General features: G+C 42.6%; 3 protein-coding genes across 3 annotated transcripts in view; all 3 read right to left on the reverse strand.

Moving 5' to 3' along the window:
- Window positions 1–272: 272 nt before the first annotated feature.
- Window positions 273–29475, reverse strand: ywhae2 (tyrosine 3-monooxygenase/tryptophan 5-monooxygenase activation protein, epsilon polypeptide 2). Its single transcript, XM_072659076.1, has 6 exons — window positions 29286–29475; window positions 11623–11822; window positions 10025–10131; window positions 8891–9097; window positions 6264–6400; window positions 273–1859 (listed from the first exon to the last, which is right to left on the reverse strand). Exons 1-6 carry the CDS (start codon window positions 29347–29349, stop codon window positions 1807–1809), a joined length of 768 nt encoding a protein of 255 aa, XP_072515177.1. The 5' UTR covers window positions 29350–29475; the 3' UTR covers window positions 273–1806.
- A 10907-nt stretch (window positions 29476–40382) lies between these two features.
- On the reverse strand, window positions 40383–54789 carry LOC140537014 (adapter molecule crk-like). Its single transcript, XM_072659192.1, has 3 exons — window positions 54173–54789; window positions 43399–43979; window positions 40383–40599 (listed from the first exon to the last, which is right to left on the reverse strand). The coding sequence occupies exons 1-3, from the start codon at window positions 54390–54392 to the stop codon at window positions 40465–40467; spliced, it is 936 nt and encodes a 311-aa protein (XP_072515293.1). The 5' UTR covers window positions 54393–54789; the 3' UTR covers window positions 40383–40464.
- A 13328-nt stretch (window positions 54790–68117) lies between these two features.
- Window positions 68118–72089, reverse strand: part of LOC140572487 (leucine-rich repeat-containing protein 75A-like) — a 34770-nt gene continuing 30798 nt past the window's right edge. Inside the window, exon 5 of the mRNA XM_072692759.1 lies at window positions 68118–70291. Coding sequence (XP_072548860.1) covers window positions 69730–70291 — 562 coding nt within the window. The 3' untranslated portion in view covers window positions 68118–69729. The remainder of the gene's footprint in view (window positions 70292–72089) is intronic.

Raw genomic sequence — 72089 nt, forward strand, 5'->3', positions numbered from 1 at the left:
GGCAAAGCAGCATGGTCTGGTAGCAGACTGCTGCGCCACACAGAGTTTCTCACTCTTACTGCTGAATGCAATCATATCCTCACAGCAATGCTCCATGATTGCCTCCAAAATCTAGTAGAAAACCTTCAACTGGACAGTAGAGACAGTTACTCCAGGATACGCTCTTTTTAATGGCCCTGATTTTGGATTCTCTCTACAGACACATCTACTCAGCAGTGTCGCAGCTGAAGGAACAAGCCCCTCTAAATGTCTGAAGAAACGAGGACTCCAGGTTTTTGTTTTTTTTAATTTAGGTTTGTTTTTATTTGAAGGTTAAAGTTAATCCCATGCTGTGTTTTCAGTAAGAATACAGACGGTGCTTGTTGGCTCCGGTCAGAATATCCAGTAGTACAAATCAGATTCAAGTTACACATACTGAACAAACGGATGAGAGAAAACAAAAGGACAGAGAGACCAAGAGAGAGAGAAGGAGCGAGGAAGATGCAAATCAGTGGGTAAAGAAGCCGAATGAATGAGATGACACTAAAAAAAATATATAATAATAAAATAAAAATAAAAAAAAGGGGGGGGGGGCGCGGCGGAGAGAGAGGGGTTCATTTTATTTCGCTCAAAAAAAAAAAAACAAACAAACAAAAAAAAAAGCCATTGTGTTCCTTCTTATGGTTTTCATCTGAACCAAGTGAGACGCTGAAGAGTTCCCCTGTTTGTGTTTCCTGTAATGAAGCTACGTACTACATGCCATTCAGGGAGAGGGAGAGGGAGGGAGGGAGAGAGAGAGAGAGAGAGAGAGAGAGAGAGAGAGAGAGAGAGAGAGAGAGAGAGAGAGAGAGAGGGGGAGAGGGAGAGAGAGAGAGATTGTTTGACAGTGTTGGAGCATTGTTCTGGTAAGGTTATGCATAGAGGGCTATGAGCACAAACCAACTGGAGGTTGGGGATGCGTTCAAGGCATTGAGACGTTTACGATGCATCTGAGAGCCTAGACCTGCTTTGAAAGCCACACAGGAGGCCAGTCAGAGATAGAGGGCACTTTTATTAAAAACAAAAAGAACTAACAAAAACAGCCATCCCTTTAAAAGCAAACAGATAAAGAAACGTTGTTTTATCTCCCAGAACAGACAGCTGAGATTCACCACTGACATGATGACCATCTCCGAACGGTCAGGAAACAGTAGGCAACCATGTAATTCCAGAAGAAACACGACGGCAACTTCAACATGGCCAACGATATACCGCACAGCCGAGCTGCAGACTGAATTAAAAGCAAAGCGAGACATAAAATAAAGCCCATACACACGGGGCGGGACACTCCAGGAAGCTTTGCGGCAGGTACGGAAACTAAACCGGCAAGGGGGGGGATGGGCAGACAACTCTGCAACGCCTATTCAACAATACCTGCAGATCTGACTGAGCCAAGCGAAAGGTGGAGAAAGAAAGGGAGAGAAAATAACATTTAAAAATGCCCAGGGCAGAACCCAAAAGAGCACACAGCTAGACAGAGACAAACCAGAGCGACAGAAACAGAGAGAGAGAGAGAGAGAGAGAGAGAGAGAGAGAGAGAGAGAGAGAGAGAGAGAAAATGTATGACGAAAAGAAAAGACTGAACGAGCGAGCGCCGGACGATAGGGTGGCTTCGGAGCTCTTTCTGTGACACCATGGACACCTGAGGGGGGCTGGAGGGGAGGGACTGGGATAAGAGACTTGGTATATATATATGAGATAGAGACAGAGAGAGACAGATAGATATAGAGATAGAGAGAGAGAGAGAGAGAGAGAGAGAGAGAGAGGATTCATATTGGCTGCGACGTCTCACTGGTTCTCATCTTCCACATCTTGCAGTGCTTCTTTATTCTGTTCTTCACCTATGATGGAGAGAGAGAGAGCGAGAGAGAGAGTGAGCAAGAGAGTGCACACTAGAACAGAAGTACTATACAACAGATTTGTCTATTTTGGGTTTAATCAGCACCCCTAGAGCATCAAGATCATAAAAAGGTTTAGACCAATTTAGCTGCGTTCACACAGCACAGTCCACAAAGTCCCCATCCAGTGTTTTTCAAATGCATCACAGTCCAACCAGGAAATTCACTCAAACTGAGCTTTTTAATTGGCCCACTTTTCTGATACGATTCCAATACACAGCAACACGACTACATACCTACCTTTCTACCCACATACTGACACACACACACACACACACACACACACACACACACACACACACACACACACACACACACCTACAGAACCCATCCACCTACCTCCCACCTTAGCCACATACACAACTACCAACACTGACACCTATCGAACCAGATAACTCCCCCCTCCCTACCTACCTGGATGCCTACCACCTAATCACACCTACCTATCTACCTCATCTACCTACACCGTTCCCTACCCACAAGGATACCCACGTACATTAGACACACACCTACCTATAGATACTCATCTACCTACACCGTTCCCTACCCACAAGGATACCCACGTACATTAGACACACACCTACCTATAGATACTCATCTACCTACACCGTTCCCTACCCACAAGGATACCCACGTACATTAGACACACACCTACCTATAGATACTCATCTACCCATCTAAGGTTGCAACTAACGATTATTTTTAATAATCTGACGATTATTTGTTTTCAATTAATCAATTTTTCGGATTAAAATACATTTCTATGTCTTTATTTAAAACCAGAATAGCAAATAAGTGCGTACAATAATTTAATAATAGATTAAACGATTTAATTGAATCAAATTTATTCATGAAAAATTATAATCAAGAAATATAAGTGCATTGCTGATGCAAACAGCACTTTATTGGAGTGAGGAGTGAGGCAGGATGAACCGCCTTTAGTTTGTATGTAGTCTCTTTACTCATACTTGAAGAGAAGCTTAATTACCACCATTGTGTACAAGGTACAGGTTTTTATAAAACACATTTAAACACTGCTTAAATAAATAAAACTGATAAAACACACACACCGTCGCGGTCACTGTCCAGTTAACAAGCAAAAAACAGCATGTGCTGTGCCGGTTCACATAGTGTTACTGCGCCGTTACGTTTCCTCACTTCCAGATAAAAAACTTGGGATATTGTTCGCTCACACACTTTTGAGGATTCAAACTGAATGTTTCATTTTTTGGAATGTATTTACTTCGTGATGTTAAACTTATTTTGAAGATTACGCCTCCGCTCTGGCTCCCTTCGTTCAACTCTCTCATTTATTTATTTCTTCCAGCATAGACGAAGCGCCGCAGGTGACATACGCAGATATGACAAGGCGAGTAACACATAAATCATCCAACACAACGAATCGATAATGAAATTCGTTGCCACCAGTTTTAATAATAGATTATTATCGATTTGTTGTTGCAGCCCTAAACCTACCTCATTCCCCACCCACGTACATACCTACATACATGCCTATAGATATCATCTACCTACCCCATTCCCTACCCACGTACATACCTACATAGATGCCTATAGATCCCATCTACCTACCTCTCACTATCCACAAACATACCTATAAGGATAACCACATAACATTAGATACATACACAGATACATTTCTACATATAGAGACATACCTACCTGCCAACCTACCCCATCCCCTACACACACATACCTACCCACACAGATACCTACATGCGCACACACACTGCAACTTTGGAGTGTGCATTTATCCACATAACCGAACAAGCAAGCAGTGCTGTGTTGCATGTGACACGTGAACGTGAAGCAGGGGCGTCAAACCCTTACTCAAGGTCAACCAGCTTCACTCCTATGTAGTTATACCAGCTGCAGAACGCTGGGGCCATCAGTCTCAGAGCAGTGAGCTGCGTAGCAGCGTAACCATGGAGACTGTGTGGCTGACTGCCACGCGGTAAAGTGTGTTAAGGGAATTAGCAAAGTGTGACAAAAGGCCCAGAAACAAGAGGGACAAGAATAGCAGCCGGTGACGTAGCGCTCGTTAGGCCAGCAGCTGAGCGCCGCTTGCACGCGGCCTCGTTCACCGTTAGCAAGAATGGCTATCGCAGAAACGGCGGTGAAACCTCAGGTGAGCGTGGAAGTGCGGCTCTGTGCTCTCCGTTTTGATAAAGCTACAGTGAGGCTGAATTGTGATTTACATCCACATCACGTGTAATAACACACACACACACACACACACACACACACACACACACACACACACACACACACACACACACACACACACACAGGCCCTCGCTGATCATTACGTCAACGCGAGGAACAGACAGCAGACGCAGTCTGAGTCCGGGCCATCATGAATGCCTTTGAGGGCAAATCGACAAATCTTCAGTTGGACACACACAGCAGGGTGCAGTGCAGTTAGTGAGGACCCAAAGAGGGTCAGCGGGTGAGTGAGCGAACAAGCAGCTGAGAGAGAAGGTGAGAAGAAGCACAGAAAAAGGGAGGAGACGACTTACAAAGAGGAGGTCTAGAGGGAATGAGAGGGGAGTGGGCTGTCCTTACGAATCTACACCAGCAGGATGGAGGAGAGAGTGAGACATTAGAGCTCTGGAGGAAAGAGTTTCAGATAAAAAGGAGGGGGTGGAGGAAGGCCGAGCAAGAAGAAAGGGAGGAGAGGGAGAGAGAGAGAGAGAGAAGGAGAGAGACAGAGAGGCTGAGAGAGAGACAGAGAGAGACACAGAGAGACACACAGACAGAGACAGACACAGAGAGAGACACACAGATAGAGACAGAGAGAGAGAGACACAGACAGAGGGAGAGACAGAGAGGCCAAGAGAGAGAGAGACAGACAGACAGAGAAAGAGGCTGAGAGACAGACACAGACAGAGAGAGCCTGAGAGAGACACAGAGAGACAGAGAGAGAGAGAGGCAGAAGAGAGAGAGAGAGGCAGAGAGAGACACACAGACAGAGAGAGACCAAGAGAGACACACAGAGAGACCGAGAGAGACACACACAGACAGAGACAGACACAGAGAGACAGAGAGAGACCGACACAGACAGAGAGAGACCGAGAGAGACACACACAGACAGAGAGAGACACAGAGAGACAGAGAGAGACAGACACAGACAGAGAGAGACCGAGAGAGACACACAGACAGAGAGAGCCCGAGAGAGACAGATAGAGACAGACAGAGACAGAGAGAGAGAGGCCGAGAGAGAGACACAGACAGACACACAGACAAAGACAGAGAGAGAGGCCGAGAGAGAGAGAGAGACCGAGAGAGACACACAGACAGAGAGAGACCGAGAGAGACACACAGATAGAGAGAGACAGACAGAGAGAGACCGACAGAGAGAGAGAGAGAGAGAGAGAGACACAGACAGACAGACAGAGAGAGACAGAGAGGCCAAGAGAGAGAGAGAGACAGACAGAGAGAGAGGCCGAGAGAGACAGACAGACAGAGAGAGAGACCGAGAGAGACACACAGACAGAGAGAGAGACCGAGAGAGAGACACAGACAGAGAGAGACCGAAAGAGACACAGATAGAGACAGAGACAGATAGAGACAGAGACAGAGAGACCGAGAGAGACAGAGAGGCAGAGAGAGATAGAGAATGAAAGAATTAAAAGGTAAGGCAAATTAGATAAGTCAGGGGGATTAAAAAATAAAATAATAATAAAAGAAAAAAAAACAAAAATAAAAACTAAGAAAAATAACAGAAAAAACACTGCTAGAATAAAATTAATACATAAATAAACAAAAGAAATTATGGAAGGAAAAAAAAAAATCATGAAAGAAATGAGGGATAAGGGATTGTTAGGAAACTTAAGGAAATAAGGAATTAGAAATGGGAGCTAAAACAGAGCCAGGACACTCAACAGCCCAACCAATCAGAACAGATTGGCTCCACAAAGAATCATCTGAAATGCTAAGGAATGTCATGACTGATGCTCCTCATCGACAGCTGGAAAGTCACACAAACTAATAATTCCAACATTGAGTCTTCCTCCACTGCAGTTTTTCCCAACCCGCTCCCCACAGCCCACCAAAGCAAGCTACGTTAGAGTAACCTGGCATGCTGGGAACTGAGATCACAACGAGAGCAAAAGTGTGGACTTATGTAAGTGGGCCCTAAGACGTGGGTGGAGAACAGTCAGCAACACTGAGGAGCATCTTTACACTATGGTGGTGTTGATGGTGATTGGACAAATTTCCTAATGCAAGTGGATTAGGAGCGTCCAAATGGACCTTACCAGACGTTTCCTCACTGATCTGGGGTCTGTATGCATGTACATATGTATGCATGAGTGTGTGTGCGCTTACCGTCTCCCTGCATGTCTGAAGTCCATAGTGTCAAGTTGTCACGTAGCAACTGCATGATGAGCGTAGAGTCCTTATAGCTCTCCTCACTGAGCGTGTCAAGCTCCGCTATCGCATCATCGAACGCTGCCTTCGCCAACCTGGTCAAGGAGAACAGAGGTCAAGCCTACAGGAGACTTCACGGGCTCTCAAGCATGAACACACAAACAGACCCCTACTGAAGATCATTGTCCACACAAAACTCAGATCACCACGAACATCCTCTTAACCCTTTTATGGGGTTTGCTTGCATTCAGCGACAAGAGCGTTAGTGAGGTCAGGATGTCGGGCGATCACCACCTCACTTCATCCTTAACTCTCCAACTCATCCCAAAAGTATTGAATAGCGAACCACCCGTAATTTTAGAGAACAACTTCATACCCCTCTAGCAGACACCTGGCATTAGGCTCAGGTTCATCCGTTACACAAGTCACGAGTCAAACAAGGAAACAGAACGAGCAGGCGTCCCAATACTTTTGTCCAAACTGGTAAGACTCCGGAATACAGAAGGCTTGTAAAAGCTGCAACTAAACATTTTTCACCCCCAACAAAAGACACTTACATACCATTTATACATAAAATAATTTAAAATACTCAATAAATTTATTATATAGTCTCTTTAATGAGCAGGCTCAAATACTTGGTTCCAATTTAGTTAAATTGTCTAGTTTTTTTACGTCTAGTTTGAAGGAATATTTTGGGGGGGATTTTCCCCCCATTTCACCCCCTAGTTTAGTTATTCGCAGGTCAAATCTTGGCTTTACTTCCTTAACTTAACTAAATACGCACACTGTTGGGCCAGTAAAGACTTAATGAAGCGATTAATGAAACTTAGCATGTACACACACACACCTTATTGTTTATAAAAAAACTTAATTCAGGTAATAAATGCAAAACGTACATATGCCCTGCAAACTAGAGCCAAAGAGAGGGGAGTGGCTATGAAGAGTTTTTCCAATTAGAGGCACAATCCGTTGCTCTGAAAGACATGAAGGGCTGGTTTTGATGTTGTAGGGGTGATCCATCACAATCGCCTCTATTCACAACATAATGAACTAGTGCTGCTCCAAACCTGCCATCAAACTGGCTACGATACCTCCAGCATGTTCAAAAAGAAAACATCAGAGTCTCGCTCTAAACAGAGCTGCTTTCATGTCTGGTCGCCATGGATACATGCATATGAGTACCCTTTAGAATCTGTAGGTCGATATGAACACCAGGCTGATTTCCATTCAAACTGGCGACTCTCATGCCAAACGCATGGGTGGGGTAACTGAGGCTGGCGTTCATCATTACCACCAAAAGCACCATCGGCCAGAATTATCTACAAGTCCAGCTGATTTGCACTAGTGAAACCAAACTCCTCAATATACACTACATGTCCAAATGTTTGTGGACACCCCTTCTAATGAATGCATTCAGCTACTTTAAGTTGCACCCGTGGCTGACACAGATACAGCTCGTCAAGTCCCTGTAGAGATGTACTGCCTCTATAGAATAGGAGGCTCTGGAGCACATAAACGTGAACCCACTGGCACCATGCCTAACGCCAGGCGTGGGCTAAAGGAGCAGCTCCCAGCATTGAGCTGTGGAGCAGTGGAACGGTGTCCTCTGGAGTGATGTGTGGTGCCCCATCCAGTACGGTTGGGATGTGCTAAGGAGCTGGTGATCATCCAACATCTGGACCTCATGAATGCTCTCAGCGATGCTTTGGTCTTTCATATCTGAACAGTAGAGACAGATGCTCTCGTTGTGGAAGACACAACAAGCATTGTAATGAGCAGGTGTCCCAATACTTTTGTCCACAAGTGTGTTTTAGGGGATTTATAACCTATACAAAGCATCAACTGGCTAGTTCGCCCGCTGAATGCCCTGCATCTACATGAAACTGGCCACCCAAATCATGGCAGGGACAAATGACATGCCCCACAGTTTGATAGGGTTGACCCACCTGTGTGACTCACACCTGTTTGACTTTGAATCATAAATAGGTTGCTGTTTTGCTGGATAGCCAATGGCTGCATGCACCTGTGGGTGTGGGGCACCTGTAAAATTTAGTATGAAGGGCTGCTTATCTGAGCAGTAAGTGTTTATTCCTTCAGTAAAACACTGATTTTAGAATAAACACTAATAACATTCCTACAAAAAAAATCGTGATTCTACATCACTGTGTTCATTAGAACATCTCCAAAGTTCTCCTCATGGAGTCTAGTATTATTTATAGTTCTCCTCCAACACCTGGTTTGGTAAATTAGGGCTTAATGATGGTAAATCAGGTGAGCTGCTGCTGCTGCTGGAGTTGAACGCATCCACGCTGTGCTGGCTGGACTGGGGGGCGTCCAGGAGAAATCTGGAGGAACTGAGCTCTGTTTTTCAGACTAGCTCACCGACAAGATCTCACTACTTTCTTCAACATGAGAAATTCTTGCTCCTTTTTACTGGATTTATGTTCACCTGCATCCGTTCTGATAGGATCTGGAATTTCTACCATATCAAATCATCAGACCTGTGATTGGCAGTCTGTGTCACAGAGCTCCAGACAGTTTCAGCAGTGTGCATGAGAGGGAGTGAGGCGGCTGCTGGAGCTGACCTGCAGGCGCGGTCTGGGGAGTTGAGGATTTCGTAGTAGAAGACGGAGAAGTTGAGGGCCAGGCCCAGGCGGATGGGGTGTGTGGGCGGCAGCTCGATCATGGCGATGTCGCTGGCTGCTTTGTACGCTACCAAACTGTTCTCGGCCGCTTCCTTCCTGTCGTTGCCCGTGGCGAACTCTGCCAGGTACCTGTGGTAGTCACCCTTCCTGCACACACACACAGACACAAACACAGACCGTAAACACTTCTGACAGCTGGGCTGAAGTTACTCAAAGCTTTGTTGGAGAGCCTGAGACAAATGTGCAGTTCTCCTGAAGGAATTCTCCACTGTTTCCAACCTCTATCTGCCACATGTGATCAGCTAGCAACACTTCATTCTGATGGTCTTCTGTAAATGCTTTGTGAGGGTTTAGCTTATTTGTTGTAAACTGACATTCAGCCATGCACAGCGATCAGCCGCAACAGTGGCATCTATCAAAGGGTGGGGTCGACATGTTAGGCAGCAAGTGAACAGTCAGTGCTTAAGTAAAAGTGGCCAAGCATAATGACATGGGTCACGTTTTGAAGGCTAGACGACTGGGTCAGAACATCTCCAAGTCCGGTCTTGTGGGGTGTTCCCAGTAAGTAGTGGTCAGTACCAAACAAAAGTGCTCCAAGAAAGGAGGAACAAGTGGGGAAGCCAAACCTCACATCTTACTGCTACTCACATCTCAGTTCCAGAAACCACAGGACAGCTTCAGAGGCCTTGTGGAGTCCATGCCGGGAATCTTTGGTGGTGTTCAGACAGGGTTTTTAACTGGTCATAATGCTGTTTTGCACGGACACTGGTGAACTCAGCTTAGAACTGGTACCAAAAAAATGTATAATCGGGGGGAGTGGGAGGGGTCTAACACATACAACTGAACTTAAGGTTGAAGGTTCTGCTAAATCAAACCCTAACCTTAAACCCTCTAAACTTCTTAAACTCTAAACTTCAATCCCAAACCAAACCTAACCGTATCCACTAAAGAGAACATCATCAACATTAAAGAGAACATCATCAACATTAATGACCACAACCCCAACTTGAGCTTAGGGCTCCATAAGAAGGAGAAACGGACTGTTACGTGGCTTTGCACTGAATGAAGACGTACATTTTGTAGTAGAAAACCTTCGACTCTCCCGTGTTGGCTGCAGGAATGAGGTGTTTGTCCAGTACATCCAGAATGTCGTTACAGATTGATTTCAGCTCCTTCTCAACCTACAGAGGAAAAAAAAAAAAAAAAAAAAAAAAAAAAAAAAAAAAAAGCAGAATTGCGTTTGTTATCCAGAGCTAATAAAAGCACCAACACAGACGGACAGAACTGACCCACTGTTCACTTCGAGATGGAGATGATGATGATGATGATAATAATGTGTTTAAGGGGTCACACACAAGCACAAAATGCATTCTCTGAAACTCAGAAACTAGTTCCTGCAGCAGGCTCCTGTGGCATCCTTCCCAGGATAAGACTGGCGTGAACTAACAGAGCTAACTGCTTTGGAATTATTAAGTTAATTTACTTTACAAATCTACGCAAATTCAAATGATATTTAATTCATATTTAATTTTTTAGATCTCACTTCATATAACAATGACCAGTCTAAAAACACTGCCCATGCATTGTGCTTGACTGCTTTCATAATGGTGCACAGTGCCTGGTCCCCCAGAATTGCCACCTGCTATGCAATTCATAGACTGAGCCCCAGCTCTCTGTGTTCCAACAGGTGAAAGCTAAATGTTAGATGGTTGTTTTCACTGCTGTTTGTCTACTGTCCTTGCACTAAAAATTGGACAAAAGTTTTGGGACACCTGTGCATTCATTCCTTTTTTGAAATCAAGTTATATCAGGTTTTAAAATATTTTTTTTATTATTAAACAATAATAAAAAAAAATACGTTTAAGAAAAAAAAAAAAGGTTTATTCTGCTTTATTTTGGAGTAACCGTCTCTACTGCCCAGGGACGGCTTTACAGCTACTAGTAAGACTACTAGATTTCTCATCCCAAAAGTATTAGAAGGAGCACCATCCATCATTCCAGAGAACACTGTACACTTAGAAAGTTAGACATTAATAAATCTGAATATCAGAAGGGAAAGAAAACCCTTTAAAAATGCACTGGTTGGATGAATTAAGTGTGTGAGCTGTGCTGTGTTTAGGGTAGAGGAGGAATCTGCTTCAGAAGTCTTTGCTGGTCATGTAGGGTGAATTAGCCTTATGTGAGGCACTGAGCTCCTCTAGCTCAGGGACTGTATGCACTTTGCACCTTAACTGGAACTCCCTCTCTGGACATAAGCTGTGTACTGTTCCCTCACCGACACACCAGCTGCTATACCCAGCACTGTACACCTTTTTTTTTCTATGTATGTGATGCGGTTTACAACACCAGATAGTATAATAACTTAGTTTGGACCTTAATTACACATTTGTGCAGGCATGTGTTTGTATGTATCTATTCAACCTGTCTCATATTCTGTCTATTGTCCTGCACTACTGCACTATCCCCTACCTATTCTGCACCGGAGACTGTAATATAAGACTGGACAGTTGAGAAGTTATGATCACAGTTTCAGTTGTTAACCCACAGCTTCACTGGATTCTTTATTCAAAGAAGACGTTCACTGTACAAAGCGTAGGTGTCCCACATCAGGGCAAGTCACCGAACACATACATAATGGCTGTTTTGAGATACACAAAACATCCTAAACCCACCGTTTGCCTGTATTCCCGGATCATTTTGAGTTTGTCTTCTCCTCCTTTGTTCTCCTCCTTCTGTTCAATGCTGCTGATTATCCTCCAGGAGGCTCTTCTTGCACCGATCACGTTCTTATAGGCCACAGAAAGCAGGTTCCTCTCCTCAACTGTCAGCTCCACGTCCTTCCCCGCTACGCTTTTCATGGACTCCACCATTTCTGTACCACACACAGAGAAACACAGACATGGGGTGTAAACCTCAACGTTTCCCAGATTACAACTGAGCTCAAATCTCATTAAAGGCAGATAAGTTGAAATTAGATTGGTGCAGCAGATACAGATAGCTGTAGGAGTGCCCATAAGGCCACAGTAGGAACAGCTGGAAAGTATGGACACCTTAATTTGGTTGATGTTGACATCATTAATGATATACTATACATACCTAATAGAATAATTATACTATGTGTGTATACTACTATATACACACACACACACACACACACACACACACACACACACACTATATATAACCCAAAACCTCTAAGAACAGACAGATATGGATGAAGATATACTCTAAGAAGATGGATATAGTTGTAAAAGGTCGTGACCAGATCAGATGTAAGTATTGTAAACCTCTTTGCCAAAACAGGCAAAGCAACAGACCCAAGGTGAACACAAGAAGTGTATGATTTTCTAGCACAACGTATAGAAATAAATAAATAACTTCCCGAGTACAAACAAAAACAAAGAAAATAGTCAACGGTCAACTTTCTTTTTTCTCAATTTTTTAGACATTGTTTGAATCAAAAACACTTTAAACATTGTCAAAAATTAATACACCAATACAAATGCTCTAAAATGACCTGACTTCCATTGATAGTTAAGGGCTGATTTTTTTTTCTTCCTGTAATGTCATTTTTGAAACAAGGTTTTTGCTTAACAGTAAGCTCAAGCATCACAATACATACACCAAACTAACCAGCAGGTGTCACCAGCGAGCAGGATTTCCAGTGCTGCATAAATTTGATAGAAACTATTACTTCGGTCGGTTCACAGCTTCAGAAAGCCTCGTTTTTACTTTATGCTTTGTCCAATTGTGTGTGTGTGTGTGTGTGTTTTGGTGGACATCTCCGGCTAAGCTTACGATTTGTGTCCTAAACTGTACATTACCATGGTAATAAGGCACAATTGTCACAGCATGCGGCTTTTGACCGCAGTCTATGGCTTCTCGGCACATAGCACGCTTAATTACGAAAGGGCTGCACGGGTTTACACGTATATTGTGGAAATGAAGCATTGAACAGGACAAGGTTTTGATCCCGGACAAACTGCAAGGATGGGTTGAAAGTGTGAATTTTGGCACAATTCCAGCATAATCACATGCCTATTAGTGTAAGACTACCCATCTGCATGGGCAGTGGTGTTACCCACTCTGCTATTTATTTAAGTGAACACTACTGCTAGTGTATACACACACACACACACACACACACACACACACACACACACACACACACACACACACGTTGCAAGCTAAAAATAGGCTGTTAAATAACTGGCTGTAATTACTGGCTGTGATTCCAGTATTACACTGATAAGATAATAAAATTGGCTGCTGATATGTTCTGCATGCCCAGAGGAAACCAGTCCAGCTCCCTTTTCCTATTCCTATTCAGTGCTGTGTGTGGGAGGGCGCTACACACAGGGCTTAAGTACCATCAAACCCCACCGCCACAACAAACTACTACAGACAACATCGTGAGGAAGACACCAAATGTTATTCAGTCTAAAAAAATACCAAATCAAGCACTAGACACACTTTAGACTGGTCAGAGGGCCCATGTTAACCCCCATCTACCGTAAAACCATCCTGCAATAGATACATGAGCGTCACAACAGGGCCTTGGAGCAACGGAAGAAGGCTGCTTCATCCCATTAGTCCTGTTTACTCTTACATCACGTGGGTAGCCAGGGACAGGTAGACCATTTACCGATCAACAAGTCCAACCCTTTCCAGCTCCGTCTCCCAACTTACAGACCTTTATGTCAGACATCATAGGACTCCTTCAGAAGTGTAGGAGTCCGCTATTTGACAGCACCAACAGCATATTCGGTTGTAATGTTTTGGCTCATCGTCGCAGATTCATGTGGTTTAGTGAACAGCCTGCACTTGATCATAACGTTTCATTAGGTGTCGCACTTGCCAGTTCCCAGTTAGGCCCCTGGCACCGATATCCAGTCTCTAAAAGCACAACCAGACTTTGGACCTGTTCGCTCGTGACCCATTTGTGAACCTCGCTCTCTTTTGCTGAGTGCATCGCATTAAGATGGCAAGAGGTTTGCTGATGTGACATTTTTTTTGGCCCACAGATTTACAATTAATTAATTACTGCTGTGCATTTAGTCCTCAGCACTGAATACGGGGATGGGATTTATACAGCGGTTTGATGGGAACGTCCCAGATCTGACACGGACATGTCATGCATAAGGGTGCAGTACGGACTATATTAGGCTGAACACTTTATCTGATACTTTACTGAGCCAGTCTTAAGCTCTATTCACACCACTGTCATAGAGCTGACATACATGAACACTATGGACAACCTGCAGCAGTGAGGCATGTCAGTAAGGCTGTGGTTAAGGAGAAAAGGACAACAGCCCAACAGCCACTTTTAATAACTGCAACGCACCCACTTTAACAGCAGCCATATGCTGGGCATGGTTTAAGCACAGCACCCAAGTTGTGCAGCCATTGCGTTGGCCCCTTTATAGGGAGACTGCCTGCTGGGTTTCGACCCCCAGTAATGCCACTGCAATCCTTGCCTGGATTGGCCTCGCTCTCAGAGTAGCTGATACAACAGAACTGGCGGTTATGGGTTCCCCTCCAAGTGTGGTCAGCTGTACCATGGCGTTCGAATGACAGCCTTCAACCATCCAGAGCTGGTAGCATCAACACACACACACACACACACACACACACACACACACACACACACACTCTCACGAATGCATTCAGCTCTTTTAGGCTGCACCCACTGCTGACACAGATGTGCAAATGCACACACAGCTGTAGAGAAGTACTGTCAATAGAATAGGACAATGCTGTCTAATGCCAGGTGTGGGCTATAGGGGTAAAAAAGCCCACCCAGTATTCAGATGTCAAACTATGGTTCTCCATTCAATACTTCTGGAATGAGTTGGGGAAGAGGTGGGTTGGTGATCACCAAACATCCTGGACAGTAGAGACAGTTACTCCAACAAAAGCAGGATAAACTCGAAGGTCTACAGAGAGTCCATACAGAGTATGTGTGTGTGTGTGTGGGAAAAAAAAAAAAAAAAATAAATAAATAAAATAAAATAATATATATATATATATATATATATATATATATATATATATATATATATATATATACACACACACACATACACACACCAGGCTGGGAAGACTGAATCTGCAATAGGCAAGCAGCTTGGTGTGAAGAAATCTACTGTGGGAGCAATAATCAGAAAATGGAAGACCTACAAGACCACTGCTAATCTCCCTCGATCAGGGGCTCCACGTAAGATCTCAGCCCGTGGGGTCAAAATGATCACAAGAACGGTGAGCAAAAATCCCAGAACCACACGGGTGAACCTAGTGAATGACCTGCAGAAAGCTGGGACCAACGTTACAAAGGCTACCATCAGTAACACACTACGCAGCCAGGGACTCAGATCTTGCAGTGCCAGACGTGTTCCCCTGCTTAAGCCAGTACATATCCGGCCGCGTCTGAAGTTTGCTAGAGAGCATTTGGATGTTCTGGAAGAGTATTGGGAGAATGTCTTATGGTCAGATGAAACCAAAGTAGAACTGTTTGGTACAAACACAACTCGTTGTGTTTGGAGGAGAGTAAATGCTGAGTTGCATCCAAAGACCACCATACCAACTGTGAAGCATGGGGGTGGCAACATCATGCTTTGGGGCTGTTTCTCAGCAAAGGGACTAGGACGACTGGTCTGTGTACATGAAAGAATGAATGGGGCCAGGTATTGTGAGAGTTTGAGTGCAAACCTCCTTCAATCAGCAAGGGCATTGAAGATGAAACGTGGCTGGGTCTTTCAGCAGGACAATGATCCCAAGCACACTGCCAGGGCAACAAAGGAGTGGCTTCGTAAGAAGCATTTCAAGGTCCTGGAGTGGCCTAGCCAGTCTCCAGATCTCAACCCCATAGAAAACCTTTGGAGGGAGTTGAAAGTCTGTGTTGCCCGCCGACAGCCCCAAAACATCACTGCTCTAGAGGAGATCTGCATGGAGGAATGGGCCAACATACCAGCAACGGTGCGTGCCAACCTTGTGAAGACTTACAGAAAACGTTTGACCTCTGTCATTGCCAACAAAGGATATATAACAAAGTATTGAGATGAACTTTTGTTATTGACCAAATACTTATTTTCCACCATTATTTGCAAATAAATTCTTTAAAAATCAGACAGTGTGATTTTCAGAATTTTTTCTTCTCATTTTGTCTCTCATAGTTGAGTCTACCTATGATGTCAATTACAGGCCTCTCTCATCTTTTTAAGTGGGAGAACTTGTACAATTGGTGACTGACTAAATACTTTTTATTTTATTTAATTCAGAAATCACTATGATGAAACAACCTTGACTGCAGACTCTTCCCTAGTCTTGAACATCGCTGTTGGGTGACTTTATGGCCATAGTCTGCAAATTCAGGTCACTCAGCTTTGTTTGATGAAATGCCTGGAATAAAAAGGCTGCCGCAAACATAATTATGCAGTTTTTTCCAGAGCTGCATTGTATCACAGTGTCACAATAAATAGACCAATAGAAATGCTCCAAAATGACCTGGAATTATTTGACATTGACTTTCATTTTTAAGGTTTTCTCCTTCTCCTGTAAAATGATCATTTTGAAGAAACAAAATGCCAGTGCCAACACGCCACTGACAGCTCAGCGACCGAGTCAGGACCCTTCAAGGATGAAAAGTTGCCATGTTTTTTTAGACAATTTACACCAAAACTGCCACTGATTAACAGCCTTTGCCTCATATGCAGTAATGACACAGTCATTCGCACCACCAGTACAAAGCAGGGAGGTTCACTGTGGTTATTTCTACCCACACTCACCTTCGACCTTTCCCACCGAGCTCGTTGCTGAGCAACCTTAAACGTGGGGGGAATTCTTGGCCGTTAAGACCGGTTGATTGCCTGTTCTGCATAGGTACGAGAGAGCGGGTTAAAGAGCGGTCAAGCCCTCCAGCGAGTGTCAGCATTGCACAACTGAAGCCATTAGTCCACAAACAGCGTCAGCCTCTCTGAAAGGAGCTACGCGTACAACTGGAATGTGAGGAGAAAGAGAAAGCCATAAACTCTGCAGAGCTTTAAAATGAGCTCTGCGACTGAAGCTCTTCACTTAGGATGAGCATAAACTACTCAAATACTCGACCAGCCCACAGGTAGAGAAACGCAGACAACATCAGAACTGGATCTAATTCGATTATTTTTCCTGGTTCGGCATTTTCTGCGAATATCAGCCAGACATGCCAGACATTTCAATCTATTAAAGGCTTCATTTTCAGTCCACTAAATAAAAGCATCCCCCAAATATGTAAGTAAGGGAAAACTAGGTCTGCATCGATAAGGGAATTGTGGGCTGATGTCGACATCTGATTGTAACTAGTTAATACTCTCACAACGTGTATTAAGCCCATTTGTTTACTAAGAGGACGCACGGTGTACTGAGTCACTGGGCAAGAGCCTCTGCTGTGGGGGCACAACAGTACACAAAAGTCATGGTTCGGTTTGCATATCATGCTTTGTCCCATCTAGTGCCATATGGACATTATTATTATTATATAAACATATCATTTCTGTGAAAAACTTCAATTATTTCAATCTAAGAGATCTAATCCAATAATAAATTATGACTAAAACAAATTAAATTAGAGGTACATTTAACTTACTTATACAAGTTCATGAAATATCATCATAAAGTTCATGAAGTTTCATTTATTCTGTACATAAGAAGTGCTAAATTAGATGCACCCCCCCCCCCAATAATTAATAAAATAACTGCAATAGAATAAGGTGGCTCAAGTATCCCATTACTGAATCTTGGGGCCTGTAGAGATCCCAAACCCCACCCCACTTCAATGGCCTGCCTGAAAAACACTAAAATAAGCCGAACGTCTGCCAAATTCATAACGACCGTATTTAAACTGAAGGCACTTCAGCAAGACGCGCCTACTGAACATGCTGTTAAGGGATCCAGCTCACTCTCGGAGCAAGCAGGGCTAAAATTAGCTCAAAGAAACCAGCAGACAGTTCTACAGTTATATTCTCCATCAAATCCATTTCAGACTCAAGTCAGACTGCCCAGGACAGAGAGACACTGAATTTAGAAGGTAATGGAAACCTCCTGCTGTTGTGTTACTTTCAGAGAAGCACAGAGAAAATCCCAGTAACTGCACAAATCTGCTGTGATCCTACCAGTCAACAGCATGCCTGATGAAGTACGTACAGGCTTTGGTTAGAGGTTGAACTCTGAGGCATGTCGAACAAGCTCGCTTCTGCAATAAGCACTGATTTAAAATGAACCAGGTCTGTGAAACCACAAGCTTTTACACCTCAGATCTGGACCAATCCATACAGAACACTCCACTGATCACTGAAAAGGTTGATGCTTGGGTGTATCAGCCAATTGGAGCCTGTGTGAGGCGGAGCTTCAAACAGGCACGTCGATTTTCCCACAGTTTAGTCCTGGTCAATTTCACCTCACTTGCCGGCACCAGTGCTGAAAGGGTGAAGGACAAGACGTGATGCAGCATCTAATGCAACATCAGTGGGCAGCTGAACGTGATCGGTGGAGGACACCAACGGACAGCAAGCACTGAAAAACATCTAGAGATGGTGGAGAGTGAGGATTTCAAAGGTGACCAGGAGGGGCTCGACAGACAGAGCGTCATTGGGCGGAGATAAAATGTCTTCAGCACTTAGGCAGTTGCTCCACTCTGGGCCCCAGTCATAGTGATGTTTAAACTGAACTGATAAAGTGAATTTACATTTATATTACATTTACATTTACAGCATTTAGCTGATGCTCTTATCCAGAGTGACTTACAAGGTTACTCGTATTACAGAGACGGGCCAGTGTAGTGTTAGGAGTCTTGCCCAAGGACTCTTATTGGTGTAGCGCTGCACAGTCACCCAGACCGGGAATCGAACCCCAGTATTCCACGTGGTGTGGGAGCTCAGTGGCAGGTAGTGGTGTTATCTGTTGCGTCACACCAACCACTCAGTGAATCTGGCAGCTGTTCTTCATATTGTGTAAAAATGTATGGTCCAAAATGACTTCCACTTCCACTGATGGATGGAGTTTTTTCTCCTTCTCTTGTAAAGTTGCTATTTTGGAGATATGAGGTTTTTACAGGACAGCAGCGATATCATGTATATACATATAAATGAATATACTAGTTATAAAGTATAACATCATCATCATCATCATCGTGTAGCAATATGATGTAAATGATATGTAAATGATGTATAAGTGCACTGAAGAGTTTTCATCAAAGATCTGGAGCTGGATTCCAGAGCGCCGCTGCTATGGTGACAGGCAAATTTCGTCTGTAGGGGGCACTCTTAGCATGCAAGCTGCTGCTGGATGCTAAGCCTATGCTAGATGGTTGCCAGGTCTTTGCATTGGTACAGTTATTGGCTGCTAAGCCGTTGCTAGGTGGTTGCCAAGGTGTTGCTATGGTATAGGTGTGTGGTTTTAAAAGTGCCAAAAGTTTTGCCCAAAAAAGGGCTGGTCCTACAGAGGTTAACAGAGGTACAATTGGCAAATAGAGCTGACTACTGACTACTTTAAGTGTCAAATTACTGTAGTCATGTTACTTCACAATATTTTATAATGTCAGGTGATAAAGGTGCCCCTGAAAGCAGTTATAGAGTGTTTGTAAGTTGTTTGATGTATAAATATTAGTATGGGACCTTGGCTGGGGTGGAAAATGCTCAGATGGGGTTTTATAGGCCTATTTACCACCCTGTTATTTATCATTATCCAGCTTATAAATAAAGTAAATAAGTAGTGCTCTGCTTTTGCTGGTTAATCTAGCCTAACCTAGCAAAGCAGGTCAGCAATTATTATTTTATTTGTTTTTAATTTATAAATAAATCTGCCACTGGTGCATTTGGTCTGTGGAAAAGGGGGAAAAAATACCATATTGCTCATGTGATACTCTGTAACTCTGTAATTTGGAGTACAGTAATATCTTCCATCACCATAATCCTGCAGACACGAACCACGTATCAGTGTTTCCATCATCATCTCCCAACCCTAGCAGCGACATCTAGGCCAATAAGCGTTATCAAAAGTGACCTTGTCCAGGGGAGCCTTGGGCACGGAGCTGCACTTCCCTGCACCGTTCCTTATCCATTTTTAGATCTTTAAAGAGATTAGGAGGAGGCACCATTTAAAAGCGTCGTCATTTCCACCCCACTCGCTTCCTCTCTCTAATGGAGAGGCTGGGGGACTGCCAGCACCCTTTGCGCAGCAGAACGCAAAGAGAGGCCATCCATTACCGATTGTGCTGAGTGCAGGCTTGTCCGTTTATGCTGATCGAGGACCTGCCGTTCCCCGACTGCATCAACGGGGAGATACAGGGCAGAGCTGATCTCAGACTAGGTATATGGAAGCCACAGCGCGGGCCGACTGTGTGCCGCATGATTACGCCTAGCGTAGCGCATGCGGACATGGCTAGCAGCCATTTCTAGCAGGGGAAGGCGTTCAGGAGTCAAGCCCAGGCGCGAAGGGAGGAGTCCATTCATAACTCAGTTGGAGAAGAGCAAGGGCATGGCCAGCCTCTGTCAGACACCAGGGAACGAGAGCTCCGCGAAGATAAGCAGAGGAACTGTAGAGATGAGGTCATCGGAAAGGAAACCCTGAGGAGCCTGCCGTAGTGGAGGGCTTGTCCAAAGAGCTCATGTGCTGATGCATGGCCTTCTGGGATGATCTATGGTGTTCCAAACATAGCAATGGACCCTCTGGAGAAACACAGTCAGCACAGCTCAACCAATGAGAGGAGAGCTCCTTGCCGGTCCGGCTGAAACTCTAAGCCTACTGTCAGGCTGTGCAAAGAATGAGGGGAAGTCCAAATTCAAGCCTACCACACAAGGTTTTAGGCTTAGATGGGAGGGAACAAAAGTGGACATGAAGGACACACACACACACACACACACACACACACACACACACACACACTTAAGGGAGGGAAAAATCCAACAAACAAACAAATAAATAGAAGAGTAGAGAATCAAGCGATTGGCTGTAACCAATATAAGCTCCTCTTCCCTTATTGGAACTGCACTATATAGGGAGGGACTTAGCATCTAGCTACTAAAGCCTTGGCTACACCACACAGCTCTAGAGTCTTAGGGTCTCTAACACTACCCAACTCATCCCAAACGTATTGGAATGAGCACCATTCATCATTCCAGAAAACAGTTCCAGTCAGTTCCACTGCTCCACAGCTCAATGCTGGGGGGCTTTATACCCTTCTAGCCCATGCCTGGCACAGCTCAGTCCTATTCTATTGGCAGTACTTTTTCGATAAGGACTACCCAAGCTGTGTGTGTGCACACATGCGCGTACATTTGCACATCTGTCTGAGCAATGGGTGCAACTTAAAGCAGCTGAATGAATTCATTAGAAGGGGTGTCCACTAATATTTGGACAGTGTAGTACAGTGCAAATTCAGAGAACTTGGAGAAAGACTTTTCTTCCTTTTTTAAAATACAAATTAATTAATGTATTGTACAAATATTTATTATTAATAACTTAAATTATTTTATTTTTTATTATTATTTTAATTTATATATTTTTATTAATAAAAAAAGAAAGAAACATTTTTGCAGTATTGAAATATTTTTCATGGGTATCTCAATTCTGGCACTGTGACAATTCTGCATTTTAAGCAAAAGTTGGGTAATAGAACCTTTTTTGGTTCTGTAGAATTTAATAAACCGGTTCTATATAACAAACCACATGCAGTGGTTCTTAGGGCTCTCATCTGGACCATACGTTTGACTTAATCCTGTATATTGTGAACTGAGTTGGAGGGAAAAAAATTGGACCATCTTGGGGTTCTTGGAGGACCAGTTTGAGAACCACTGCTCTGATGATCCTTTCAATGGATGGTTCTTTTAAAGAACCTTCTTAGAAACGTGAGGAGAGGTTCAAGAGCAGTTAACCAAATGCACTTAGCGTTCGTACGGTGTCGAGTGAGTCTCCTGAGGAACATGAAGAAAGAAAAGCAAACATCAGATTGATATCTTTAATTACTCAGCGTCTCGAGAGTAAAGGGGAAAGGTGGGGGGTGTGGTCGGCTGCAGCAGGGCGTAAAAATCTCCACTGAGAGACTTTGGGAGGTAGTACAGCAGACGAAGCTGATCTATGACTGGTTCCTTGCTGTAGACTGCCTGCTGTGGAAGTGCCTGGCAGGGCGGTGGTGGTGGTAGAGGAGTGAAAGGAAGGGAGGGGAAAGGAAAAGGGGGGCATCACCATTACGGCACTGCGCTGGAATTCCTGCAGGTCGGCCGGGTGGCCAGAGACGGGCCCTCCCACCGTGCCTGGAGCAATGCTGCTCTTCACTTCCTCATAGCCAAACTGGGAGAGAACAAAGGAGAAGGACTGAGGGAGGGAGGGCTGAAAGGTAAAGCTGGGCGGGGTGGCGGGGTGAAAACGTGAATATCGGGACTGATCTGATTTTTTTTGCATAGCATGAATAGTTCACTGTAAGAACAGCCAACAACAGTGACCCATAAACCCCACAGAGAATCAAATAAACCTTCATTAACATGAGAAACAGATGCAGGTTCAAGAAGCGCTCTGTGGGCAAACTGGACCAATGTCTAAACCAGGCATGTAGCTAAGATAACACGGAGCTCCAGACTCCAAACCTTCTTCTAATTAATGCATTCAGCAGTCAGTTGCACCCACTGCCATTAGAATAGCACTCTCTGGAGCAGATAAACATGAGCCTATTGGCACCATGCTGCCTAATGCCAGGCGTGGTCTAGAGGGGTATAAAGCCCCCCAGCATTGAGCTGTGGAGCTGTGGAACTGACTGTGTTCTCTGGAATAATGGTTGGTGCTCCATCCAGTACTTTTAGGATTAGTTAGGGTGGTGATCATCCTTACTAACACTTTTATGACTCAATGCAATCAAATCCTCACAGCAATGCTCCTCCAAAATATTTAGAAAGTCTTCTTCCCTGGATTGTAGATACACTTCCTACACAACAACAACAACAAAAAAAAAAAAGCAGGATCAACTCTTTTTAAAACCCTTGACTTCAGAAGAAACGACAGATGAGCAGGCGTCCCAATACTTTTGTACCACTAAAAGGTAGCGGGAGAAATGTGAAACAAGAAAGAGCCGGGGAAAAAAGGGAGACTGGCCGAGTCGTCCAGAAGGAGACAGAGAGGCGAAGAGTGTTCTAGCAGGACCGCTTCCTCTGAGGAGGCCAGGCTTGAGCTCCATATGCACAGAGGGGGACCGGACTGGACTAGCCTGTTCTGTTCTTTTCAGAGCTTATGTAAGAGCGGAGAATCAACCCCCTGCCCCCCACTCTCACTGTCTGTCTCTCACACACAGAGAGAGAGAGAGGGAGAGAGAGAGAGAGAGAGAGAGAGAGAGAGAGAGAGAGAGAGAGAGAGAGAGAGACAGACAGACAGACACCTCCCTCGTGTGCTCGCCTGGCCCGACCCCAGCTGCACTCTCTGCCTGCCGGGCTCCAGACGGCTGAGCGGGGTCTGAGGAGACCCTGAACACAGCGAAGTGAAGAAGAGCTCGGCAAGGAATGCCTGCTCTCCAGCTTTCCTCCCATTTTTAAGACCCTCACCTGCTCCCGATAAGTGGGGCATGCGGATCATGGAGTAACAGGTCTTCCGCTGTAAGACCTGCAGTGCTTTTACAGCAGGGCATGCGCATTCTTTGCACACCTTCACTGGAAACGATCAGCCATTGCGTCATTCAAGCACGTAGGTCCTTGAGGAACAGGTCAGCTTCTCTACTCCTGCTCTGGAGCTGTGACTCTACTGTAGGAAAGAAACTGCACTGGTGATTCCTGTTAGAGTCGTGCAGCTCCAGTGCAAAACTGAAGAGCATGCTGGGGCTCGGTGGCCACATCATGGTGTGGTGTAACGGATAACACCACTAACCAAAGTCAAATAGACAAGGACGAACACTGCGCAGGTCGGTCACTTTCTAATATCTAGGCCGTGCTGGAGAAAGTGGCATGACTATACACACACTCACGGGCGTTTCCATATGGAGATGCTATTGATCAGGAGAAATGGACCATGGACCTCTTTTACATTGCCACCAACATTCAGGGACTTCATTTATTTATTTTTAATATATAAAGGGTTCAAGACAGGTTGATCCATTATTTATAGAAATATCGGTCCAGGAACGTTGGTTTGCATCACGTTCTCCATGGCGTTTAGCTGAGGCTCTTACCCGGAGCGCTGGTATTACAGAGCGGGGCCAATGCAGTGTTAGGAGTCTTGCCCAAGGACTCTTATTGGTGTAGCGCAGTGTAGCCATTTCAGATCGGGACCAAGACTCGAACCCCACTGCTATGCAAGTTTTCCTTATATTGCCTTTCCTTATATTACAGTTAGCAGCTTGCCTTCGAGCTGCACACTGCACCCACCCGCCTCAGTAGTGTTGATTATATTTCATATACTCTTTCCTTTCATATTTAGCATGTTTTGAATTAGGGCTGCACAATAAATCAGTTTAGACCCGTTAGCGCAATGTGTGCATGTGCAGGGGACACATCGCAGGACGTGCAATGCCAGACGCAACGCCAAATACAATTATATTTATTATTATTATTATTTTTATTTTTTTATTTTGTTGCTCCACACAAACAGGAAACACACATTACTCTCATTTTTTATTGCCTGTATCCCCAAGGCATATAGTTTATTAAGATTTTATTTTGAGATAATTGCATTGTTATGATCAAGACACGTTAATCACTGATCAATTTCTGGTGAAATCTTGCAAAAAATCTTGCAGAAAAAAGAAAAATTATAATATTTGAAAGTCAGTTTTTTTTCAATATCATGCTATCGTGGTAGCCCCAAACACCCCAACTGACTCTGTTACATAGCTGTGTTAAAGTTTACTGGTTGACCTCGTTTCACTGCACAGGAGGACTAGCCTGTTCAGTAAACCACACTGATACAACCTAGAGCTGGACGACATAGAAAAAGTTTACATCATGATTTTTAAAGGCATTTTTACAGTATGCAATATTTATTGTGATATTTTGTTCTGTAGACAAATTGCACCAATAAAAAAAAAAACTAAAAATAAAAACTCCCATACTAAGAATCGTGATTTTTACATAAAATATGCCTCACTCTATTGAATGAAATACGACTGATTCCACTCTTTGTAATGAAACGTGCAGTTAATCAGTGATCTTTAAGCACTGACGATATCCACGACACTCATAAAAGCATAGTGTATCATGACAACAAACTTTATCACAATACGATAAAATTGTAATATTGCCCAGCTCTAATACAACCGATACAGATTATATATCATCACACTGATATTGAATGTGACATTAAAATATTTCAAATGGAGCTTTTATTTAAAACATATAAAACCTCCAATTCCCCAGCACTAGTAGGCGGATTTGTATATGACCCCAAATCAGCATTATGATTATGATAAATTAATAACTGTAGAAGCAGCTCGAGCTGCTCAGCTGGCTCGGTGTTTGAGTTTTCCTTCATGGTGTTTCCATGACGCAGACTGGAAGGGGGGAAGTCAGGTGACTACACACTCGGTGGTATGTTTTTAAGGGGACATGAGTACATGAACATAGCAGGGAAAGCACTTACACAATTATTAATAATAATAATAATAATAATAATAATAATAATAACAATGAGAAGAAGAAGACGACAACATGGGAAAGATTGTCGATTAGAGGTTCTGACGGTTTTGATTCATCTGCGATTAATTGCCCAGCCCTAATGCCCATGATCATACACACAAAAACACACAACACCAGATTATAACAGTTATGAAATTGTAAGCAGAGTCATCACCAAGGCATAACACATAAGCACAATACGAAGCCATATCACAACACAGTCCTCGGTCCATTTCTTGGAGCTACAGATTAAGCCAGTGTCTTTGTGCAGCTTTGTGATGAGGCCTAAGAACGAATTCTGCACTCAAGCAACAGGAAAGCTTGGGGAAAGGCTTGCCATCCATTATCTTTTAGCTAAGGGGCAGGATTTAAAGGGTAGTAGAGCAGGTCAGGAGAAAGGCCTGCTTCAGGCTGAGGGCAGTTACACAGATGGTGAAGGAGTGTCTTGGAACGGCTCTCCTAAACGAATACTCGTCATTTCTTAAAACAGGTCAAACCAGACTAAATGACCACCTTAGGAGGCCCCAGGCCCGGGCCAGTGGAAAAGCTCCTTGATCACGCAGGGATAGGTGGGGTAGGTGGGAAGAGGAGAGGAAACCAGACACATGATGATGCAAGAGGATACTGGAATCATGTCAGTCTCAGTAGATCCGTCACCTCTCCTGAAATCAAAGGCATTAAAAATGTTTATCTGGCTTTTGTTGGAGTAACTGGCTCTACTGTTCAGGGAAGAAGGCTTTCTACTAGATTTTGGAGGAGCACTGCTGTGAGGATTTGATTGCATTTCGTGACAAGGGGTGTTGTTGGAGGTCAGGTTGTTGGATAATTAGCACCCACCTCATCCCAAAAGTATTGGATGGAGCATCATCCATCATTCCAGAGAACACAGTAGCTCCACAGCTCAATGCTGGGGGGCTTTAAACCCCTCTAGCCCACGCCTGGCATTAGGCAGCACGGTGTCCACAGGTTCCTGTTTATCTGCTCCAGAGAGTCCTATTCTACTGCCAATACCTCTGTCTCAATGAGTGCAACCTAAAGTAGCTGAATGAATTTATTAGAATAGGTGTCCACAAACATTTGGACACACTGTACTTTACATACAGCCAAAGATTTACAGACACCCGCTCATCCAATGGTACCCTCCAGAAAAAAAAAAAGCACAGGTGCTTCAAATGGTTCTCAGGGCAATGCGACAGATTGTGGAACAATGCAGCGAGAATTTGATGGCAATGAGCCCCAAGAGCATTGGTGAGGTCAGGTCCAGTGACGCTGGATGTGTAGTGCTGCCGATCAAGCAGTAGTCCACAGCACAACGGTGAGGGCTTTAAAACTCCAGGGCTTCCCTTTCTACTGCCAATGCTTTTCTATTGGTGCTCCGTAATACAACCGAATCAACAGATTAGGGGTGTCCACAAACTTTTGGACATACAATGGAACTGCTTTAAAGCAAATGCCAGCCCAGATTCGAACTACAGGAAAGCAGAACGCTCAGGCGCGGATGAACCACACCCAGTTATAGCCAATTCGGTACACCCATACAGTGTGTCCCGATTCAGGGGCTACATCCCTCGTGCAATTAAAGGCCGATTACCTACTTACAATAGAGCAGAATATAGGTTTAATAACTGATAACTGATTACTGGGGTAAAATAAAAAAAAAGGCTTTGTCAGAGGCAAGCAGTTGGAATTTGGAGACAGGGTCATTGAAATATATGGGGGTGGGCAGAGCTACACGTCATACTGCAACCAGCCAGCAGAGGCGCTAGCCCAGTGGTTGCTTCACTGCTTTTCAGAGACAGTCCATTGAACTGTCCATGTTTTCTACAGTCACTACCAAAAGCACTCCCGACAAGCTCCCATGCCATGTAAGATACTGGGGTTCGAGTCTCGGTCCCGCTACACCAATAAGAGTCCTTGGGCAAGACTCCTAACACTGCATTGGCCCCCCTCTAATACCAGTAACCTTCCTCCGGATAAGAGCCTCAGCCAAACGGCATGAAAAACATGATGCAAACCAACGTTCCTGGACCGATATTTCTATAAATAATGGATCAACCTTGAACCCTTTATATATTAAAAATAAATAAATGAAGTCCCTGAGCGTTGGTGGCAATGTAAAAGAGGTCCATGGTCCATTTCTCCTGATCAATAGCATCTCCATACGGAAACGCCTGTGTGTGTGTGTGTATAGTCATGCCACTTTCTTCAGCACGGCCTAGATATTAGAAATTGACCGACCTGCGCAACACCCTGACGCATGCACACACACACACACACACACACACACACACACACACACACACACACAGAGAGAGTCCAGGCCCTCCTCTTAACAAAGCACACACTGTGATTTAGACAATGATGACAGCCTTATTGCTATGGCAACTCACTGCTTTTTTGCTCTGTGTGTGTGTGTGTGTGTGTGTGTGTGTGTGTGTGTGTGTTTCTCTTGTGTCCATGCTGTAATGTCACTAATGTTGAGGGTGTGGCCTAGAAGCATCCATGCAAGGCACAACGTTCAGGTCTATTGAAATACGTGTTTGTTTACAAGCTGGACATTTAGGGTGGTTTATCACCTGTTTTTGTGTAGCATGAGTTTATATATCCTGGCTAATAATGTTCCCACATATGTTGCAGACAAGTTGGACACCTTACTTGGCTGGGCTGGGGTTTGTTTTCTTAATTTTGAGCAAGAAAAGCAGATTAGGGAGATGATGTTGGGGATCTCTCCGTTCCACCTTAAATGGTGCAGCACTTACGTTCTGGCGCCTGGGGCGCCAGAACGTAAGTGCTGCACCATTTAAGGTGGAACGGAGAGTTCCGAATAAAACGCCAATTTACGCATTTTTACACACTCTGAGACGATAAAAAGTTCCTAAATCCATGTTAAACATTAAACTTCGACACCCACCAACTGCCAAAGCACCGTGCTCTGACTCAACCCCTTTAAATCACTAGTTAGCTCACCTCGCTAGTGGCTAACGTGTTACTGGATCCCACCTGAAACCCAATCCACAGCACCGCTGCGCAGCTGCCGCAAATCCTAAACTTATACAAATCACAGACTTCACACAGCACCAGCCAGCTCTCTAACCTCACATCTCCTGCTGGAAACACCCAGCGACTTCATTTCTGCGCTGATAACCCCCTAAAACCCCATCTCTGAGCTCAGCTAGCCAGCTAGCCATAGCTCGCTAGTTAGCTTCAAGCTAATAACGTGACTCGGTCAGCGTGCTAGTCTCACCCCAACCATTCATCCTGCGGTGCTTAGAGGCGACCTCGGTCTACTTAACACCCCTTAAAATCTCAAACACACACATACGACATGTCTACGGGGCTTTAAACGAGCCGATCTGGCTTGGTTGGGTTGCTCTGGGGGGCTATTTAGCTCGCTAGCCAGCTAGCCTGCTAATTAAAGTAGTACGGGGGGCCTTTCCCAGCAATGTCGCTCCCCTCCCATTTGAAGCCACACAGCGGGAAACAAGACGAGAACAGGGCGAATTAAACGATACGTGTGTTTATAAGCGATGCGGGATGGTGTAGGGTCGTCCACGACAAGCTGGGGGTCGTTCAACAAGCCCAAAAGTCTAAAAAGGGACCGGGGAGAGAGAGGGGGGGGAGGCCTGGGATGGAAGCGGCTTGTGTGTGTGTGTGTGAGGGGCAGATATACCGCAATGTTCACCGAGAGCCGCAAAGAAAGGCAACTTCCACTTTACCGTCATATCTCTCCGCTTGCTCGGCGAGCTTCGCCTGGTATACGAAGTGCTCTCGGTCTGCCATGGCGCTGGGCGGTGGGGAACGGGCGGCGCTGGAGCGAGGCTGGGCGGGCGGCTGTGTGCGGCTCTGTCGGCGGGTTGGAGCTCCCACTCTACCGGTAGCTCTCCTGTAAAGATGGCGACTTAACTCTATCCGGGAAAGCTTGCTTGCTTGCTAGCTTTTACACACACACACACACACACACACACACACACACACACACACACACACACGCTTGGGGGTATTTCACCATGTAGGATTTCTCAGTTTAGCAGGATAACTTGAGCCCAGTGTTGAGGACTGTCCAGTAGGAATGTCCCCAGTGTCCCTTTTCCTAATGGACTGGCTTGACTTTGGGATTAAGCTATGAACAGGAGTTTAAATTTAGCCAGATAATTTAATCCCAAAGTCAATCCTGTTCACTAGGGGGAAAAGCAGAGGTAGTATTTGTGTAAGGGATGTCTAACAGCTCTTTTCCCATTGGACATGACCGACGTTAGGCTTACTTTATCTGGCTAAACTGAGAAATCTTGTGTTGGTTAGCCAGATAATTTAACCATAGGATAATTTAACCTATTCCCTTCGAATAGGACATTCCCTTTGTGTGTCTCAGCGGGACATGCCTTGACTTTAGGCTAGCCTTTAGGTAGCCTTTCTGTATAGACGTAGATTTAACTGCATTCAGAAACGTTTATACACACATTTACCATGTAGGATTTCTCAGTTTAGCAGGATAACTTGAGCCCAGTGTTGAAGACTGTCCAGTAGGAATGTCCCCAGTGTCCCTTTTCCTAATGGACTGTCTTAACTTTGGGATTAAGCTATGAACAGGAGTTTAAGTTTAGCCAGATAATTTAATCCCAAAGTCAATCCTGTTCACTAGGGGGAAAAGCAGAGGTAGTATTTGTGTAAGGGATGTCTAACAGCTCTTTTCCCATTGGACATGACCGACGTTAGGCTTACTTTATCTGGCTAAACTGAGAAATCTTGCGTTGGTTAGCCAGATAATTTAACCATAGGATAATTTAACCTATTCCCTTCGAATAGGACATTCCCTTTGTGTGTCTCAGCGGGACATGCCTTGACTTTAGGCTAGCCTTTAGGTAGCCTTTCTGTATAGACGTAGATTTAACTGCATCCAGAAACGTTTATACACACATTTACCATGTAGGATTTCTCAGTTTAGCAGGATAACTTGAGCCCAGTGTTGAGGACTGTCCAGTAGGAATGTCCCCAGTGTCCCTTTTCCTAATGGACTGGCTTGACTTTGGGATTAAGCTATGAACAGGAGTTTAAGTTTAGCCAGATAATTTAATCCCAAAGTCAATCCTGTTCACTAGGAGGGAAAAGCAGAGGTAGTATTTGTGTAAGGGATGTCTAACAGCTCTTTTTCTATTGGACATTACGTTACGTTATCTGGCTAAACTGAGAAATCCTGCTTTCATTAGACAGATATTGACCATTACTAAAAGCCTTATCTTGAGGCTTATCCTACAGGACTGCCCCCAGCGCTCTTCCTAATGGACTGGCTTGACTTTGAGATTAAGCTATGAACAGGAGTTTAAATTTAGCCAGATAATTTAATCCCAAAGTCAATCCTGTTCACTAGGGGGGGGGGAAAGCAGAGGTAGTATTTGTGTAAGGGATGTCTAACAGCTCTTTTCCCATTGGACATGATCGACGTTAGGCTTACTTTATCTGGCTAAACTGAGAAATCTTGCGTTGGTTAGCCAAATAATTTAACCATAGGAGCTTTCCCTTCAAATAGGACATTCCCTTTGTGTGTCTCAGCGGGACATGCCTTGACTTTAGGCTAGCCTTTAGGTAGCCTTTCTGTATAGATGTAGATTTAACTGCATTCAGAAACGTTTATACACACATTTCACCATGTAGGATTTCTCAGTTTAGCAGGATAACTTGAGCCCAGTGTTGAAGACTGTCCAGTAGGAATGTCCCCAGTGTCCCTTTTCCTAATGGACTGTCTTAACTTTGGGATTAAGCTATGAACAGGAGTTTAAGTTTAGCCAGATAATTTAACCATAGGAGCTTTCCCTTCAAATAGGACATTCCCTTTGTGTGTCTCAGCGGGACATGCCTTGACTTTAGGCTAGCCTTTAGGTAGCCTTTCTGTATAGACGTAGATTTAACTGCATTCAGAAACTCGTATACACACATTTCACCATGTAGGATTTCTCAGTTTAGCAGGATAACTTGAGCCCAGTGTTGAAGACTGTCCAGTAGGAATGTCCCCAGTGTCCCTTTTCCTAATGGACTGTCTTAACTTTGGGATTAAGCTATGAACAGGAGTTTAAGTTTAGCCAGATAATTTAACCATAGGAGCTTTCCCTTCAAATAGGACATTCCCTTTGTGTGTCTCAGCGGGACATGCCTTGACTTTAGGCTAGCCTTTAGGTAGCCTTTCTGTATAGACGTAGATTTAACTGCATCCAGAAACGTTTATACACACATTTACCATGTAGGATTTCTCAGTTTAGCAGGATAACTTGAGCCCAGTGTTGAGGACTGTCCAGTAGGAATGTCCCCAGTGTCCCTTTTCCTAATGGACTGGCTTGACTTTGGGATTAAGCTATGAACAGGAGTTTAAATTTAGCCAGATAATTTAATTCCAAAGTCAATCCTGTTCACTAGGGGGGGAAAGCAGAGGTAGTATTTGTGTAAGGGATGTCTAACAGCTCTTTTTCTATTGGACATTACGTTACATTATCTGGCTAAACTGAGAAATCCTGCTTTCATTAGGCAGATATTGACCATTACTAAAAACCATTTTTACTGGTAGCTGTTCTGTAAAGAAGCTGACTTTAACTGTATCAGGGAAAGCTTATACACATACACACATTTTAGAATAACTTGAGTGCAAAGTTGAGGATTGTCCTACAGGAGTGCCCCCAGCGCTCTTCCTAATGGACAGGCTTGACTTTGGGATTAAGTTATGAACAGGATTTCCAGTTTAGCCAGAAAATGTAATGTGACTTTCTAGTCTGTTTAGCCTTCCCTTCAAATCGGAACATTCTCCTTGTGTATCTCAGCTGGACATGCCTGACTTTAGTCTTAAGTTATCTGGCTAAACTGAAATACCCTACTTTGGTCAGCCACTTCAGGTCAGTTCAGGCCCAAAATCAGGCCTTTTATCCAGTAGGAAAAGAGCTGAGGGACCTTCCTATCATATTACCCCCAATTTCAGATTTACGTTATCTGGCTAAACCGAGAAATCCTGCCTTGTTTATCTAGATAACCTAAAGCCAAGGTCAAGCCTAACAATTACTAAATACTTAAAGGAAATTCCTGTAAAGATGGGGACTTAACTCTATACAAAAAAGCTAGCCTACACACACACACACACACACACACACACAGGATATTTCACAATGCAAGATTTCTCAGTTTAACTTGAGCCCTAAGATAAGGGTTACTGACTAAGAATGTCCATCAGATCATAATAACCAATCATAATAAGCAATCTCAACATTGGGAATAATGAATTATATATATATATATATATATATATATATATATATATATATATATATATATATATATATATATATATATATATATATATATATATATATATAAGTATACACATATAAACACACATAAATAAAACAGCATTTAAAGTTTGGTCCAGATAACTTGATCCTAAAGTCAAGTCCAAGACGAAAGCCCATTAGGTGAAGAGCTTTCGTCGTCTATAGACACATTCCCTTCGAGTCTCATCTAAGGATGGACATGCTTGACTTTAGAATTAAGTCAATTAATTGAGTTAAAATTAAATTGTCTACCTGACCAAACTGAGAAACCCTTCTTTAGTTAGCCAGATATCTTAAGCCCAAGCTTATCCATTATGAAAAAATCTGAGGGACATTCCTATTGGACTAATACTGAAAAACTGCTAAACCCAAAAACAACCATGTCCAATAGGAAAAGAGCTGAGGACATTCTTAGATGATAATCCTCAACTTTTTGAGGTTATCTGGATAAACAGAGGCAAATGAGCTACAGGGGCTAAACTGAGAAATCCTTCTTTGTGAAATGAGGCCTAATGCCTGAAGCATATACCTGAACTTAACTGTGGTTAATACCACAATTTACCTCAAACCCACTGTGTATTTCCGTCCTCACCACACAGAAGAATAGTCTCCGGGTCATGGGTTCACCTGCAAGCCAACTGATGTGTCTAACTGTACACTGGGTAACCACTAGTGGGTCAAACCCCAGTTTAAAACCACTGGTTCAGAGCAGATGTAATAGCAGAGCTTCTGCACAGGGATTATACAACCTCTGTGCACAGTTGAACACATTGGGTCAGCAATGGCTAAACCTAGAAGTCTCTGAATTACTTGAATGACTGGAAACCTTCACAGACATAAAACTGCAAAATTTGCTGTTGCACCAAGCCAATATAACATGGCTTACAATAGTACTTTTAATAGCTTTCAAACAAATCAATGAGCAACATTAGATTTCACTAATATGTTTATTTACTAAATGTATGAACACATTACATGCCTCATAAAATGTCAATTTGAACTTCAAATAACAGCTATAACACAATGGCACGTTTCAGAATCAGTATAAAAGGTGTCCTCTTGGCATTACCCTTCCCTCAGTCTTCCTTCAACATGAGGAAATTGGAAGAGAAGAATCTATAGGGGTATAAAACCATTAAAAAAACAAACAATAAACCTCAAGTTGGAAGTTGCAAATGAGAAGGAGATCAGGAGGTAAGGTGCATAATATCCCATGATTCAGTGTGGGGGTCAACACATTTGTACCCTCCTTTAATGAACAACAGACCTCCTGACTGAAAGGCTTGAGCACTTCTACAGATGTTTTCTGAATGATTCAATGGTTGAGATGTGAATAGTGATTCCATTGGGTTTGATGGTAAATGCTTCAAAGTAGCAAAACATACCAACTTATCTTTTTCTTGCCTTTTGGTGACCAACAAATATGCCCATTGTATATATTTATATGCAATGTGGATGATTTTAAAATAGCAGTAAATCCAAAACAGAAAGTTGCAACACCCTGCATATCTCTAAACAGTCAACTTTACAGGAGAAGGAAAAAACCTTCACTTTCAATGAAAGTCAATGTAAAGATTTTATTCCAGGTCATTTTGGAGCATTTCTATTGGTCCACTCATCATGAAAGTCTGACTCAACTTAAAAAACAAAAGAAAACAAAACAATGCCCAGATTTACATCGTCAAAAAGTGAAAGACCGCAAAAATTGAGATACAAGGATTGTGTGTGACCGTGACCGTATACCTCTCTCCTGTAAAGGTACAGTATGTTAAAAACTATGCTTTGAGCTAAAAACTTCTCAAAACCATCATAAAACCATGTCTTTGGGATTAGGAAGCATATTCTGAACCATCTCATGTCATTTCTGATGCATCGTATTGAGGTATTAAGCTTTTTAGACATCTGGTTCTATTCACCACCACTGTGAACAACTCTGACTGGGTTAAGGTTTTGCTAGAATAGAGAACTTCAAACCAAACCACTCTGTTTGACTAAAAGACTGTTCACACCTTAACTGATTAAAATTATGCAGAAATTAAATGGAGAAAAATAAAATCACCAGTGGAAATCCCCTTTAACCCACTTCTCAATCCTGTCAGGGCCAGGTAGTGTTTTAGCTGCGAGTGAAGGAGTGAACACGAACCTGTTTTACAGTGGACTTAAACACAGGGTAGCTAACAGAGTCGCGTACTGAATCACCCCACAGAGAACATGGTGTGCATCAATTCACCATTCAGCGTTGCGTTATGAGCACATGTTGAGAGACGAAGTCAGTCAGAGAATCGCTGGCATGCTTGTTTCTATGCTGTACAAACACTAAAGAATAAACAACAACAAATAAACAAGAATCTATAGATAAACACTGTGCTCACTCCTCCCAAAGCCTCTCAGTCAGTCTCTTCTTCTACAGCGTGAAACGGCCGAGTCAGTGAATACTTTTTCTGTCTGAGTAATAACGCATCTCTCTTTGTCTCTCCAAGTCAAGTCATTCGTTCCTTTGTACAGTTTTGCGGCCCATAGCACAGGGAGCCGAGTGAGATAAGGGTTAGAGAAAGAAAAGAGCGACAGCAGCTTGGGCTACAAACAAACAGTGGTTTTCACACCAAGACGTGCACAAGGAAAATGCAGCAGGAACAACGTAATGGAAAAAGGTTGGGTGATCATCGTGCAAACTGTTACTTATAGGAATAGTTCATATTAGTTCCTATAAGTAATATATATGTTTGATATCTGAAGTTTGCTACTTTAGAGATGCTAGGCTGACGTCGCTACAATTTAATTGTAGTAAATACATGCCAGAAAATGTCATTATATATATATATATATATATATATATATATATATATATATATATATATATATATATATATATATATATATATATATAAAATGTTATTTTGTGTGGGGGACATATATATACCCCACACAAAATAACATTTTATATATATATATATATATATATATATATATATATATATATATATATATATATATATATATATATATATATATATTTGTTTTGTTTTTTCTTAAAGCTACCTAAACAAGTAGCTTAAATAAAAATGTTACTAAAAGTGTTAAAAAGGCTTGTATAGACCATATTTAAACTTAAGCTTAAATTAGAAAAATCATCATCATCATCATCATCATCATCATCTGCATGCTGTCCCGCTCTGAAGTTCAGATGTATCACAAGGCATGGTAGGATCCCACATGCTGTGCTAGATACTCAAAGGCTACGTTCACATTCCAACCCTCATTAATCAAGTCTGATTTCTTGCTTAGATCAGATTCATAAATGTAAGTAATGTGAATAAATCTGTCCCAGAAATATTGTATCCATGCACATCGCCCCAGTCACTTGCTGCTGCTGGCAGAAGAGGACAGCACTATGTGTGTACAGGCCCATTTAATAATAATAATAATAATAATAAAAAGTTGGATTTGACATGCCCTGGACAATTCATATCATATTCAGATCATATTCGAGCCTGGTAACGTGAACATGGACACAATGAAGGTGGGTTAAGAGATTTTTGGACAAGCATTTACAGAGGTGACCGGTGTTTATTAGCAACATTAGCCTAGCATCTCCAGTTCAAAACTAAAGAAGCAAACCTGAACCCGTCTTGGCTGATTCACTGTATTTAAGATCAGTGATAAATCACGTTCATCTGAGGTTTCGCCAAACTAGTCCTTTAACCATTATATTTAAATAAACGGACAAAGGCATCATTATGGTCCCACTTTAGGAGTCCAGCAGGGGGTCCATTTCATTCCCTATGTGGTCAAGGTCCCTAGACAAGGATTAAGCCTAGTCTTGGAATACACAGCATGCTGAAGGGAAATTCTCCACTAAGAGAAAACTCAACTGGGCTTAATCCCTGTCCAGAATAATACCAACCCCAATGGGTTTAAATGTTCAGCCATGTCCGTCTCTTCTGCTTTCCACTGATCAGTGATCTTTGATATATGCAACCCTGCAGTTGCAGCACTGTTATGAGAACTAACAAATGTTAACCTGGTAGAACTACAATAGCACACAGTAAAGAAAATAAAGGAATACATACAGTCGTTTGTGAATAGTTATGGGAATTGTTAAAGCACTGGCAAATGCCAAAGTTGAGGAATAATGAGAAGCATCCTTTGGCTCATCAAATCATACAATTATGACCCTGCTATTAGAGAGAACATTGCTTCTTTTGCTTGAGAACATGAATTATCTTACATATGAATTAGTTTTTTATGGGTCAATCAGAACAATGGTAAAATTATCTAAACTTCTGTGTTTGTATTTCTTTAATAGGTTGGACAAAGGTTCTTTTGTGGAAATGATCATTGATATCAACCAAGACAACCAGTTAATACCTAGATTGTCCCACTGAGGGTTACTGCAATAGATTTAATTGCATTGCAAGTGGCAATCATCGGGGCCCAAGCACTACAAACCATTATAGAGCACCTGTGGCACAAATGATAAAGCTTTTAGACTGGCTTTGTTTATAAACAGACGTGGGGTCTCAAATGGAGAATGTTGGACCAGGCCAATTGGATCTATTGAAAAACAAAACTCATGTTTGAATTACTTTAACAAGTTTCTTCTTTTGACAACCAGATCATATTTTGCATTTGTCTGAAATTTATGTTGAACACATAGGCTTTCTATGGACTGTCGTAACGAGAGTAATTACAATCAATTTAATTACATTGCATTTGGCAATCACTGGGGTCCAAGCCATTAGAAAGCCCATAGAGCAAATGCTGGGACATGTCTTTAGACTGACCATAATAGATGTGGGGTCTCGCATTGAATTCCATGACTTGCATAATTCCACATCATTTTAGTGCATCCCAATGAAATTGACTTTCCTTTCAGTGTATCGTAAGGCTGGACGAGCTTTGGCGAGCACAAACCAAAATCCTGTGTAACCTAATGAAAACCTGTAGCACAAAGCAGGGCTTGGCAATACGACAATGTTTATTGTTATTGTGATAAATGACAACACAGGACGCTGCAAAACAACAAAAGTTCTATTCATACAAGGCCTTTCTCAAACCTAAGGTTGCTTTACAATTATTGACCAAACATATCGCGAAGGTCTTTAAGTAACATGGTCAGTTTTCAAACAGTACACACCGTTAAAATACAGCAGAATGGCTTTTCAGGGGATTATAATTATTATTATTATTAATAAAATCATTTCCAACCTGCTTTAGCGGTTTTGAGGAGCAATAATGGTGCATCCATAGGGCTGAATCAATGCAGGAATTGTAGGCTGATGCGAATATCTAATACTAGTTCATGTGCATACAGTACCTGTCAAAAGTTTGGACACAACTGTTTGAATGTGTGCTGATCATCATCTTAAAAACATCTGATCCAAATGCTATGGTGATTTTATTTATTTATTAATTTATTTTTGAAGAGAATACATTGGGGACACTGGTATCCACCGTAGTTAGGATGTCGTAGCTGGGGGATTTCAAGTAGACTTAGGTTGTAGGCCTGTGGAAATGTGCATGTGTGAAGATATACCTCTCTGTGAAATACCTCTCAAACCATGCAGCTACAATAACATACATTAAACATACACATTTACTCATTTAGCAAAACCAACAATAGCCTTAATAGCTTATATGACCAAGTAATTGCCTTTCAACTTGGGCTTATTTGGAAACCCACCCCCCAACCACAACATCTTAACCTCTGTGCTTCTTTGAAAACCAAAAATATGGTCAAATATATGGCTCAAATTTCTTTAAGACGATGTTCAGCACACATCCAACCAGATGTTTAAACGTCTGACTGGTACAGTACCTGTTATTGCAGATATCCACTTATTTATACATTCGGATTAGATGAACATAGCCTTGATTTCTGCAGATATTCTAGTGCAGTAGGCCAACTTCACCTAAACGTTCTGACCTTCTGGAGCTTGATAAATCCATCGTTAAATACCGGTTTGAAATATCGGTCAGGGCTCAACAAAGTAGGACACTGCCGTATTCTCACGAACCAAAGGCAACAGGCAATCAGCAGACTGATTGCCTGACTGGCCCAGCTGACGAAGCTCACGGCTGATAGGCTGGACGACTGGAATGCTTTTGCAGACGACGTGGCTCCGCTGCACCTTGGACAAGCATTACGTAAGCTCATCTGTCAAATCACAGCTGTCGCTGCAGCCTCTGCCCTAACAGAGGAGTCAGCAGAGGGAGGACGGCAAGAGACGGGCCGCTAGAGACATCCCGCAGGACCCACCTGTCTGCGTCCATCTGCCCTGCCTCCCCCTAGGCCCACGCAACGGCCTGGTCCCACTGAGACACATGGAGACAAAAGCGAGGGATAATAAATGAGGATACTGCTCCTCAGGGCAACTTGTACGCCTGCCAAAGTAAATCGAGCGATCGAGTCGGAAACACTACATTTGCTGCTAGTCCGGGAAAGGACGTTGTCTGGACTAGAGCTGGGGAGAAGCTTCAGTGCTTCAGCATGGTGGAGCATGCCTGTGGATTTAGAAGGAGGTTGAACACAAAGCACAATGGTGTTTGTCTGAAGCAGGAAAAACAAACAAGGCAGGGCGGACACGTGCTGAGCGTCTTTGGCACCGGAGGTGGGAGGAAGGCGAACGTATACGGAGTGGAAACGGGAGGACAGGGACTTGGAAGGCGAAGAGAAAGGAATGGGAGGACGAGAGAGAAAGGAAAGTGGATTCCCCCGACCCCACCCTTGTCTTTCAGTCAGTATGCAAGGTCCTCTGTCATGCGCCTCTCTGGGAGAATGAAAATAGCAGATCTTGGAACCCAAATTTCCAGGGTCTCCCTCATCACCCCCAAAAGGAGTTCCTATTTTCAATCATTGATCCAGAACATTGTGGTCTGGAAACGCATTGTTACCAGCAGGGTCATCAGGCATGATAAACAGAGTAAAATACAAATAATAAAAAAATGGCATAATATTTAGTACGTATTTTATATATATATATAATATATGTCTTTTTTCCTTAATAATATTTTCCATTTTCAGTACAAAAGGAGGACCGGAGGGCGACTGGTAGTGTTGGTTGGCCCCTTAAAAGAGTGTTGGTGTAGACTTCCAGAGGAGGGCAGTGCAAGTCTAGCCACAGTCTTTGGGGACGAGAGACAGATAAGCAGCGCTTCCTCTCCCTCTCTTCTTTCCGTCAGCAGTCAGAGGGTATTGCCCACTCTCTCGGGCCAAGAGTTCCTACTGCACTTGGTTTTCGGACAACAGTCTTAAGAGAAAGGGAACACCGCTAGTGGCGAGTTTCTGATGCTTGTCTATGTAGATGTGTGTGCGTTCTACACTATTGCTATGAAAGTGTGTGTGTGTGTGTGTGTGTACATATAAGTGAAACAGTAGGCCTATATCTGTGTGGGTGTGAGCCTGACCACTGAGCTGGACAGGTTGCTCAAGCAATTTTCTATGGACATAATGATTTGAACGGTCCTGGCAGAGCGTGAAGAACTGCGATGTGTTGGTGTATGTATGTATGTGTGTGTGTGTGTGTGTGTGTGTGTGTGTGTGTGTGTGTGTGTGTGTGTGTGTGTATGAGCGTGAGTGTGCACGTGTGCCTCAGCTCTCATCCTCAGGCTGTTGCGGGTCGAGCAGGCGGACGTGTGTGAAGGGGAAATGGCCTTTCTTGCCCTTGCACTCTCCCTCCCACTGGCCGTTCACGTTGATCTTCGTCACAGTCACCATGTCCCCCACCTGCACACAAACACACACACACACACAAAGCTTGGTTAGGAGAGCGCATCCTTTTGCAGCGCCACTGCTTCATAATGGAGACCATATGCACTAGGCATGGTCCTACATACTGGATACTTAAAGAAAGGAAGGAACACAGTATATAATTTAGTTCAACGGCAGGTGTGGAGTAGGGTTGCACAACATTGACAGAACACAGTTATACTGGTGTATACTACCACTGACACACCTTGCATTATATTCAAAAGCCACTGGTGAACTAATGTATGTAAATATATGAAATATTAAATATTAGTTTTATTAAAAATAACCGTTTAACTGAATTTTTAAAGCACACACAGAAAACATGAAAAACTGTGATTGGTTATGATTCACATGGTTCATGATTTGGATGATGAAACCTTCTGTAACGCCAGCACTGAAACGCTTTCACAGTAAATAAAGGTTTAATTTGTATACGCCATCAGGACAAAAGTATTGGGACACCTGCACATTCATGGTATCTTCTAAAGTCAAGGGTACTCAAAAAAAAAAAATTATTATTATTATAATATATATATATATATATATATGTGCATTATTATGGAGGCGCACTGCTGTGAGGATTTGATTGCAATTCAGCAACAAATGTTTTAGTGAACAAATGATGTTGGATGATCACCATCCCACCTTATCCCCAACTCATCCCAAAAGTATTGGATGGAGCACCATCCATCATTCCAGAGAACACAGTTCCACTGCTCCACAGCTCAATGCTGGGGGGCTTTATACCCCTCTAGCCCACACCTGGCATTAGGCACTCTCTGCTCCAGAGAGTCCTATTTTATTGCCAGTACTTCTCTGCAGGGACTTGACAAGCTACGTATTCAGTGCAACACTCATTCCACCGAAATGCACCACAGAGAGCCACAGGAGGTCATTCCTACCTGTGACCATCAAACTCTATAACTCCCCCTCCCTCAGTGGGTCACACTATGGTTCATCTGTGCAATACTCAAGTTATACTGTTCATATGTTCATTAAAAATAGTATTGTAATTCAATTTATGTGTGCAAGAATTTTCCATATTTATTATCACAGTTACTACCAATATGCCACTTTGCTATAGTCATATAATTTGTGTGTACATATTTTCACATTTTTTCTCCCCTCTTTGTTCTAAATGTATTTTATTTGTTTTATTTTATTTCCCTCTTGGGATCACTGAAGTATTTCTGATTCTGATGTATGTGTGCCTTTGCACATCTGTGTCAGCAATGGGTGCAACAAGTACCTGAATGCATTCATTAGGAGGGGTGTCTGCAAACATTTGGACATAAAGTGTATATAAATATATTATGGGGAGGGGGTGCTAAAACAGCATAACCCAGAGTGCTTACTTATGCATGTCTGGAACAAGAAGAAAAGTGTGTGTGTGTGTGTGTGTGTGTGTGTGTGTGTAAGCAGTAAAACAGAAGGCACTGTTCCTGCTCTACTTTCTAGGAGGCATTTCATAAAGTTCATAAAGTTCTCCACCAGCTTGGACCTGCCCCCTGCTTAGTTCTACAGGCTCTGGGTTTACTATACCATGTGTTAGAGGAGAGGTGGTAATCACTAGAAGCATCATCAACAATGTTATACTTAGGCCACTTTATTATTATTATTATTATTATTATTATTATACTTAGTATTCCAATGGGACACTGCTGTTATATGTTCATATACCAATAAAATATGCCTCCAAACAAAAGTTGACATTTGGTTTTTTACTTTACGTAGATTTTTATATTTTTAAAAACTTTTTTAGTAGAAGCAACATAGAATAATGTTGACAAAGCATCACATAAAAGCATTGCAACTCCAAAACATCAACTTTAGAGAATAAGGGGAGAAAAAAAAAAAAAACATCTTCACTTTCAATGGAAAATGATGAAAAAAAAAACAAATTCCTTACACATCAAAAAGAGACAGTCAAAATTACAGATGCAGAGCTGTGGAGCAGTGGAACGTCTCATTCTCTGGAATGAGGAGTTTGGGAGTTAGGAATGAGGTGGCCTCACTAACACTCCTCACAGCTTCTCACAGCAGTGCTCCTCCAAAATCTATTAGAAAGCCTTCTTTCCTGGACAGTAGAGACAGTTACTTCATTTTGGGTAGTGTTGCAGTGGCTAGTGCTAAAAGCTAACTAGTTATTTTTGTTCCGATGTTGGGTTAGACTTAACGTTCTTCAGTCCGAAATACGATCCAGCATTTTCTGCCAATATCAGCCAAAAAAAAGAAAAAAAAAAAAAAAAAGAAAAAAGTGATACACCTTCTCTATAAAGACTTTGTCAACCATGTGGAGGAGGTAGGTAAGAAAATATTGGTATATTGAAGTATTGTAATATTAGGATTTATAATACTGCATCAATTCTCAAACTGTATTGGTTTCAATTAATGGTTTATGTGCAAAGATTAATGGAAGACAGTGGTTCATTTAGTGTTGCGTTTAAATTCTGGCCACTAGATGGCGGTGTTGTACTGTTTCCTAAAATTCAAAATAAATAAAATAGTAACAATACATGAATTAAAATCGCAATATAATTTTGCTTACAGTATTCACAATATATCACTATGTACTAATTCATAACCCCTGTATCATATTGTCAGGTTCTTGCCAATACACGCCCCTAGTTGTGGAGTGGAATTAGGTCTCTGCCGACATCTCTGTCCAAGTGGAAGTGGACAGAGATGGTCTTCTGCTTGACTGGAATGATAAAACAGGCAGCCACCCTGGCCTTTTGTGAAGAAGACTGGTAACTGTGGGCAATCTACTCTTACCTCTAGAGCGAGGGCAGTCTTGTCGTAGGCGTTGGGCACCCTCTTCTGGATGGCCCTGGCATACACCGGCCCGTTTTGCAGGTTAGGCAGAGGAGTGTTGACCACAGGCTGGGCATAGTCGAGCTTTGTGGGAACCGGACCTCCGGTAGCATCCACTGCTCCGACCGCGGGGGTCCCCAGGCCCGCCTGCCCCACAGGGGCCCCACCTATGGAAGTTGGCGAAGCTGGCCGGTACTTCTCCACGTAGGGCACGGGGATCATCCCAGAGCGCCCCTCGCCGTTTTGCGCGTTCCACCACTGCTCCTCGGGCTTCTCCAGCACTCGCAGGACGTCGCCCTTGCGGAACGGCAGGTCCTCCTCGTCGTTTCCAGGGAAGTCAAAGAGGGCACGCACGTACTCTGCCTCTTCCAGCCTCTGGGGGGCACCGGCAGGCGCAGTGCTGATTAAGCTGGCGTGCTTGGATCTGTTGATGGGCTCGATTAGCGTGGTGGTGTCCAGGTAGTGGATCTTGTAGAACTCTAGCAGACCTGGAAGGGTGTCGAACTCCTGGTCCCCGATACGGAAGCGCGAAGACATCAAACCTGGACAAAATCAGGGTTCAGATTAGGGCCGTCATAAATGATCAAGATTAATAGTGTTGGGATATGTTATTATCCAGCCTTTAATTAAACCTTTGACAACTTGTTTAATGGTCAGAACCAGTCTCTTACTGACCAAATACAATGAATACAGGCCCATTATTGCTATAGTGTGATGGGCTTGCTTGGCTACATCACATATGATGGCTACTGACCATAAAACATACCTGATACATAAAATATTCTAAAAGAACTAATCACATTTAACAGATTTCCTTGTATGGGCCTCCCATACTTCCACACATGGTGCCTGCACTGTCCAGGAGTACCCCTGCAATGTCCCTGCTCTAATAACAAGCCCTTCCTGAGGTGAAATGTAGGTACTAGAGCAGCAGGGATACTCTACCACATCGGGCTGAGGATTTTAGGGCAGGTTTGAATGAATCATTAAGCTCAAACCAGGAAAAGCCTTATCCCGAACAAAGCCTATCCTTCAACATGCACCATCATGACGCACCATGAATAGTCCACCAAATAAAAACATCTCTGTCTGCATTCCAGCACCATGACTCAGCCGATCACCAATCCTGAATGCGCAAATTCTGAGCGATTACAAATCAGGTCATCGGACATCCTGGTACATGTTTTGTTGACCTTCTGGGAAAGTGGAAATAAATTAAGAAATGTATCAAATATTTGTTTTTGCATTTTTCAATCATTTAAATGAATTACTTTTACATGACTTTATATTGTTAGTTTTTATATTTAGCAGACCTACAGATCTAAAAAAAAAAATATGAATCACAAAAACAAACAAAACAAATCCCACAAACACAAAACCAACAAGGACATGGAATTACCATTTCAGTGAATTCCACTTCTTAATGATCATCATTACCCCTCGATGAACCAGACACTAAGCTAGAGCAATTATGTCGCACCCATGTAGCTGAGGGCTGCTGAGTATAGTAGATATATGGCTCTGCAAATCACAGCATATTTAAAACACTGTGAGAAACCTCAGCCACCTCAGTCTCATCAAACCTGGACACAGCTCCTTTAGCAGCTTCTTATTGTAATTTTACGTTTCACCTTAAACTCATAAAGAGGGCCGGCTCTGTCCTGGGGTGCTTCTTAGACCCAGTGCAGGTGGTGGGAGACAGGAGGATGACAACCAAGCTGGCATCCATGCTGGAGAACAGCTCCCACCCCATGCATGAGACTCTGGCAGCACTGGGCAGCTCCTTTAGCGACAGGCTGCTTCACCCCAAGTGTGTGAAGGAGCGGTATCGCAGGTCCTTCCTTCCTGCTGCCGTCAGACTGCACAACCAGCACTGCTCCCAGCGGACCACATACACACACACTTAACTACACACACATGTTCATGTCAGGGAATACTATGTGCAATATCCCACCCCCATGTGCAATTAAGAGTCTTTTGCTGTAAATAATATTGTTTATTGCTTTTTTTAATTCTTATCTATATTGTGTGTATATAGTGTAAATTATTTATTTATCTAAATTTTTGTAACTGCGTGTCCTGCTATCCCTTTCTGCTGTTACACTGAATTTCCCCACTGCGGGACTAATAAAGGATTATCTTATCTTATCTTATCTTAAATGGTGCAGCAGGTGAATAATAATAAAAAAAAAACTATTAAAAACTGTTGCAAATAATACATTTAAAGCTTAATAAATAAATACATTTATTTATTTAAATCAAATTAAATCTAGCTAAAGTAGTTTGTGATCAAAGCCAGTTGTCCCTCAGGACTCATCGTCTATTACAGAGAAGTATACGAGTGCAGACTCTGTGAGGTCTGGACGAAGAGAACTTCCACACACTTCCACACACTTCCACACACTTCCACACACTTCCACACACTTCCACACACTTCCACACACTTCCACCAGATGACACTGTGGGGTCCAGATGAAGAGAAATTCCCTACACTACCAATCACACACACTTCCACACACTTCCACACACACATCCAGCAGATGACTCTGTGGGGTCCAAATGAAGAGAAATTCCCAAGACTACCAATCACACACACCCTTCCACACACACCCGTCCAGCAGATCATCCCGCAGATGACTCTGTGGGGTCCAAATGAAGAGAAATTCCCTACACTACCAATCACACACACTTCCACACACAGGTCCAGCAGATCATCCCGCAGATGACTCTGTGGGGTCCTGACGAAGAGAAATTCCCTACACTACCAATCCCACACACTTCCACACGCATCCAGCAGATGACTCTGTGGGGTCCAAATGAAGAGAAATTCCCAAGACTACCAATCACACACACCCTTCCACACACACCCGTCCAGCAGATCGTCCCGCAGATGACTCTGTGGGGTCCAAATGAAGAGAAATTCCCTACACTACCAATCACACACACTTCCACACACAGGTCCAGCAGATCATCCCGCAGATGACTCTGTGGGGTCCTGACGAAGAGAAATTCCCTACACTACCAATCCCACACACTTCCACACGCATCCAGCAGATGACTCTGTGGGGTCCAGATGAAGAGAAATTCCCAAGACTACCAATCACACACACCCTTCCACACACACATTTCCAGCAGATCGTCCCGCAAATGACTCTCAGATCACTTTATTGAGGCAGCTTTACCTATAAATATACGCTACGGTAGCACAGATCTGTGTTCACAGCTGCAGCCTTCCCTTTGCAGAGAGCGACGGCAGGCCGATTCATGCTCGGAGGTGGTGCTGCACCCTGCCGTAACCTTCAAAACCCCAGAGTAGAGAACATCATCAACGAACAACATGTCGAATTCAAGACGCCGAGTTCGTACAAACAGCCGAGGCTAGGGCTGGGCGATATGGTAAAAATGCTCCATCACTGTATTAAAAGGCACTTTTCACGATACACGATATTTATCACAATGCATGCAATCACATACAAACATCAGTAGCGACGGATTCTTAAAAACCCAGTGATTTTTACTCAACATCTGCTTTCTTTATCTAATTAAAGTGGTCTAGCGGTCTAATTACACTGTCTGTAAAGAAATGTACGGCTGATCAGTGTTTATTAAGCACTTACAATATTGTAGATATGCTGAGAGAAGCATATGGTGCATCACAACGATAAAAATACAGTTTTACTGCCCAGCTCTAGCTGAGGCACACCAACCTTTTTGTTGTGAGAGACCTCGGGTGAGACTCCGAACTACATTCTCCTACCTGTGTAGCACATTCATAAAATATAAAGTCACTCTGAATAAACGTCAGTACTGTAAACATGATCCCATACTTTACATCCACAGCCAAGGCTGCCCAGGCTTCTGCATACAACCGTATATGAGCAATGCACCAGCGGACCATCATGCTTTTTTCCCCTCTTGTGCAGTCATACTGGGGCACGCTGATAAGTAACTGAGGTGATTCAGAGCTGGAGGAAAATGTGACAACAGTTTGTGTTCACTCGCACACATAAGGAACCAGCCCTTCCACTTCATTCATCCTGCTAGACGCAGCAGTTTGCACATGCGTACGAGAACAGTGGACGAGGCACAAGATCACACACATTCCACGAACACCATACTGAACAGTCATCCGGGCCGTGTCACCCAACCCATTCATTCCCAGCATGAGCCTCTGAGTGTCAACCACCTTGCAGTTCCGCCGGGAAATTCCACTTCTCCACCCAGCTCTCAACAACCCTCCCTCTATCCTCTCTTACACACACACACACACACACACACACACACACACACACACACACACACACACACACACACTGAGGTAAGACCTGGGTAGGCATGCACTGAGCAGGTACAACCACCCATTTGGGAAGCCAAGCCGATGAACCTTGCAGCCACAAGGAACATTTCTGGGCCAGAATTTCAGAAACCTGTTAAGCGTACATTCCTTGTTTAAGCGCATTTCAGTACCTAAACCCAGTCAAGTACAGGCTTGAGCCTCGATTGAGCCGATTAAGAGCGTCTGCATGTCAGAAAACGCCCCAAATGTGTCTCTGAGAAACACAAAAGAACGATATTTGAACTGTAATTAGTGCTGCATCAATATTAACACCTTGATCATGCAAATACTGGGCCTTAAACACAGTATCAGTAACAGCAATACCATAAAAACTCCTGACGTGAACAAGACACTGGAGTTATTTCATACACTGACACCAACCTACCCACTGCAAAATCTCTGACGGTAGAATTTCAAGAGGTGACGGACCCGAAAGTGCTGTTAAATGACTAACAATGCACTGATCCACCATAACTTTAGCACCACCTGCCCAATACTGAGTAGTTATGCTGCCACAACAGATCTAAGCATTCGAGGCATGGGCTCCACAAGACCTCTGAAGGTATCCTGTGGTTTCTGGCACAGGAACCCAGGTGCCCATGGACCATTTTCGGCCATTTTTGACCACTGCATACCAGAAAACACCCCACAAGGCCTGCATGATGTTTTGGAGATGTTTTGTTCTGACCCGGTCATCTAACCATCGCAGTCTGGTTCTTGACAAAGTGGTTTAGACTCTTAGGTTCGCCCATCTCTGACTTTAACACCTTCATCATCTTCCAGAACCAACTCTTGCTGTTCACCTGCTGCCTGATATGTGGATCCTACCCCTTGACCGATGCTGCTGTAGATGAGGATAGGTAGTCAACGCCTTTCAAGACGTGAAGCAATGTCAAAGCTTCCACCCAACTGGGAAAGGCTGAAGCGAATCCCCAAATTCCCAAGTATTTGCTCTGTATTCAGACACCGATAATTCGAGGCTTTGGAGACAAGACACAGTGTGGAATCACTGAAGAAAATGTATAGGGACGTCCATTTCCCCTGAATATTATGCCTCACCTAACTTTAATGAGTGGCAGCATCATGTGTTTACTCAGAAAATATCCTCGGCTAGTTTGTACAGGCTAGGACCCAAAAGATGCCTCTAAACAGTGCTGCACCGATACGAACACTGCATCTGTGCTGATACTGGCACTGGCACACATTATTGGTATCAGCAATAGAGAGCAACGATACCATGAAGCTTAAAGTGGTATGGCTGATCATATCGTGTCTGATCAGGGTATGTAGAAACCAGATGGAATAGACTGTTCTGAATGGCTGACTTTTCAGGGTTAAACAAGTTTAACTCATGAAGGCTACTGAAACCGTTCAAACCCAGGCTTGCCATACGTCTTTAGGTGTGGTACTGAACCATGAGGCCCAAACCGCAGCCATACTTCTACACTCCCAACCCAAAACAAGCCAGAAAAAAAAAGCCAGCTTACGGTTTACTGGTTGTGTCTCTAAGTAGAAACATTCATTTTCTCTGGTTTAAGCAGCTTCTCCGTGGTGGTGCTAAAACAGGCTTCTGGGGGAAGGAAGGAGTTGTAGATAAGAGGAGCTGTAGTCTGTAAGGTTGTAAGTAATCAGTGTTCAGGTACTCGCTTTCTGAGTGCTCTCCACCACACTACCCACTCCACCTTTCTATTTGAGCAGCTGAACCAAAGTTTTAGCATAGCATGTTCAACCAGGCTGAAGATTTTTATCACTGGATCCTACTGGCCCACCTTCATCTGCGGGTTTGTTTTCGGTATCGCTGAAGATCAAGGAGCTGTGACAGCGCTGGTGTTGAAAGCTGCAGTCGTGTTTCTGAATATTTCCTAAATTAGTTTCTTTGGTAAAGAATGAACTTGTGTCTGCCTGCCTGTCTGTCTTGGAAACTGACGACATGCCCGACGGAACATCACATCCTTTCCTAAATCTCTCCCTCACACACACACACACACACACACACACACACACACACACACACACACACACACACACACACACAGATAGAGAGAACTGTCTGATTTCTTTTGGGTTTTTTTCGTTTTATCAAAAAAGGCGTTATCTGACTAATAAGTGAATCACCAGCACGGCCACTGACCGTGAATCCACATTTTACTACCCTAGTTCGAGAGCAGTGGTCACTTGCTACACATTGGCTATTACAATTCTACTTCAAACTTATATTTGATGCCAAGAAGTCCAGAGACTGACCATTCAGGTAGCTGTTTGGTTTTTAATGCCAGATACAGGTGAAAATGTGAGAATTCAACAGGTCTGCTAGGTTTGTTCGAAAGACAATCAATCAATCAATCAATCACAGGACATGTCCAGAAAGGCAGGAGGCCAGTTCGGCCACTGGCTCTTCATTTATGGTGGCCAACCAGTCATAGTCCAGAGCTATTTCTATCCATGAAAGCACCAAAATAAAACATCTGGGCCAAAATAAAATCTGACTTTCTGAATGTACATAGACTTCCGTTTTTGAACTCAGTGTGTTTAGTGAAATGCTCAAGTATTAGAGCAAGATCAATAAGATCCTATACTCTCAACCTGCACATCTCAGCAAAAGAATAAGGGGAGAAATGGAAGGGTTGCCTCTGATACATTTAGTTCGTAGACAATTTAGCAGTAAACGAAGCGGGTGCAATCTTTACAACTTAGCCCACCGGCAGAGTTAGCTATAAGACACTAAGAGGCTAGTTAAAATCACACAGATGTGTCCATGTTGTTTGAACTATACAAGCTCTCCGAACTAAACACTATGCCTACGTTAAACAACGAAGCTGAAATACACTATTTCAATGTCATGTCTGTAGTACATTTGAGACTGAGGTGGGCAATACGTCAATATTTTATCATATAAATATGAGCATAGATCTCACCAGTGCTTAAAGAACACAGACCAACTGCTCATTTCATTACAGTGTAATTACTCTGGTTTCATGGGGTGTAGTGCAGAAAATTTTGGTACAACCGGACGTTTTTCATTGCTGCCAACCAGAGGACCATCAGGAAAGCGAAGCAATGTCAAAGCTTCCACCCAACTGGGAAAGGCTGAAGCGAATCCCCAAATTCCCAAGGATTTGCTCTGTATTCAGACACTGATAACCAGGGCTTCTGAGACTTTGGAGCCAAGACACAGCGCAGAAGCACTGAAGACGACGTTATGTTTCACTCAACTGCAATGAGAGGCAGCATCTCTTTTTTTTTTTTTACTCAGGAAATATCCTCGGCTAGTTTGTACAGGCCAGGATCCAAAAGATGCCTCTAAGTAGTGTTGCACCAATACCGTATCTGTGCTGATACTGGCATCGACACACACATATAGAGCCCCAATACCATATGAACCAATACCAATATGAAGCTTACTGACGACCTCCATTTTTAAACATAGAACATTTTAGTTTTTATTTCTTATGAATCCAATCCTTTAAACAACCAGTGAAAACCAGTCAGAACTAGCCATTACAGCACTTTCTGTTCCCATGAGGTGTTTATTTTGGTTCTGAAACCAAAAGTTGAGTCTTAGCAGCTTCTTTAAAGATCTTACGCTGAGGTTTAGTACCTTTCTACATAGAGATGTTCACTTGGGGGTGGGGGGTGAGGGGCTGTTTGGTAAAGATTAGCAAGATTACGCTTCCCTACCTGCACGCGTTTCTGCACTGTGTATATTTGCATTTTTTCCAGAGTTCCTCAACCAGTAAACGCTGTTCTTTCAAACTTACTATCTCTTATTTGGGATCAGATATAAAGTACTACGGATGCACCAATCTGATATTATCTGCTTGTATGTTTGGCCAAGTTACTTATTTATTCTCAGGTTCAGCTGTTAGATCTAATTTTGAATGACTGTTTACACTAAATATTTAATATATTTACTGTTTGTGTGTTTGACAAAGTAAAGCTTCTTATTTTCAGTTTCTACTAATACATTTTATTTATTTTAACAAATTTTACGAAGCTTCACTCCTTTATTATTCTGAATATGAATGCTGTGTCAAGGTCCTGCACAAGTGTTTATTATTTTAGTAACACAAAATGAGCAATTTACTATATTTATATCCATGTGTTCATTTGTTATATTTTGTAATGATGCCTCTTGTTATGTCTCTCTCACATGGTGAGGTATTCCGTTTATTAATTCAGCAATGGTATCGGATTGGTATCGTGTATCGACCGATATGCAAAGTTTATGTATCTGTATCGTAACTGAAAAGGTTGAATCGGTGCATCCGTAAAAAGTACAATGTATAAAAAATGGAACACTATAAATATCAGGATTTACAACCGTCTATTGAGTATTTACGTCAGAGTTGCTACTCAGTACTCAGTGCTCCGTATCAGCAGATACTTGGAAATCCAGTATCGTTAAGGAAAGAGTGGCATTGGTGCATCCTTACCTCCAAGCTTAGATGGGACTAAATACAAAAGTCAATATGGAGACTACAACACTCGACACTACACTTTGCTTAAGTACTCTTGGAAAAGGAGGGTCTTCAGTCTGCATTTGAATACAGCGAGTGACTGTTCGGACACCCAGGGCAAGTCCGTTCCACCACTTCGGTACCAGGACAGAAACTAAATATGGCGAAGAACTGTCCAAGAACTTGGCAGAGGATCAGCAGATTACTGAGAAGGGTTTAGTTTTAGTTACTGATGATGCTGAACTGGGTAAACTCATACATGGGAAACTAGGGCTGGGCAATATGACCATATTTTAAAGGTAAAGGTGCACGTATTTGTCACAGCGAAATGTGTCCTCCGCATTTAACCCATCTGGTAGTGAACACACACACACTCACACACACACACATGTGTTAGGGGCAGTGAGTACACACACACACCCAGAGCGGTGGGCAGCCAACTCCAGCGCCCGGGGAGCAGAGAGGGTAAAGGGCCTTGCTCAAGGGCCCAACAGTGGCAGCTTGCCGAGCCCGGGAATCGAACCCACAACCCTGTTATCGACAGCCCAGTGCTCTAACCGCTGAGCCACCACTGCCCCTGTGTTTATTGTATCGTGATACACACTATACTTTTCTAGGCATAAGGAGGACATGGTTAGTGCCTAATAAACACGCATTAAGTGCAAGTTTCATTGCAAACAGTATAATTAGACTTAATTAGGTTTAATTAGATGAAGAGGAGCAGATGATGGCTCAAGTTGCCCACTGTGTAATGGCTACTAAGGAGGGCACGGGGCGTTACCCCAGCACCTTCCAGTTGACTCGCCACATCGCTTCCATTTACATCAATAATAATAATAATAATATAAATTTCTCATAATCGCTTTCATGATCTAATCGGATCTAGAGTTCCCTAGAGATTCACACCCTTACCTTTTAACCACCCCTGCCAAAACACCACCCTTTAGCCTTAGCCAAGAGGGGGTACACTTTTTTTTATTATATATTTAAAAAAAAAAAAAATCCCAAATTTTAACCTTAGTTGTAATTTTAACAGCATTTAACACCGATTTCACCTGAAATGCAGGACTGCTGTAGTGTCCCCCTGCTTTCAGAGCTGGGACAGGGGACAGGAGAAGGATACTCCTATGACTAATGTGAGCCCTGTCCACACCCCTTTAAACAGCCACGTCGGGCGCAGGGGGGAGTGGACGCTGGGTCCAGAAGGGCTAGCATTAATATTAACCGTCCTAACATGAGTTAAGTTAACTGTCGGCCCTTTTCCACCAAACTTACACACGCTAAACCCTGTGCAGAGGACATGCTGTTTGGAGGAAGAGGCTAAACACACATGCAGACCCCCATGAATGCAGCCTAACTGGCTGGCTGGCTAGCCAGCTAAGTAGCACGACGGTGGTTTGAGACTATACAGGACGATAAAACTACGACTTAGATGGAAAATAAGCGAATTAAGAAGCTGTTTTTGTAAGTAGTAAATGGTCATTGTTGTTTGTGGGCTGTCTAAGGCTGGTTATGTTAAGCTTAGCAACTTTAAACTGCTGATCTAATGTGCTAAACTAGCTGTAAAGCCAGAGGTGGCGAATCCAGATCCGGAAAGCGGGGATCCACTCCGGGATTTTGTTCCAGCTGCCTGGGCGGCTCTGCTGCAGCTCCGCTGCAGCAGAGCCGCCCAGGCAGCTGGAACAAAATCCCGGACTGGATTTCTACTTTCTGCACATGGAAACGGCACCGCCGTTGTAATCAACCCACATAACTCAACCCACGTTACTTTATCTAACGTAAATAAGTTCAATAACACGCTGCTTATAAACACAAGACATCAGGTCAACTCCTAAAGTCTACAAAAGCTACGAGCTACGGAAAAAGTAGCTACCGTGTTAATTAAAGCACAGTCTCGCCAAGAAATCCGCACAAATACAGTGGAAATGCTGTGTAAGGGTACCTGATCCAGACTGCCGGTTGTTGCTCATGCTGTTGATTATATAATGGGACACTTTAGAGTTTTCAGACACGGAGAGCACATAGTCCCCCTTGATGGTGGTCGAGTCCCTGACCAGAAACACGCCGTGCCTCTGACCCTGCAGCAGAGCCACGGCGTCCTTCCTGCTGATCTTCCCCCAGTACCAGCTCCCGCGGTCCTCGGCGTCAAAATTGCCAGCCATGACGGTGTTTTCTCCACGCCGGGGCTCGTCCTAGGCCTGCCTCTCCCCGTCCGTGTGCTCCACTTCAACTCATGCACGAAACTTTGGCTCCCAGCAGCAGCGGTGGCGGTGGCGGCGGCGGTGGCGGCAGCAGCGGCGGCAGCGGCGCGACTCACTCCGAGTAAAAGCCCAGCAGCATCGGCGCCGCCTCGGTCCGCTAGCTGTAGCTTCGACCCGGCCGCTCCAAACCTCTCCGGAGCGGAACTATCTTTCTGAGCGGCCCTTAAACTCTTTCCCTTCGGCTTCGCACAGGCGGGCTCTTTGTTTAAACCTGTCCTCTTTCGCCCAACATGTAACTGTTAGCTAACTCCGAAACTGAAATGGCGGACGTTGGGAGAATTATTGACCTCATCGGCCGGATGTGAGGTACAGGCTCTGGTTTGAAAATTAACCCGGTCGGTGGGAGTCGACGCACCCGACCACCTTTAGGCCTTTAGGCTGCGACCCCTTCTACCCTTCTAGGGTGCGCACACCCCTTCTACCACAACTACCATTATACTACTGTAAATACTACTAATACTACAGCTGCTACTAATACTACTATCACTACTATCACCAGTAATACTAGTAACACTGCTAGTACTACAATTATTACTCCTAGTACCACTATTGCTGATACTACTAATACTACTACTAATAATAATAATAATAAAAAGACTACTACTACTACTACTAATAATAATAATATTTATAATACACTTTCTACTACTAATGTCGCTGTTTTTATGACTACTACCAATAGTAAAACTACTACTGTAAATACTACTACTACTACAGCTGCTACTACTACTACTAACACTACTATCAATAGTAATACTAGTTCTACCGATTACTAATACCAATTACTACCACAACTACCATTATACTACTGTAAATACTACTAATACTACAGCTGCTACTAATACTACTATCAGCAGTAATACTAGTAACACTGCTAGTACTACAATTACTACTCCTAGTACCACTATTGCTACTACTACTACTAATAATAATAATAATTATAAAACACTACTACTACTAATGTCGCTGTTTTTATGACTACTATCAATAGTAAAACTACTACTGTAAATACTACTACTACTACAGCTGCTACTACTACTAACACTACTATCAATAGTAAAACTACTACTGTAAATACTAATACTACTACAGCTGCTACTACTACTAACACTACTATCAATAGTAAAACTACTACTGTAAATACTACTACTACTACTACAGCTGCTACTACTACTAACACTACTATCAATAGTAAAACTACTACTGTAAATACTAATACTACTACAGCTGCTACTACTACTAACACTACTATCAATAGTAAAACTACTACTGTAAATACTACTACTATCACCAGTAATACTAGTAACACTGCTACTACTACAATTACTACTCCTAGTACCACTATTGCTGATACTACTGCTGCTACTATTGCTACTAATAAGACTACTACTACTACTACTAATAATAATAATAATAATAGTTCTACTACTAATAATAATAATACTAGTTATACAATTTCTACTACTAATGTCGCTGTTTTTATGACTACTACCAATAGTAAAACTACTACTGTAAATACTACTACTACTACTACAGCTGCTACTACTACTAACACTACTATCAATAGTAATACTAGTTATACCGATTACTAATACCAATTACTACCACAACTACCATTATACTACTGTAAATACTACTAATACTACAGCTGCTACTAATACTACTATCACCAGTAATACTAGTAACACTGCTAGTACTACAATTACTACTCCTAGTACCACTATTGCTGATACTACTAATACTACTACTACTACTACTAATAATAATAATAATACACTTTCTACTACTAATGTTGCTGTTTTTATGACTACTACCAACAGTAAGACTAGTACTGTAAATACTACTACTACAGCTGCTACTACTACTAATACTACTATCAATAGTAATACTAGTACTACTGCTACTAACACTATTACTACTGCCACTACCACTACTACTACAATTACTACTCCCAGTACCGCTATTGCTGATACTACTGCCACTACTATTGCTACTAATACTACTACTACTAATAATAATAATAATAGTTCTACTACTAATGTTGCTGTTTTTATGACTACTACCAACAGTAAGACTAGTACTGTAAATATTACTACTACTACAGCTGCTACTATTACTACCAACACTACTATCACCAGTAATACTAGTAACACTGCTAGTACTACAATTATTACTCCTAGTACCACTATTGCTGATACTACTGCTGCTACTATTGCTACTAATAGTACTACTACTACTACTACTACTAATAATAGTTATACTACTAATAATAATAATAATAATTATAATACACTTTCTACTACTAATGTTGCTGTTTTTATGACTACTAACCAACAGTAAATACTACTACTACTACTACTACAGCTGCTCCTACTACTAACACTACTATCAATAGTAATACTAGTTATACCGATTACTAATACCAATTACTACCACAACTACCATTATATTACTGTAAATACTATTAATAGTACAGCTGCTACTAATACTACTATCACCAGTAATACTAGTAACACTGCTAGTACTACAATTACTACTCCTAGTACCACTATTGCTGATACTACTAATACTAATAATAATAATAATAATATTTATAAAACACTTTCTACTACTAATGTCGCTGTTTTTATGACTACTACCAATAGTAAAACTACTACTGTAAATACTAATACTACTACAGCTGCTACTACTACTAACACTACTATCAATAGTAAAACTACTACTGTAAATACTACTACTATCACCAGTAATACTAGTAACACTGCTACTACTACAATTACTACTCCTAGTACCACTATTGCTGATACTACTGCTGCTACTATTGCTACTAATAAGACTACTACTACTACTACTACTAATAATAATAATAATAGTTCTACTACTAATAATAATAATACTAGTTATACAATTTCTACTACTAATGTCGCTGTTTTTATGACTACTACCAATAGTAAAACTACTACTGTAAATACTACTACTACTACTACAGCTGCTACTACTACTAACACTACTATCAATAGTAATACTAGTTATACCGATTACTAATACCAATTACTACCACAACTACCATTATACTACTGTAAATACTACTAATACTACAGCTGCTACTAATACTACTATCACCAGTAATACTAGTAACACTGCTAGTACTACAATTACTACTCCTAGTACCACTATTGCTGATACTACTAATACTACTACTACTACTACTACTAATAATAATAATACACTTTCTACTACTAATGTTGCTGTTTTATGACTACTACCAACAGTAAGACTAGTACTGTAAATATTACTACTACTACAGCTGCTACTACTACTAATACTACTATCAATAGTAATACTAGTACTACTGCTACTAACACTATTACTACTGCCACTACCACTACTACTACAATTACTACTCCCAGTACCGCTATTGCTGATACTACTGCCACTACTATTGCTACTAATACTACTACTACTAATAATAATAATAATAGTTCTACTACTAATGTTGCTGTTTTTATGACTACTACCAACAGTAAGACTAGTACTGTAAATATTACTACTACTACAGCTGCTACTATTACTACCAACACTACTATCACCAGTAATACTAGTAACACTGCTAGTACTACAATTATTACTCCTAGTACCACTATTGCTGATACTACTGCTGCTACTATTGCTACTAATAGTACTACTACTACTACTACTACTAATAATAGTTATACTACTAATAATAATAATAATAATTATAATACACTTTCTACTACTAATGTTGCTGTTTTTATGACTACTAACCAACAGTAAATACTACTACTACTACTACTACAGCTGCTCCTACTACTAACACTACTATCAATAGTAATACTAGTTATACCGATTACTAATACCAATTACTACCACAACTACCATTATATTACTGTAAATACTATTAATAGTACAGCTGCTACTAATACTACTATCACCAGTAATACTAGTAACACTGCTAGTACTACAATTACTACTCCTAGTACCACTATTGCTGATACTACTAATACTAATAATAATAATAATAATATTTATAAAACACTTTCTACTACTAATGTCGCTGTTTTTATGACTACTACCAATAGTAAAACTACTACTGTAAATACTAATACTACTACAGCTGCTACTACTACTAACACTACTATCAATAGTAATACTAGTACTGTAAATACTACTACTACTACACCTGCTACTACTACTACTAAGACTACTATCAATAGTAATACTAGTTATACCGATTACTAATACCAATTACTACCACAACTACCATTATACTACTGTAAGTACTACTAATACTACAGCTGCTACTAATACTACTATCAGCAGTAATACTAGTACTACTGCTACTACTACAATTACTACTCCTAGTACCACTATTGCTACTACTACTACTAATAATAATAATAATAATAATTATTATTATTATAAAACACTTTCTGTTATTAATGTCGCTGTTTTTATGACTACTACCAATAGTAAAACTACTACTGTAAATACTACTACTACTACTACTACAGCTGCTACTACTACTAACACTACTATCAATAGTAATACTAGTACTGTAAATTTACATCAACATTTAAGGCATTTAGCAGATGCTCTTATCCTGCTGCTACCATCACTACTACTACAGCTGCTACTACTACTAAAGCTACTATCAATAGTAATACTAGAACTACTGCTACTAACACTATTACTACTGCCACTACCACTACTACTACAATTACTACTCCCAGTACCGCTATTGCTGATACTACTGCCGCTACTATGGCTACTAATAGTACTACTACTACTAATAATAATAATAATACAATTTCTACTACTAATGTTGCTGTTGCTGTAATGTTGCTGTGGACTACTACCAACAGTAAGACAAGTGCTGTAAATACTACTACTACTACAGCTGCTACTACTACTACTAACACTACTATCAATAAACTATCAACTCCTAGTACCACTATTGCTGATCCTACTGCCACTACTATTACTACTGCTGCTACTACTAATAATAATACAATTAAATACTATTACTGTTACCACCACTACTACTACTACTAATAATAATAATACAATTAAATACTACTGCTTCTACCATCACTACTACTACAGCTGCTACCACTGCTACCAACTACAATTACTAATACTATTATTACAACAATTACTAATGCTTCTACTACAACTACTACTATAAAACTACTACTGCCACTACGTTTACCACTACTAATGCTACTACTAGTTACTTCTACAACTACTACTACAACTACAACAACTACTACTACTATTCCTACAATAGATATTGTCCTAATGATTTCATTTCTGATGGGAGAGTGCGGCAGTTTCGGACGACACTGTTAATAACCAACACAGTTAGCAGTTGGCGTAAATATAACAAAAGGATCTGTAGTGAATGAAGCCTGGTAATGCTACAAGAAACTATATAGTGTCTGCAGTGCTGTATAGCACAGGTCAAAAGTTGTAGGCATCTGAGAGAATGATAGCCTACGTTACGCTACGTTAAGCATCGATTTTATTGGAATACAGGCACTTTTCCGTGTCTGTTTAGACAACCACTGAAATTCCATTTCATAATTATAAACACTTCTGTGTACATTTTTTCCACCTGCCTAATATGTAGAAGGCCCCCCTTGTGCCCTCACAACAGATCTGACTATTTCAGGCATGGACTCCACAAGACCGCTGAATGCACCCTGTGGTATCTGGCACCAAGCTGTTAGCAGCAGGTAAATAGTTTGTCTATGCTGATAATGGGAAGCAAAGGGTTGACAGTAAAAAATGTTTGTCTTCTTCCCAGCATAAAATTATATTTATTATTATAAAATTAGTGACGCTAACTTCCCTGCCTTTACCCATGATTTTCAAGAAATCCAGAACCGTGACTTATTAGGAATAATTCAAATAGCTCATGGGGGTGAATGTGTTCAGGTAACAGGGTTGGGTGAATGTTAAGGGATAAAACTATATATATACAGGATCAATATTAATACCTAATATTGGCTCAGATTCGTATGCTTCTCAATTTTGTGTGTTTTAATGGTCTGTGTGTGTCCCCCAAATATCTCTACACATACATGGTTAGTCAAGGCTCCCTCGCAAGCTGTGTACTGAACAGATCAGACACTGGTTGCATATGCAAATTGTGTATTGTGTACAATATATGCCAACACCATGACTTGAAACCCACACCACACAGTCTTTATCTATACAGAATGCTTCCTTAAAATTCCTGCAGCTCTAAAAAGTCTCTATAAAAAGCTAATTAGACCAGCCTCACCAATCTGTAAGACCCAGGGGTCACCAGTCTGCAGCACAAGGTGATGGGGAGATGAACCAGTACTGAATTAAGCTGATGGTGGTAGATGATAATGACGATGGTAGCTTATCCAGAGCCTTTGTCACAGCAGTTGGTTCTCGAATGTTCACCCAATCCATGGAGTATGGACCATGGCTCACAGAAAGAAGTCAGCTTAATCAGCCCCACAGCTCTCCTGCAGGAACACCTAGTTTCCAGTTAACACCTAGTTTATCAAATCAGTCCTTTACTGAAGTAAATCTGCTGCTGCTGAAACTGAACAAATCCATACAGAGAAGATCTTCTATCCAACATATCAATAAATTTACTGTACTGTATTTATTCTATTGTTGAAAACACACTGCTGAGAGTTTAACTAACATTCCTGGCTCCCTAAGACTTGAGCACCTGTGAGAAATGGGTTGAGAAATATCCTTAAAATTCAGTAAAATACTAATAGCAGATTAAGTACTAATAACATTCATACATAAAGTTGTGGTTTTCAATTACTGTGCTCATTAAAACATCTCCAAAGCTCTCCTCATGGGAGTCTCGTATTATTTATAGTGATCATCCGACGCACAAAAGGCCTTTAACGGTGTTGAATGGCCTTTTATGTTGCACATATTTAAACATGTTGGCTTAGGTGATCAAATCAAATGGGTGAAAGATGTATTAAGTCCTATGTAATGAGTCTTGAGTAGGCCTGAAAAGTCTTAAAATTCTGAGAGTAAGGTAGCAGGTAACTAGCAGGGGTGTCCATGATCACCCTTACTGTTTTCAATAGTGATTGAACCATTAGCTGAGGCCATCAGGCTGGACCCTGCTTCATGTGGATTAGCTGTGGGTCACAAATTACACTAAATGGCCTCATATGAGGATGATGTTCTGCTGTTTATTTAGACTATCGCCTCTTTTGGGATTTAACAATTTTTTTTGTCTTTAGGCAGCCAACAGCAGACACCTACTGCCCCACCCATTTACCCTTCAAATGGTCTCCTTGGGGTTTGTTTATTTAGTCATATTTATTGCTCCAAATATCTGAACAGAATAAGGTGTAACCTTCTTCGGCTGTGTTGGTTAAGCCGGATTTCACTTGTGAAGATGAATGTCCTCCCTCGCGAACATTACCCAATCCAAATGACCCCCATTTAATTCACTCATTAAACAATAAAAAGTAAAAGCTGGGTTGGCTCTTTTATCTGGAATAAACGAAATGGGGGTCAAGACTTGTCTATGTGGCGAAGTGTCCTCTAAAACAGGCTCTTCATAAGCACCCTGAGGCTATTAAAGAATACTGTAATAACCCAGTTACAGTCAGTACAGTAAGAGCATGGAGAACAGTACAAATATTAAACAGAGAACTAGACTGACTTCTATAGTTCTCCTCCAACACCTGGTTTGGTAAATCAGGGCTTAATGATGGTAAATCAGGCGAAGCTGCTGCTGCTGATGGAATTGAGCACATCCACGCTGTGCTGGACTGGGGGGTGTCCAGGGAAAACTTGGAGGAACCAAGCTCGGTTTCTTAGACTAGCTCACAAGATCTACTTTCTTCAACATGAGAAAGTCTTGCTCCTTTTTACTGGATTTGTGTTGATCTGCATCTGTTCTGATGAGATCTGGAGTTTCTACAGTAAAATCTCTCTTTTTGCTGAGAGAAATTATGTAAATGATGTGATTAAGAGCCTTAAACTATGTAATTAGTCTCATATAGCACTAGACCTATTGCTGGGTATAACGCCTGGGTAGACACAAGTAGACGTAAACATATACAATAGACGTAAACATAGACATAAACGTGTAATTTTAATAAGAGATTTGTCCCCTTTTTGCAGCAGTAACAACACCTTTTCATCTTGGAAGGCTTTCTGCTAAATGTTGGAACACTGCTGTGAATATTTTTGTAGATTGTATTCAGCCATAAGAGCATTAGTGAGGTCAGGTACTCCAACTCATCCTAAAGGTACTGGATGACGCTCCATCACTCTAGAAAACTCAGTTCCAATGCTGGGGGGCTTCATACCCTTCTAACCCACCCTTGGCATTGGGCACAGTGACTTTAGGCTCATATATGGCTGCTCCAGACCACCCTCTTCTATACCCAGTACTACTAATATACCCAATTCTATGGAATTTATAAAAGCTGTGAGTTTGTTCATCGGAAACCCCACTGTCAGCCGTGGGTGGGTCATGGGCACATGGGTGCCCCTTAAAGTAGGTGAATTATTAGAAGAGGTGTCCACAAACATAGTAGTTATCTAAACGTACTGTAGGTCTCTTATAGGAATACTCTAGAGCATGTTTTGTAATTAAAGCACTGAAATGTCTCAGGCCTTATTAATTTAGGCTGTGTTATATGTCCAGACCTCTCCACACACCTTCTAATTCAGTGATACTGTGCATTCTCTGCAATGATGGAGCTCTATCCAGTACCTTTAGAATGTGTTGGAGTACCAGTACTGATTATCCAACGTCAGTACAAGCTCTTGTGCCTGAAATCAATCAAATCTTCAGTGTAAAGTCTAGAGACTGTTACTGCAGCTAAGGGGGACAAGCTCTCTATCAGTTATTAACCTTGATTTTGGAAGAAACACTGGACGATCAGCTATCTACAAACTTTTGGACATGTAGTGAACGAAGTACAGTGGTTGTAGTTTCCAGAGAACACCGACAGGGGGCGGCCTAGTACAATAAAATGATACTATACTGTGTTATTGCTGTTATGATTCAGGAGTGGTTCAGGGCTGATAGTGTTTTTTTCAGTTTTTTCATATAAATAAAATGTATTTAGTCATATGTCAAAATATGCAAAATGTGCAAAAGTTTGGGTACCCTTGATTAAATGACACATTTAGTTTAGTATACATGACACTAGACTCCATGAGAAGAGCTCTGGAGATGTTTATTGAACACAGGGATGTAGAATCACGACTTTCTGTAGGAATATTATTAGTGTTTATTCTAATATCAGTGTTTTACTGAGGGACTAAACACTTACTGGCCAGATCAGCAGCTTTTCAACCTAAAATTCTATATACTGTACATACACACCCTGTTTTATGTATATAGTGTATTTTCCATCTTCCCAGCCATGTAATTCCTCTGCTGCGTTCTCTCTTCACTGGCTTCCTGTAGCTGCTGCCCTCATCAGATTCAGAACCCTGACGCTGGCCTACAAAGCCAAGACTGGACCAGCCGCTCTGTACACTCTGTACTCAATGGTCAAAGCAGCTCTGCACCAAGAGCTCTTAGAGCTTCAAGTACGGCTCGGCTCGACCCGACAAGCATCCAGGCTTTTTTCTGTCCCAAAAAACTAAAAAACTTCCCCTGGGTGTCTGAACGGCAGAGGAGCTCACTGTCTTCAAACTCAGACTGAAGACCCTCCTCTTCTGAGAATACTTGGGCGAAGTGTAGAAGCTCAGAGGTACAGCAGCTTTCAGATCCTAGCTGATACAAACTAGCTGTGGGCATTTTCTTAGTATGGAGAAGAGCGTCTACCAAATGCCTTCAATGTAAATCTTCTCCTAATAGAGAGGAATGTCCCTTGTATTTACCCTATTGTAATACTATAGGAATTCTGCAGGAGGTGAAACGTCACGACTCTTAGAAGAGCGTAATCCAGCTCTACGGGGTCATGCAGTTTTTATTTTGCAGTATATCGTTTGTAGGGGGTTCTGTGTTTCTTGTGGGTGGGAAGTTGTGGGAAACTATGGGTATTCGACCTGTTGGCAGGGGCGGGCAACATGAAAGTGAGGGAAAATGATGGCTTCTAAACTCTTCTTGTTATGGACTCATGAGGGTTGATTAAGTTGAGCAGAGCAGTGATTTTCTTCTCTCTTTTCCCTCTCAGGGGCTCAGTGGCTCATTAATGGGTCTGGCTGGGGATTTTGGAGATTGATGGGGAGAGCCTCGCTGCCTCAGACGCTCATCACTAACCGCACAGATTTTCTGTCATGCATGCCTAACAGGCCGGCAAGCCCGCTCCCTCTGCACCTCCTTCACTGTCTGTCACTGAAGCTTAGCAATGGAAGCACAGATGATGATGAAGAGGAGGCTCCTGCGCACACACACACACACACACAAACACAGACACACACGCACACACACAAACACAGCCGTTTCTGTGGTGACAGACAGGCGATTTCTTTCCCCCCCGAGACTTGATGCTGTTACCTTTCATCCTAGACTGATTACTGCCTTCTTGAATCTACGTTACCATGAACGCTTCCAGTCGGCCACTGCAGTTAAAAACAGAAACACAACACCAAACAAAAATCCGGTTGTAGACAAAGGTACACAACATGTCCAAATGTTTGTGGACACCCCTTCTAATAAATACATTCCGTTACATGCCCAGAGCAATGGGCAGAAAGTGAACAGAAAGGGCCCAACAGGGGTCATCAATAGCCTGGTGTTCTAACTGCTGAGCCACCACTGCCTCGAGTTGCACCCATTGCTGACACAGATGTGCAAATGCACACACACAGCTTGTGTAGTCCCTGTAGAGAAGCCAACTGCCAAAAGAAAAGGACTCTCTGAAGCAGGTAAACAGGAACCTATTGGCACCATGCTGCCTAATGTCAGGTGTGGGCTAGAGGGGTATAACGCCCCTCAGCATTGAGCTGTGAAGCAGTGGAACTAACTGTGTTCTCTGGAGTGATGGTTGGTGCTCCATCCAGTACTTTTGGGACGAGTTGGGGAATTGGAAATGAGTTGAGGTGCTGATCATCCAACATGGTGACCACACTAACGCTGTTGTCGCTGAAAGCAATCAAATCCTCACTGCAATGCTCCTTCCCTGGACAGGAGAGACAGTTACTCCAACATAAAAAGCAGGTTAGACTCTTTTTAATACCCTTGATTTTAGAAGAAACAATATATGAACAGGTGTCCCAATACTTTTGTCCATACAGACCTATCAGAGCTGCAGTCCCGACTTCTGTGCTTTGTTGTTCTTGCAGCACAGAGAAATTAATGTGCTCCATATCAGGAACGTGTGCGGCTCCATCATACAGTTCAGCAATAAGGCCTTAGCATTAAAGACACGAGTGCGCAGCTTTTTGAAAAACTGGAGTGTATGAGATTTCCCAAATCCTCTCTGCACACGCTGATATACACTTACAAGCAGATTCCAGAAAGGAAAAAATGAACAGAGCAAGAAAGAGGGTGGGGAAGGAGGACACACACACACACACACACACACACACAAACTGCAGACCTGTTTTTGTAAAAAAAAAAGAAAAAAAAAAGACTCATTATCCATAATACCTTTCAAATTAATTAGTTTTAATACCAAAAAAATGTCTTTATCAATGTATGTACTAGAATCAAGCATCTGTTTTTATAGATCAAGCATCATAAACATTCAGCAGCTCTGATTAGCAGCTGTATAGTGTCTTTCAGTGGTGGTATGTAGAGAGTAGACCAAGCAGTGCATGTATAGTCCATTAATGATTTCAGCATTCGCATATACATATACATGAGATATATGTATGTGTATATATATATATATATATATATATATATATACACACCTCAGATTAGCTCACCGACAAGATCTCACCTACTTTCTTCAACATGAGAAATTCTTGCTCCTTTTTACTGGATTTATGTTCATCTGCATCTGTTCTGATAGGATCTGGAGTTTCTACAGTACATTCTCTCCTAGAACTGGCAACATGAGGTCTCTTCAAGACACATTCAACAACCGAAACCCCTCCCAGTACAACCAGGACACCTGCAATACAAGCGAATTAGTCTGGCCCAGCACAGCAATCAGATTTTACTCATGGAAAAGTATCCAATCAGGGTTTTATTCTCAGTGGTATCTAGGTAGATACAGCTAAACAAGCTCTCTCATTGGTTGGGACTTCACAAGTAGCAGCCACACGGATTTACACTTCAGATCAACCACCTGATTTGTATTCACTATGATTTGTATTTACAGCAGTAGAGTAAAAGTGAATTACACTCCTCAACTGCAGGGGGGGCTCATGAGCAAAAGAATCCCAATTCTCTCATAATGCTGCTTTAAGGTATATGTGAGTTTGATGTAAACGTCCAACAGTAAGTTAACAGAACAAGAACCTGTGTTTATCTTAATCAGCTCAAAATGCTACATCAGCCCAGTTACTAATACCAGTTTCTAACAGTGAACCTGATTGGCTGATTTCAAGATTGGCTGGCAATATTCAAAGTGCTGCTGCTATTATTGGCTGAAATATGGCTTTCACAGGCAGACGTTGGTACGTCCACCACCGTAACCGACCCTGCTAACCCTCTGCTCCACATGCTATGTCCGTCCACCGATGTCGTTGTAGCACAGCACCTGTAACTCCGGGCACCTCTGACAAGCCTTCAGAACAGAACAGTATGTAGGCTACGTATAGCCCTACCTCGTGTATAACTATCTGTCATTTCCTGGCCCACACATCTGTCTGTGTTGAGGTCTTTCACAAGGCTTTGTGTTTACAGTGTGGTCCATGGCTCCACCCCCGTCCCACCTACTTCTTAGTGCGTCCAGCTGTGCTCTGTTCTTAGCCCTGCCTGGTCTAAACCCTGTCAGGTGTGTCTTCTTCTGTGTCAGTGTAAATACAGCCCTGTGTGTGTGTTAGGCTTTTGTGTGGTGGTGTTCATGTCTCACATTGTCACGTTTGTTACATTTGCTCTCGTAGTTGTTGTTTAAGGTCTGTGTCTGATCTTTGGTTCCTTTAGTTTCTCAGTTTAATATTTCAGCGCGAGTTACTTCCAGTGTTTGTTTTGGATCCTGGTTTTCCTGGTTCCCCTGTTTACAGGCTTCCATCCAGCCTCCATCACTTTCAGGATGTCCTTTTTTTCAAAAGACCTTTCAAAAGATCTTTTTATTGTCTGCTTTCCTCATTACCACCTGAATTGGAGCCAGGTAGATCACGACATGGCATGAAGTTGGTCAATATTTAGTCAGGCTGTGAGAATAGTATACAGTATACCCTACACTGTGTGGCAAACGAGTGATTAATGATCCATTGGACAGGTCAGGTCGAGGTTGAGTGACAGGTCAGTTTGAGTGACAGGACATGTCTTGACACGTCCTCCCAGTCCATGTTAACATTAAGAGGTGTGTTCTTGAGAAATGTGAGAAAGGTGATGAGTCAGATGTCTCAGGAGATCACACAAATCTCATGAAGACATTAAAACATTGCATAAACAACAAGTTTATTATAAAATTGATTATAAAAAAGTTTAAGAAAATCAAGAATTGTGCAAGGAACAAGTTAGGCACTGTACAAATTGAATATACTTAATGTTTCATTTACACAGAGTTTTACTGTTAAAGCTATCGTCACAGAAACCCACAGCATCTTCTAGATAATTGTTATTTATGTTGATAAAGTACTGTTGTTGTTCGGGTGTTAAATAATAAATCAACTCATCAGTACAAACTTAAACCTATAAAACATATTCGAGCTATTTTAAATAATTTCCAGTAAAACCTGAAATCGTATCGCAGCAAAAATCAAACAAACAAAAATGGCATGTAAAAAGTTTTGGGAGTCAGTCATGTCTGTCAATCAAACTGACCTGTCACTCAGGCTACTAAATCAGAGTCATAATTCACTCGTTTGACACAAAGTGTAGGACACAAAGTCTACTCATGAGCTACAGATCAGGCGAAACCAAGGACAGAGGACAGTAAAGGAGAAAGAAGGTTTCATGTTAGTATTTAGCCAAAGCCAAGAGTCTTACCGCCTGATTCCTAAACGTTCAGTGCAGCTCGGATGTTTGGGCTGTTTTAGGAGCTCCACACGTGATGGAAAAAACTGGCTGGTGCAGAGTTCTGCCAAGGTTCTCAAACATAGAACAAAGGGGTTAATAAAATAATGTTGCATTAACTATATCATACGTTCTACATGTCCATCTATCCATCTACTTATTCGCTTATTCCTGGCCTGGGTCATTGGACAGGGCGTCGGTTCACTGAGGAGTACCACACACACACCCAGTTCTAATTCATTTATTGGTTTACAAATAAACTGCATGAAAGCAGGTCTTCAAATCTGGACTTTGAATCCAGATTCCAGTCCAGGACTTTGTAATCCTTGGTAGGTGTCAGGCTATGTGGCCAATCAATGACATGATTGGACTAGAAACTGGATTCAGGGTCCAGATATGAAGACCTGGGGCATAGATTGCCCTCAGGCCTTCCCTGATTACACACATAGGATGATGGTTAGCCATGGCTGCTTCCACCGCAACTTCATTAGACAGCTGCCAGTTATGTTTTGTTGGTTAACAGATGCATTAACTGGCTGGCATCAAACTGAGTATAGGAGGAGAAGGCGGGCCCAGAGAGAGTGAAGGCAATTATGCTCTCCTGGACTCCCAGACACAGATGGCTGGGGTATTACTGGGAATCGGACTCTCCCAGCGATAGAGCTAATTTGATCAGTTTTGAAGAAGGACACCCAGATTATGCCCATGCGGGGCCTGTATGGTTAGCAGTGTTGTCCATGGCTTCAATGTAGATGCCTACCAGAGTCCCATCAGGGTCAGTGATGGGACTACAAAGGGTTAAACGTGGGTTGTACACTGCATATGATAGGATCCATGTGAGATTAAGGTGGGCTGTAACGATGGGGCCCATTTGCGAAGCTCAACTGGCTCTCAGTAACAACACCTAGAAAACCATCCAGAACCCACCTGGAACCCATCTAACCCACATTCCACCCACATGTGCCCCACATAAGTGTGTTAGCTGGGCATTATTTTTTTTTAATCACATAAAATATTGAAAAATAGAATTTCACATCAAATTGATCCTGAAAACATCAGTGTCATAAAACCACTACCATTCTTTAATGCCCAACTGAAGACCATTTATATAACCTAGTATTAAAGTCCCTTGTTAGCTCCCACACACCAATGACATCGTCATCCTTTCTCATCTGCTGACCCTGAAGTCCATGTGGACATCTCTTCTTCCCCAATCTCCTCCAAACTGACAGTCCCACATGCCCCGCATCCAGCCCAGGCCCTCACACCAAACCCCTTTTCCTCGGGGTCACCCGGCTGCGCCTCGCCCTGCTCCTGGATGGTGGGCAGGTTGCCTTGCTTGCGGCAGCGCTTGCGCAGGCCCATCAGGAATGGTTGCGGCAGAGAGAAGATGTCCACGTTATTGCCCAGGTCCACCCAGGCCAGCGCCGGGAAGCTGCACGGGTCCTTCAGAGCATCTGTGAGCTGCCGCAGGACGCCGCGGGTCAGCCGGTTGCCGTTGAGTGCCAGGCTCTCCAGGGCTGGCAGGGCGGCCAGCGTGGGCAGCAGAAGCAGCAGGGCGTCGTCCGTCATCTCGGTGAAGCCTAGCTCCAGACTCCGCACATGGGACGAATTGCGCTGGAGGTGAACAGCCAGGTGCTCCGTGTCCCGCAATGAGAGGGGGAGGCCAGAGAGGTCAAGCGTGCCGCCAGCAGGAGGGGTAGAGAGAACCACCTTCAGACTGAGAAAAAAAAAGAGAGAGAGAAATTGCAATTCTGCATTTTAATTGATAACCTGTTTTCTCAGTGCTGTTGTCATATTTGATAGATAAAGAAATGGATGGGGGCAACACTGGACCATAAGATCTTTTTTTTCCTGTTATTTGTTCCTCAGTATTTTTACCAAATATCCCAAGAGGCTATACAACGCTCAGACCAGGCCCTGTGCCACCTGGGAAGACACTAAGTGCCCTGGAGTAGGCCTTTGTAAGATGGGGACATCGGCAGGTGCTCTGGTCACAAAACCAAACGCAGCTTCACCAGTTTAGACAAGGCACTATGCACACTTTGTGAGACGAAGCCTGCATGTCAGACGTCAGCTATAGAGGAGTCATGTCAATGATTAGACGAAACAACACACTCAAAGAGATGCTGGTAGTAAAAGACAGAGTGAGCGGATGCGACAGCACCACCAAAAAATAATGGTATTGGACAGACAATGACCTCTGCCTTCATACCCTAGAGAGCCAGAGCAGATCACCCAGAGCAGATCACTCAAAGCACCATCAGAGACAGTGTTAGAACCTTTATCTTCTAAAAACCTTTTCTTGAAGGTTCCTCAAAACACCTTAAGAGGTTCCTTCCAAAAGTTCCTCAGGGAACTGACACGTTTAACAGTGTGCAGTGCTGTGGACTCCCCACCTGGCTCTTCTGGGCACTTGGCAGCACTGTGGACTACGGCTGCTGCGGTGAAAAAATGAACCCTGCAGTGATTTAGGGTGGCTCAACATCACAATATGTGGTTTTTCTGTCAGTCATTGTATATGTTGTAATATGTTGTATATATTGTTGGCCCACTCAGGTCCTCTCTGAACCACACAAGGCGAACATGTTTTTCTTAGCACGCAACGAGGACAAGACTAACTCACGTTAATTGTGATGAGACAGATACACACAGTCACTTTTACTAGATTATGAAAGTTTCTTAAAAAAGGTGGCGATCCAAAATCAAACAGGCGAGAATCAGAACCAGAGCTGTGGTAACCATAACAGAAGGGCTGAGGCAAAATCTGAAAATGAGAAACAGATAGAGGTCGGGTCTAAAAGACAGACTAAACAGGGCAGAAGTCTAAAAAGAGTCATAAAGGTAATATATATAAGGTAAAACCGCATATCGCTATGTTGAGTCCACAGTGCTGCCAAGTGCCCAGAAGAGCAGAGGCAGATGGGGAGTCCACAGAACTGCACACAGTTAGACGTGTAAGTTCCCTGAGGAATCTCTTAAGGTGCTTTGAGGAACCTTCAAGAAAAGGTTTTTAGAAGACAAAGGTTCCTTCATAGTTCCTCAAAGCACCTTAGGAGGTTCCTCCACAGTTTTAAATTGAAGAACCCCTAAAAGTTCCAAAAGGAGCTTATACTTTTAAGAGGGACTGCTCCAGTGTCGGATCCCAGGTCGTCTGCTCCTGCACTCCCGTCCTCTCCTGTCCCTGTGTCTACGATCCCGTCCATTCCTGTCCACCAGCCAGTGGTGCTGTCCTTTCCAGTCCCTCTGCCAAAGGTTAACGCCTGCTCTTGTCCCAATGCCAGCGGCCCTGTTCACTCCTGTCCTGTCCATTTGAATGGCCTTGTGATACAATGTACTCTGGTACCTGGAGTTCATCTGAAGTCTCAGCAAAGGACTAGTCTCATCTTGGGACTAATGAGGACTCTTCCAAAGCCTACTTGCAAAGTCTCTGAGCATTATTCCTGTCTTAGTGCTTCCTGTTGACCTTTTTGCCTGTTATGGATTTTGAGTATGTACCTGTCTAAGATGTACCTGCC

This window comes from Salminus brasiliensis, chromosome 1, assembly GCF_030463535.1.
Source record: "Salminus brasiliensis chromosome 1, fSalBra1.hap2, whole genome shotgun sequence".
Taxonomy (NCBI): Eukaryota; Metazoa; Chordata; class Actinopteri; order Characiformes; family Bryconidae; genus Salminus; species Salminus brasiliensis.

Bases quoted from the DNA above. Each gene is read 5' to 3' on its own strand.
- ywhae2 (XM_072659076.1), bottom strand. From the start codon at position 29,349: ATGGCAGACCGAGAGCACTTCGTATACCAGGCGAAGCTCGCCGAGCAA. The intron at 9,098-10,024 runs GTACGTCTTCAT...GTGTGTGTGCAG, and splicing joins AAGGTTTTCTACTACAAAAT to GAAGGGTGACTACCACAGGT. The intron at 6,401-8,890 runs GTCAGCTCCAGC...CTCCTTGACCAG, and splicing joins TCCCCAGACCGCGCCTGCAG to GTTGGCGAAGGCAGCGTTCG.
- LOC140537014 (XM_072659192.1), bottom strand. From the start codon at position 54,392: ATGGCTGGCAATTTTGACGCCGAGGACCGCGGGAGCTGGTACTGGGGG. The intron at 43,980-54,172 runs GTACCCTTACAC...GATTTTGTCCAG, and splicing joins CAACCGGCAGTCTGGATCAG to GTTTGATGTCTTCGCGCTTC. The intron at 40,600-43,398 runs GTAAGAGTAGAT...GTTTGTGTGCAG, and splicing joins AGACTGCCCTCGCTCTAGAG to GTGGGGGACATGGTGACTGT.